Genomic DNA, 59,679 nt, shown 5'->3' with positions numbered 1-59,679 from the left:
CAAGCGGCTACACCTCTCACCTTCCACCAGTCAGAGGCATGTTCCACCACCATCCTGCCCCCTTGTCAGCACCAGTCACCTGGCTGAACCATGTGGCAAAGAGAAGGCCTCGGAGGGGCCTGGTATGGGAAGCAGTGAGTGTGGGAGGGTTTGGCAGCTGCAGGGTTACCTGGGAGTGCTGTAGAAGCAGGTGGCAGAGGGGGAAGGTTGTTGCTGGAGGAGGGGTGACTATACCCAGCTCCGCCTGGAGACTAGCAGGAACTCAGAACTTTCACTTTCTAGACTTTGAAGCTGATCCAGAGCCTGCTGCCACCCACATCAGGCTTTCCCTGCATTGCAGCAGCCTGGGGGTCAGGCCAATGGTCAGTTACAGCTTAAATGGAATTGTTTTACCCAGGTGCTCAATGCTCCTAGATCTAGCCCTGAGCCACCTCCCCCCTCCCCCCGTGTTACTCCATGCCCTGGTGTTCCGCACCCAGCTCAGCTACTGCACTGTGGTACGTCTAGACCCACAGAATCCCCTGTGATTCCACCCCAGGCTCCCTACACCACAGCTCAGCCAATGCCCCTCTACCCTGACTCACAACTACCCACTCCAGCAGTCCTGAACTCACCCCAGCCACCAACTCTGCTGTTCCCCCTCCTCAGCCCAAACCTGTGATCCCTGCTATTCCAGCCCTGGGCTCCCAGTGCTCACAGGCAGTCTGCTGAGGGGCCTTGAGCCTGACCCACATGCCATTCCTGCCCCCTCCTGGAGCTCTGCTGGTGCCCCTCAATGCCAAGCTGTATGCAAATCCTGGACACCCCACCCACCCTATGCCTTGATGAGGAATCCCAGTGCCACTCTGCTCTTCCAGTCCTGGGACTTTCCCAGCTCAGCCAATGGATTCCTATTTTATGTCTTCTATAAACACTTCTTACAGTTATGGCGGGCGGGGGGGGACTCCAATCTGGAGCCGTAGGCAGGTCTCCGATAATGTTGGACTCTTCCTGACACAGCCTCACCCCAGGCTTTTGTCAACATCCAGAGATCTTACAAGCCAGCCCATTTACGGGAAGCTCAGAGATTTGTTTGTTTTTTTTAATGGCTGACACGCCCAGCCCTCTCTGATCATTCTTAATAATCACTCACAATCTGTGGATTTCCAGTCTGCCTAGTAACAGGTGACAGGTGCCTGCACATGGCTTCCAGACTCTTTTGCAAAACAGACTGTTTTGAATGAAACAAACCAAATTAACACAGCAAAGGACTGTGCCAGCCTGGCATCTCCGAGCTTTGTTCTCCTGAGTCTCCCTTCATTGCTAAGCCGTGCAGCACTCAATATTACAGGCAATGTTTCTGTGGCACCAAAGGCATCCCCGGAGTCACTCCACTTCTGTTAATGGGGTGAACTGGGCCTTGTGCGGTCACAGCACTTTAACCAGTGAATTAATAAGCCCTGGCTTTGTTTTCCCATCTTGGCAGAGCTTTGTAAGGGGGTTCGTGGAGGCTGAAGGACTGGAGGCAGGTGCAGGGCACGGCTATGGTCAGAAACAAACTCAACCCTCAGCATGTTCATCCAGGTTGACAGGCAGATTCCAAGCTTCCCAGAGGTGGGAATGAAGGGTCTCTAAGGTCCCAGTTCTCCTACTGGGAGCACAATTCCCTTGGGAGTCACACACATCCTCCAGCATGGAAAGGGAGCCTTCCTGGGTTGCTGTGTCCCATTATGAAGAGGGGGACACTGAGGACAGGTTTGGGTGCCCAACAGGCTGTTTGAATCTGGAGGTTGGTGACTAATTGTTTTCAGCTGGGAACTTCCCCAGGGGCTTTTGCGAGTCTGAGAGGGGTACACCAAGCCTGCTCTAAACAACAACCCCACCTGCTTTTGCTTTCAGTTTCTAGAGGGACTTTTCACCAGTCCCTGCTGTAGACATCAAGAGCTGGGGGCTGTCAGCAGAGAGATATGGTGAGCATGGCCAGGGTCCTGGGAGGCACCTGTAGCAAGCAAGCAAGCAAGCAAGATTTTTGTCTGGAGCTGTATGATTTTTTTACATGAATATATTTTTGGTTTTATTTCATACCAGTCTGCCACACTCACAACTTTTCTTTCTTTCTTTCTCTGAGCTGCTCTCTGCATTTTTAACTGGTTCCTATCTGCCATTTCCCAACACAAGATTCTAAATCGGGCCTGGACATCTCACTGTAGCCATTTTCTTTTAACTAAACCCTCCATTGGATCTTCTTGCATGGAAGTCTGTTTTTCCTCCCGGCAACCTCCGATTAGAAAACTAAAAACCTCCCTTGCACTCCCATCCCATGATCAGCTGTTCTCTCGTGAGTCATTGTAACCCTTCCCCCCTTATCTCTTTTATTTTTAAGACAGACGGTCGGAATTGCCATTTCCACCAGGGCCCTTTTACACCATTCCTGCAACTTCACCTGTGTCTCCACAGCAGGAATATATGTAGGGGGATGGGGCTGTGGGGGCGGTGTGGTGGGGAGGGGATTGGGTTGGTTGGATTTTGTTTACACTCTGATATCTGTCTCACTGTAAAAGCACACCTGGCTTTGGCAGTGACAATGTAGCCTTAAAGTGGGAGCAAGTTATGTTTAAAACTACTTTAAGGCATCTTTGTAACATCCATAGATAAGTAAACTGGCCTTAGCCTACACAAAAATTAAGCTCTGCTATTTCGCTAGAGTCCAGCAAATCAGCTACTGAAAGCTTGTTGGCATTTTCTTGAGTTAGCTTTTTTAAGTTGAAAATGGGTTTTTGTCCAAAACTAAATGGTTCATTTTTCTACTAATATTTTGAAATGACCAATTTTGGAGATGAAAGTAGAAGTTTTCCAAATTACCCTCCTATTTTTTAACCCCCCCCCCCCACCCTTTTCCCTCATTGGAAATATGGGGAATGATTAACTATATTAAGAGAAAATGGAAGAAAACACACCAGCTACAGTTACACGAGTGAGTTTTGTCGACAAAACTGGGGTTTTGTCAACAAAACTCGGGGAGCAGCTTCACATAAAATGCATTTTGTCAACAGAAACTGACGACAAAAAAGCTGTGTAGATGCTCGGGGGGGCACTTTTGTCAACAGAGTGGATCAAAAGATTGATCCACTTTTATGTGTAGACGTGATCTGTTGACAGAAGTGTTGTCGTAGCATCTCTTCCAATGGTAACTTCTATAGACAGATTGCTGGAGCTTAACTGTAGCCGTTATGCTCTCTCACTTAATGGAGTAGGAAATATTAAGAGAGAAAAAGCGGAGAACAGACATTCTCCCAAGCACCATCCCAGACAGATACATACATATCTATTTTCACTAGGCTTCTTCAACAGTTGAGCTCATACACATGGGTTTACTAGGCCAATGCCCAAAACAAAGAGCTATCCGTTTCTAATACCTCTCTCATAGAGCTATAAGGGACCTTTGGAGGTCATCAAGTCCAGTCGCCTGCACTCACAGTATCACCATCCCTCACAGATTCTTCTTTTTTTTTTAAACTCTAACCTGCCCCAGAACAGGGAAAATCCTCCCCAAGGGCTGAGCTCACAACCCTCAGTATACAGGGCCGAAGCACTAGCCACTAAGCTATTAGAAGACTCCTTTAGTAGTCTAATATTCTAGTAAAAGCCATTAGTGAAACTGTAGGCACTTAATGACTTGGTGATAAAGTCAAGGACCTGTGATTGGTTTTATTTTTTCCTGTGAGACAAAACTGTGGTTGGTCCTACAAAGACATGTGACCAGGCCACCTGATGCTGAAACCCATTTTGGGTATGGTACTTTTCTGCCCGAGGTGAGAAAAGTTGGAACTGAACATAAAAAATTTCCACCTAGAACAAAAGGGGTATTAAAGGGAGGAAACCAAACAATAGGGGTAGTGGACAGATGCCAGGAGACCCCCCAACTTACCACCCAGATGCCTGCTGGAAACATCTAAGACTGAACAGGGGAAGGATTGGGCCCAACTAGGAGGCTGCCTGGCTTGTGGAGAGGTGATTAAAATTAGGTGTTAGGTAAGACTTTGCATGTAACAAATTTCTTAGGCTATGTCTACACCACAAAAATAACTTAAGTTGCTTACTTCAAAGTACAACTTCAAAGTAAGCAACTTTGAAGTGCAGCATCTACAGACAGTCTACTTTGAAGTTAAACTTTGAAGTAGGGCACTACACCATTCCCAGGAATAGAGTAAGGACTTTGAGTTTGGGCTCCCTACTTCAAAGTTAACTTTGAAGTAAGGGAAAATACATGTAGACTCTCTGCTGGCTACTGGGATGTGGTGCCTAACTTCGAAGTTAGTTCCTAGTGTAGACGCACCCTTAGGCTGTGTCTACACTACCTCCCTACTTTGAAGGGAGGATGGTAAGCAGGGTGTCGGGAGATTATTTATGCAGTGCTGCACTGCATATGCAGCACTTCATTAAGCTAATTCTCCCCTGCGGCCAACTTCGAAGTGTTAAACTTCGAAGTGGCGGCTCGCATGTAGCTGCGGCTAACCTGCCGATGTGTCGAAGTGCCTGGGCAACTTCAAAGTCCCTTTACCTCTTTACTTTGAGGTTAGTAACTGACTGTCATATGTCTCTTTTCACTTGCCATCGCTATACTTTATAAAGGCACTAGTTTTATTATCAAGTCCAGTGTTCAGATTTTTTACCTGGGGTGGGGAGTAACCACTGTGATATCTCTTTTGAGGCTAAAGGGGGAGACTTTATAACCTTTCTCTCTGTCAAACTTTTATGCTGAGTAAAATGGATTTATCTGGGGATTTGGGCCTCTGTGGGGGCTGTGTTCCAGAGTGCTGTTAGCAGTCTTATAACTGAATCATCCCAGCGCTAAGCTGGTTCAGTGTCTGTGTTGCTCAGCTGCGGGGAGAGCTCATACCTCACCTCTATGCCTTGGAGACCAGAGCTTCTGGCCCAGCAGGATGGGGTGGCAAGGCACTGCACAGGCCACGTAGGCAGATTAGGCATTTCAAAATGGGGAAGTGCCAGAATTGTGTCCCTCCCACACTCAGTGCATTGATTCACTCTTTGATTACATAACCACTTCTGGTTCCCTATGGGACCCTGCCTCAAATAAGGTAGCCATTCATGATTTGTGTTTACTTTTCCCTGTTCAGCATGTGGCTTCATATCTGCCAGCCAAACCCTGAACTAAATGCAGAATTTAGAATCTCTTCCAGGGCTTTTCTTTGTAGGTCTCATATCAGCAGCCGAGTGCTCCATCAGCATTGAGAGGTTCTCTTCACAACACTTACACAAGGTACGGGGATGTTGTTTAGAGCTGTTTGGAAACACCCTTGATAAATGCGGGTGTTTCTGCTAAACGTTGATTGGCCAAAATGGAAACATTTTTGGGGTGGGGGTGTGGGGAGGAAGATTTTGTCTTTTTGAAAAAACACTAGACAAAAAAAACAAACAGACAAAAAAACTCCTTGAAATTGTGGAAACGTCCCATTGTGACTTTTTTTCCCAACAAAAAGTGGCAATCTTATTGGGCTGAAATGACTTCATTTCAGAATTTACATGTATTTATTTTTAAAGCGTTGAAATGGAGAAAAATACTTTCAAAATTATGAAAACAAAACATTTGTATTGTATCAAACCACATTTTTCTTTTATTTTAGAATCATAGAACCCTAGGGTAGCAAGGGACCTCAGGAGGTCATCAAATCAATCTTCAGGTCACTAAAATTTTCCGGACAGGTTGGGATGGGACCATTTTTTCAACATCTTGAAAATAGTCCCAGGATAGGAAAACCTTTTCCCAGCCAGATGCAATGGTGGGTTTTCTAGATCTTAGTGCAATGCCTTAACCATAAAACTACCCTTCCCCTGTGTGTATAGCACCACCTCATTCATCATGCACCTTCTGGTACAAATGAGGCAAGGGTCCTACCCAGAACAGCCTCATCACTACACCACCCTGCTTCCTAGCCTCAACACTACACCATCTCCTTCCATCCTGTGCACTGAATGAGACAGGGGTCCTGTTTAAAAAAATAGTGCATGATCTTGTAGCAAAAGACTGGGTCACAAAGCACAGGCACAAGGGAGCAGAGTTTAGTACTGTAGCTTATTACTCACCTATCTCTGGGCTAATTTTTTCAGAGACAAAACAAAAGGTTGACTCAGGGCTAACCTGCTGCCAACTTTCTGATTCCTGCTCAAAACCTCTAAGGGGCTGGGGGGCTTAAAAACAATCAGAAAACTAGATTGCAAGTGACAAAGCCACTTTTTCAGCTTTTGTTCTCCAAAATAGCTGGTGAATGGTTTCAAACCAGTTTAGCCCAAGGCAGAGACAACGTTTGCCCACTGATGGTGGGTAGGCCAGAGTGAGGGCAGTTGGCTTCAGTATACAAGCCAAGCAGCAAATCTGGGGGAGGCATGTGAGCCTGCGTGTCCCCACCCCGCCCCCCTCCAACATGCATCCTAGAATCTCCCAAACGGTTAAAACTGGCCAAGCTATAAGCCATGGAAAGCAAATGGCACGTGAGGCAAGTTACAGGGCCTCGTGCTAGGTTCGAGTTTCAGCCCATTTATGGGAAACCCGCAGCTTAGCGTAATATTGTTGGCAAGCAGCTGTGATCAAAGGTGACCGTCTGAATCATCTCACAAAATCCCCAAAGTCCAAAGTATCGTGTGATGCCTGCAGAGCAGGTGAGAGGAAACAGTACAAGCACAATCAAGACCGTGACAAACTAGGCCCAGCTTTTGAATCAGTGCTCGGGCCCCTGGGGTCTTTCTCTTGATCAATCCCATCCTCCATGCATGTGGGGCAAATGCCACGCTGGTGTAATGTCACTGCTGGAGCTGAGTTACAGCTGGCTAGATGTGTCCCTGTGTCTTCCCCACACTTTACAGCTGCCAGCCTATCAGCCCCGGATCGGCTGAGCCCCGAGAGGGTTTAGTCGAAAGTGAAAGATCCAGGTCAGACAGGGAGCGGTGCTCTGGAACAGGCTCCAAAATGCCAGGCTGACCTTCAGCCCAATCTGGACAGCCACCTCCTGGCCCATTCTCAAGCTGTAGGGTCTGAGCAGTTCCCCTTGGTATCACTCGCAGTTGTTAGTATCCTGAAGCAGATTACAACTCCCCTGCAGTTTGCTCCAGCTCAGTATGAAGATGGGGGCTGTTGGTGAAATTCAGCTCCAGACCTGGGTTCAGATCTCAATCCCCCTCCAAGTTCAGGGGTCTTGAGCTCTTGGTCTTTGGCTTGGGCCTACTAGCTAGGCTTTAGCTTGGCCAAGGTAGGAGCCACAATCTACCTCACCCCACTGCCTTTCCTGTCCCCTTCTCAGCCTAGACATTCAGCTGGAACCCTGCCAGGGGCTTTTGGCCAGGACGGCTCCACAGGCCTTGTGGCTTGTACCTGTAGTTTTGCTTTCAGTTCTGAGAGTAAAGTATAAATAACCCTGGACAGCAGCCCCAGAGACTGAACATCTGGAGCCTCTCAGAGAAACTGCAGTGCCAGGAGAGCCATGGATCTGGTAATAGGGCAACCATTGCAGGTAAGTGGGCGGAGGCGGGGGATGCCAACTAACCAGGGCACAGAGAGGGAATATCTGTTCTTTTAACTTCCACACCTGCCACCGCTGCAGCCCAGCCACCCATCTCTGTTTCTTCTTGTCTCTCCCTTGCTTCTCTCTGTATCCCAGCCTCGTCCCCATTTCTTTCCCAGCCTCCCTCTCTATTGCTTCTCCTCTCTCTGGAGACAGTCTCTGCCCTGCCAGCTCCCTGTGCACCCAGACTTGCTTGTTTCCACGGCAGTCTGAAACCCTGCCCTTGGCAAGGCTGATGGCTTCGGACGGAACCATGGCTCAGTTGATTTAGAGCTAGTAAACAGCCCTTTCTGCATCGATGGATGCAGGCTACCTGTGTAAACGGACCTGTGTAAATGGAGCCAGGATCTTCTGTGGACTAACTGTGAGCTCCGACCCGGCTTAGTGTTAATCTTTTTGTTCTCTGTCTAGCCCCAGGGGTGCTGATCCATGGCTGTTGTTTGTGGAGCAGGGCTGTCCAGAGGGGGCAGCGGTCAGGGGCACTGTCCTCCCCCCAGTGCCTCTGGCACGGAACCCCAGCCAGCACCCCCTTGTGTTGCAGGCCCTGCCCCTTCCATATTCCAACCCTGCCCTGACCCCTGGTCCCATCCCCAGTGAGCCTGGCTGGGGATTACATGGGGCAGGGGATAGGGGATCACCTCCTGCCTCCCTGGGCTCACCACACAGTGCGCCGCTGCTGCCCCCCTGGGCTCCAGAGAAATGGGGCTCAGCAGGCCAGCAGGGCACAGTGCAGTGCCATGTGGTGAGTGCGGGGAGGGAGCGGGACAGGTGGAGGTGATCCCCTGCAGCTGCCGCTACCGCTGCCTGCCTGCGCTGCCCACACCCTGCCCCAGACAATCCTCCCCACCTCCATAGGATGGATGGGAAGGCCACCATAGGGGCCCCAAAAGCGCAGAGCCTGGGGTGGCAGCCACCCCCCAGCCCCCCATCGTTTCACCTATGGATGGGACTATCGTAGGCATGGCAGCAGCACAAGCAGGCACTAGGGCTGGCCACCTCCTATCCTGTGGGTCTGAAGCCAGAACTCTTCCTTCCGTCCTGATGAGCATCTACCCAGCTTTTCTCACTGTGGGTCTGAGCAATGTCCTGGGGTTGACAGCCTCCATATGGAGTGTGGACAGACAGGAGAGTCTGGCTTGTTTTCAGGCAAGCACTTGGCTCACACCCCCAGAACTGCCTGTCATGGAGGGAAGCTCCCACAGGGGCCATCACTATTGGAATACAGGCCTGCTAGAAAGGAGAGACCACCGAGAGGGAAAAGAAGGCGGAAAGGGCAGGGCTAGTGACATGTGGCAGCCCCGCACCAGGCTGCCTCCAAGCAAACAGCCAGGAGACTGCAAGTGTGACCCACATGCCTGGGTGTGGTTCACTGTTCCACGTACTGGCACCTAGACCGCTCACACGGAGAAAAGCTGAATCTCTTCTACAGCCTCAGCTGGGAGGCAGCTGGCTTTTAGCTCAAATCATACAGGCTCTGGTGCTAAGCTCCAGAGGTCGCAGTTCCAAGTCTGCTTGTGGGCAGCTACACAACACCTAAAACCAAGGGCTCACGGACTTACGTGGAAGTGAGGGTCAGTTAGGAAAGGGACAGTGTAGAGAGCTGCCCGCTGCGTACCCCCAGCCCTGCCTCATCAAGAGGCAATGAGGAGCTTGTGCAGTGGTAGGGCCAAACCCTCAGTAAGGCTTAACCCTGTTCATTTCAAACCTAGTATCCAGGAAATTTAACCTCTCTGGCTGTTTCTACACATGCCACTTTCTCTGAAAGCGGCATGCTAATAAACAGCCCAAAATATGCTAATAAGACACAGATGTAAATTCCTGGCACCTCATTAGCATAAGATCATGTGATTTGGCATCCAGGAGACGCTCTTCCGGACTCCAAAACTGCATGTAGAAATGTGGCCCCCAGGGGGTCTTCTGGAGGGAAGTCCTCCTTCTGGAGGCCCCTTCTGCCTGAAAGTTTTTGGGAAGAAGGGGCCTCCGGACAAAGAACTGCCTTCTGGAAGACCCCCTGGGGGCCACGCTTCTACACGCTGTTTTGGAATCCAGAAGAGCGTCTTTCAGATGCCAAATCACATGACCTTATGCTAATGAGGCACTGGGAATTTACATACATGCGTCATTAGCATATTTCAGGCTGTTTATTATTATTTATTATTTTGGGCTGTTTCAGAGAAAGTGGCATGTGTAGAAACAGCCTCTGTGTTTTATCGTAGAGTCTGCGGGGTCGGGGTGGGGGGGACCAAAGAAAAGGTCAGAAAAGAACAATTTCATATTTAATAAAAAATGAAGCATTTTGCCATGGTGGAAGCCCAGAACCCCATAATGTCAATTGGCAAGGGAGGGCCGAGGGTTAGGGGGATGCATATTGAGGGATGCACATTCTGATTCATCAAAGAATATCACATAGGCCGTGTCTACACTAGCCAAAAACTTTGAAATGGCCATGCAAATGGCCATTTCGAAGTTTACTAATGAAGTGCTGAAATACATATTCAGTGCCTCATTAGCATGCGGGCGGCCACGGCACTTTGAAATTGACACGGCTCGCCACTGCACGGCTCGTCCAGACGGGGTTCCTTTTTGAAAGGACCCTGGCTACTTCGAAGTCCCCTTATTCCCATCTGCTCATTGGAATAAGGGTACTTCGAAGTAGCCGAGGTCCTTTCGAAAAGGAGCCCCGTCTGGACGAGCTGCACGGCAGCGAGCTGCATCAATTTCGAAGTGCCGCTGCCGCCCGCATGCTAATGAGGCGCTGAATATTTATTTCAGTGCTTCATTAGTAAACTTCGAAATGGCCATTTGCATGGCCATTTCGAAGTTTTTGGCTAGTGTAGACATAGCCATAAAGTCTTAAATGACTCGCTGGTCGTGGATGTCGTTATGAAATGGACACACTAGAGCTTTGCAAGGAGCTGTGTGTCTGTACCAGAAACTTCTGTTCTCAGGCATGCTGGCTAAAAGCAGCTCACCCCACGGTGACATGCCCCAGACACAGAAATTAGCAGCGTGGTGAGGTAGCGCAATGGGTGTCTGTTTACATACCAAATCAAAGGTTAACAAAGATGTGAAATCAAGAGGAAAAAACAAGCTGTGGAGGGGGGAGGTGTATCCTGTCTGTGAGTAAAGACAGCGTAGTTTGGAGTTATCATGAGACGACACCCTGTCTGTCTCCTCAAGGAGGAAGTAGAGAGACAGTGACTTTGCTTTTGAGAAAGGGGTCTCAGCCAGGTTGCAGATGCTCTGGAGGATGCTGGCTGAGAGAGAACTGCAGGTTTAGTCCCCAGAGAACGTTAGGATTTTGTTTGATACATGTCCATTTGCTTCCAACATTCTTACTTGCTGTTCCTTGAATCTCTGAGGACAAACATTTCTGCTTTCATCTCTCAGCGCTGTGGTGGCCAGCAAAGGGCTGGTCATGAGCTGAGCTGAAATTCACAAGCTGGTGTGTTTGGCTCCTTTGGGAAGAGTGGGATTGTTCTTTCGGTGAGCGCTCAGGGAATGCTGCTGGGAAGCTTAGAGGACTCAGGGGTTGGCGTGCACCTATAGCTGCCTATGCTGAGTGAGCGAGGCCTGCCAGGCCATGCTTGTGTTGCCAAAAGCTCTTTGTTTCAGGGAGCTGACCCACAGCAGGCAGAGACAAGCCTCTTTCATGCTAAGGGCAGGGGGTGCAGAGGTGCCTCACAGCTCTGGGTACCCTTAGGGAGCAGCAGATGGAGGCAAAGGTGCATTTCGTGAGTGTACATTACGCGGGCAGGATAACACACTTGTTCCTGTCTGGCATCATCATCTGAATCTTTCTCCTCTCTCCTTTCCATATTAGGTTAACCAGAGGAATGGCTGCTCACCAGTCCTGCTCGTTTCTCCCACCAAGCTTTCTGGTGAGCTCTCACAAGGGGTCACACACCTCCATCCTCTCAGCAGCAACCCAGCAACTGACACCAGAGTGTCCCTGACTATCTGCAATGGCCCGAAACCCTGGTGCCTGGAAGCTGATCTCCGTGACACGGTCAATGAGCTCAAGAAGAGGATTGTGCAAGAGAGGAAGTGTGGTGACTCAGGGTCCATCAGGCTCTTGTACAAGAATCAGGAACTGATAGGCCCGCAGACGCTGGGGCAGCAGAATGTGAAGAACGTGGCCACGCTGCTTATCGTCCACAGATGCAACGGAGGCTAAACGAATTTAAAGTTTTGCAGGGAGACGCATGCATTAGACAGAATGCACGCTTATTGCTTGCTGTTCCTTAGCCAGCTATCTGTTCTCTGTGTACCTGGAACCATGCGAACGCAACTAATCATTTTTGCTTCCTGTATCCTTTCCATTCTGCAACAGCTACTTGCTTAAGCAGCTGCAAAGATGTGTGAGGTTAAAGAGCTGGAAGTGAATTTTTGTAGGCAGTTGGCTGAGCACCAATCTGGAGATCACTTGTTATTGAAATGTAAATAAATGTGAATGGCTGCGCTGCGAGGGAACTCCAACTAGCATTGATTTAGTGGTGGAGGGGCCAGCTTGGAGCTAGGCGTGGTCTCCTGAAGTTTCTTCCAACCCTGCTCTTCTGTCAGACCACACAGAGAAATGACAATAAAGATAATCATAATGAACCCCACAGATGGGTTTGTTTTCTCCTTGATTTAAGCCCTGGTCTCCTCACACGCTGTCCCTGTGGGACCTGATCTGATCCGGGGAAAAGAATCCAGGACTCCTGGGTTCCACTTCCAAGGCGGACACTGACCCTCAGTTGGGCTACTCCTGTCCAATTCTGCTGATTCAACTCCACACTCCTGGCAGCTCTGCTGCTATTTCAGCTCAGGGCACCTACATAATTCTGCCAGTGCGTCTCACGCCTGCCCTGCTAACACTGCCCCATCCCTCACCTGTCATGGTCCTGGGCCCACTCTACACTGTGCCACTCATTTCCATTTTAAATTCCGTACAAGCACTCACATGTAGGGTGCCAGGCGTTCACACCTGCTGCAGGTGGAGTCAGTGGGAGCTGCCGACGCTAGCCCTGAAAGTCAGACTCTCGGCTTTTGAAGCAGGGCACTTGATTCCTGAGACACTCACAATTAGTGGATGAATTTGGCCCTTGGCCTCTTTATGCCTCCATTCCCCACCCCTAAAATGGGGACCACAGTACCCTTTACCAGCCCTGGGGGGGCTGTCAGGATATGCCCATTAATGCAGTAGGAGGGCCTGGGTGCTGGGGTGATGGCTACCATGGGAAAGCCCAAGAAGAAGTTAATTTAGTCCGTACTCAGTACAGGGTTTGTCTGGAGGTCAGCAAATCAGGCATGAGGCCACACACACTGAATGAGGAGCCTGTAATAGGGTTCAGGGGTCCCCAAGCTCTGCACCCCATCTGCAGGCAGGAGTGACTCTCACTCAGCAGGAGAACAGCGAGTTCATTAGCCAACAGGACACAGCATTGTACAGAGGAGTCAGTACGGCAGGCAAAGACAGTTGTTCCAATTCATGTTGGGGAGAGGAAGCCCCGAGGGGCCCCCCTCAAGCTGGGGCCTTGCCCCCTCCTTTGTCTCTCTTGCTCTCAGCCCAGACTAACTGCTTTCCAACTCCCAGTTCCAATTCAAAGCCCTCAGGCTGCACCTCCCCCTTTATCTGCAGTCCAGAGGTGTCACCTGATCGCCTAGGTTACACTCAGCGGGAACCCCACACCCTCTGGGAGCCACGCACATACACACCCGTATCCCCCACTACATCACAGACACAAAGAACCATTGTGCCTTAGAAATAACAAGCAATCCTGTAGTACCCACGTGGGTCTTACCCACGAAAGCTCATGGCCTAATAAATAAAATTGCGAGTCTTTAAGATGTTATAGAGCTGCTTATTTTTCATAAAGCTACAGACTAACCCAGCGACCCCTCTGAGCCTCTCAGAAATGTACCTGGGGGTGCGCTGATTAAGGTGGGCGCACCCACGGGAGAGAACAGCACAGGATGGTGCTGTACAATAAATACCTTCATGGTGCACATATACCAGGGAGCAATGACTATAACTTAGCTAAATCGGGGGCCAATCTTCACAGGGACAGCAAAATGTACCTCTGTGATCCCGGGGCTAATTCCTTACCACAGGGGTGCACAAAGTGGCAGGTATTTTGTAAAGGGGCGGTGCAGCATGACTGGCTTCCCCGCCGCCCAGTTTCCACCACCTCCCCCCCTCTGCTTTCTCCCATGTGGCCTCCTCCGTGCCTTTGCCAAGGGAACTCCCCCTCCCCAGTGCCTTTGTCAAGGGAACCCCCCTCTCCCCACTGCTGGGCTAGTCGGAGTGCATAGAGGCCCTGCAACAAGCAGTGGGGGCAGCTGGCGAGTTCCTGGCTTGGTGCAGTACCCTCATGGGGTCCTCCTCCTGAGTGCCCCCTCCCGCATCAGGGCACCCCCCTAGAGCCTCCCAGCACCCGCATCCCGAGTACCCATCCTCCTTTCTGAGCCCCCCACATCCCTTCCTATGGGCCTCCCACAGGTTGTAGGGGGTCAGCTAATTGCAGGGCCAGAAAGTGGGGGCTGACTTAAAAATGTGCTCACCCCTGCCCTACCACATGTCAAGTACCTGTCCCCTTTCCACTCCCCACAGGTACCAGGCTGCTTAAAAGAGGACTTGGAAAATGGGACAGGCGTTAGCAAAAATACCTATTTTTCCTAAGAGTCTTGTGAGTGGTGGCAGAGCCATATGTGGGAAAAGTTGGCAAAACTATTAAGCCTTAAGAGGAAGCAAAGAAGGAATATTTTATCCTAAGTAGTTAACAACTGGCAATGTTCTAAGCCCCTGAAAGTAAGTGAGGAGATAAGTGGGGATGGGGCATCGCTCCCTATTCCGACAATGCTTTGGTCCATTTCCAGGAAACTCCCCTTGTTGAATAATGACACTGACAAGCTGAGGAGCTCAAAGGTGATTTGATAGCTTTAGTCTCTTGCTAACTCTGCAGCTTCAGGTTGTGTAGTGACAGATGATGGTAGTCACACGGACTCTTGCAATTGGCTACTGAGTGAGTGGAAGAACAGCAACGTGAGGAAAACCAGCTTGGGGAGCAATATGTCAGCCTTATCTTTTGCAAGGGCGCTCAGGACCCTGGGCGTACTCGGTGCTTCTCTGGCACTGCTGGCCCCCTGTCTCCATGGTGTGGCATCATCACTTATGCCAGGGATCAATTTGGCTGTGTGTGTCAACAGTGCAGTACAAGAGCTAGTTAAGCTAATTCATCTGCTTGGCTCTGCAGAGACTGAATAGCTCCAGGACCTGGAGCAAAGCTCAGCCATGGGCTCAAGTGGCAAAGCCCCAGTCCAAAGCCACCTCCAGATTGCGGACCTCCCTGAGGTAGGGGGGACTGCAGGCTAGGGGCTCGACTCTTGACAGAGGAGCAGCAATGCCTTTCAGCTTCTTTGGGAGTTATCTGTACCCTGCAGGGGGGAGCTGGGGCTCCTGGATTGGTCCAGGCCATTACAGAGCCAGGGGCCTCTGGTGACATGCAGAGCTGGAGCCGGGTTCAGATTTCACACACCCTCAAAGCGTGAATCCCTGAGACAGGCCTGTCTCGACTGAGGCTGGGTCTCGGGCAGCAGAAAGCATGGCAACTGCCCCCCGCCCCCGCCTAGCTTCACCCTCCTGTCCTCTCGGGTTTTACAGCAGTGAACCATCTCAGGGGCTTTCCCGGGGCCTGGCTGCAGAGAAAACACTTTCCTTTCCCTTTCAGTCTTACAGGCCCTTTTGACCACAGACAAATCGCTGGAGGAGGGGGAAAGCAGAGAAGCAACGCCAAGTGGGGGACTGGGAGGATGAGAGGTGGGCAGGACACTGACAATAACAGCTACCGAGAGAAACTGCCTGATTGTGGTCTAGAAAAGAAGGAAGACGGAGAGAAACACTCTCCCTGCCCTGCTTCTGTTTCCCCCCCGGCTCTCCCTCTCCCACCCTTCCTTCTGGCACTTGGTTTCTACTCCAGATTTCTACCCAGTGGCTTGGAGTGCGGTTGAAGGAGGCTCACAGTCTGCGGGGGAAGGAGAAGAGGGAGGCTGGAGGTTAGCGGGGCATAAGATGCCAGTGGATGCTGCCTGACACATCAAAGGCAAAGAACTGGCTGCACAGCATGACTGAACCCCAGACGCCCCAGTAAGCTGGGCTGCACAGACATTTCTCTAGCAAAGAAGCAGGTTGCTGGTTTTAGCAGAAGCACTGAGATATGTGGGGAGGAGAAGGTGGGGGAGGGTGGAAGTATCACCCCCAAACCATGCAAGCACATGCAGGTGACGCTGTCTGGTAGGCTAGGATGAGAGGGAACAAGAGAACCACCCCCCTTGGTGCTCAACCAATGGGATGCATGCAGCCAGCAGAAGGTGGTCTAGCAAAATCACCATGGCCATATAAGGCAGAATGGTGAACAAGAGAGCTGCCAGTAATGGAGGGCGAGAATCACTCCTGAGGAGAAACAAGTAGGAAAATATCCCACTGCCCAGCCACTGAAAGGCCTCGGGCTGGGACCTGGAAAGAAGCAACAGTAACAGCAAAGCAGCGGTGGGTGGGACAGGGCGCTCAGAAGCAAGCCCGGGAATCAATGGGCGTACTGGGAGATCCCTGTGGTGGCATCCAATCAAGCCAGGGCTCTTCTGAGCAGACATTGCCATGCACTGTGGAAATCTGTCCAGAGCTGCCTCATCTCTGGGTCTTTGTTAGCTGCCAGAGGTTTCCTTGAGCTCAGAGCAAAGGGAGAAGTAGCATAACAAACCCCGGACCCTTCGGGCACCTGAATGCCATGAGACCATTGGGACCTCACACTGACAGTGAGGACAGAGTAGGAGGTCCCTCCTACTGCCAAAGATCAGTCCATTGGTTGTGGGGGGTGGGGTAGATGCAGACACAATAACTTCAGAAGTCGTATCTGGGCGTAATGTCTTGTGTTCTCATCCTTTTTTCCTTGACACCTTAGGTGGCTGAAGGGTGGTGCTCCTCTGGGCAGCTGGCATGTCTCACAAATGGGTGTGATGCTCCAGAGTAAGAGGTCACCTCGCTTCATCCGCAGGTCACCACAGATTGCCTGTGGCCCTATCCTGCAGCCGAAGAGCCCTCTGCTTGGACGTCGGCCTCCATGACACTGTCAAGGAAGAAGCAGATCTTGCAGGAGAGGAGTTTGGGGGATCAGACTCCTGCTCCCTTGGGTTCGCTTTCCTCCATGATAGAACTGCAGTGCTTACTTTAGCTAGACACACAAGTTATTGGGCTCAGTGCAAGGGGGACATTCTCTGGTACACAGTAGATCAGATGCAATGATTGAATGGTCACTTTTCTGGCCTTAAAAATCTATCAGGAGAGAGCTAAGAGGGCTTGGATACCTTCTCTTCATTAAATGTTGGGGGCAGAAGTAGCTGGTGGATGGGCGGTAGGGAATTAGCTGCTCTCTGTTGTGGGAATAGGATGCATTGCTCTGGACAGGGAAAGATGAGGGGCATGGAGAAGAGTGGAAAGGTTTAGACCAGAGAAAGGAGAAATTGCCTCTTCTAGCCCCCTACTCCCCCAGTTTCTCCAACCTAAATTCTGACCTTCCATCTAATCCATTCCCAAGGCCAACTCCCCACATATTTACCCAGCCTGTTTTTTCTCCTTTGTTTTACAACAAGAAGGGAAAGAAACTCATAAGGAGAAGGGGGACTGGAGGACAGAATCCCACTCCAAACCTGGCACCCAGCTACCACCACTCTCACTCAGAAGGAGCTGAACTAGAACAAGGAGAACCCTGCCACCAGCCCAATAGCTGAGGAACTACCATGAATTCCCTACCCCACCGAGCCAAGTAAGCCTCTTACTAACTGTACAAAAACATGGGCAGCCTAGGTACTAACACATACCTGCCCAGGCTGAACAAACAGTGAGAGTCATGAGAGAGCTCTCGCCAATTCCTATACACTGCACAGGGAGGGGAACTGGAAGTCCCCAAGCCAGTGGCAAATGGTTTCAATTTCAAACACATTGACCCCAAGCTAGGGCCCATCTCATGAATGTTTTTCCTTAAGCCCAGTAAAGAGATTAAGTCCTCTCCCCCTTTGTTTCTATATGTCACTTGTGACTTTCCAAATTCCTGGCTGCTCTACCTTGGCCCCAGAAACACCATCTTTTGCTTTCAGTTTCTTCAAGCTGGGGCATTTTAGTCTCAGACTCCAGGGCTTTTCCATGGTGAGAGCCCAAACATCTCTGAAGGAATACCCTATAGGCAACAAGGCAACACAGCAGAGCTGAAAGGCTACAGCCATCTGAAAAATAAACTGTGGATAGGAGTCAGCTGCTACCTAAAGAAAGTGGGCCAGGCTGTTCTTCTGGCTAACAAGGACAGCCCAGAAAAAGGGGTGAAGGAAGAACAAGGACAACAGTGCAAAAGAAAGGATAAAATAAAGTTGGGTTTATTTAATTTTGTGAATCTGCCAACCAGCTGTTCACTTTATCAGTCTGGTTTTCTCTCCTCTTTCTCCCTTTTCACATTCACACCATTTACTCTCTTTTTCTCTTGTTCTCCACCCCAATCACTCGTTGAAACGGTGGTTGGGGAATCTCCAACACCGGAGATATTTAACAGCAGGTTAGACAGACATCTTTCAGGGATGGTCTAGATGGTACTTGGTCCTGCTGTGGGGGCAGGGGACTGGACTTGATGACCTCTCAAGGTCCCTTCCAGTTCTAGTGTTCTATGATTCTATGATATTTGTGTCTCTGTGCCTTTGAGAGCTAGACTGATTTGGGTCACCAAAAGAGCCACTTAACTCTAATATCCTCACCTTGAAAATCATAGAATCACAGGACTGGAAGGGACTTCCACCTCCAGATGTCATTAATCCAGTTCCCTGCACCAGGGCCTAGGTATCGTCTACACCAGTGACTCTCAAAATGTGGTCGGCAGACCACTAGAGGTCCACCACCATCTTGCAGGTGAGCCACAGGCTCTGGATTCCCCCCCTACACTTCCCGACAGTGGGGAGCCCGCCCTGGCTTTCCAGCCTTGCACCCCCCCGCCATATGGTACAGCTACGCACCTGTGTTTTTATGCTTCAGTAGACTAATACAAATAATTTAGTATTTAAGGTCAAGAGATATTAGAGATACTTATTTAGAGATAAGCAACTGTGTTTTGTCATTGTGGATGTTTAGAGGGTGGTCTGGGCAATGGTTTGTGTTGAGCAGGACCAGCCACGGGCCAAAATGTTTGAGAACCACTGACCTAGACCATCCTTGACAAGTATTTATCTAACCTGCTCTTAAAAATCTTCAGTTACGGAGATTCCACAACCTCCCTAGGCAATTTATTCCACTGGTTAACCACCCTGACAGTTAGGACGTTTTTCCTAATGCCCAGCTGAAACCACCCTTGCTCCAATTTATCTCTATTGCTTCCAGTGTTGTCCTCAGAGGTTAAGAAAAACATTATTTCTCCCTCCTCTTTGTAACAATGTTTTATGTAAGTGAAAACACGTATAATGTCCCCTTTCAATCTTCTCTTTCCAGGCTTAACAACCCCGATTCTTTCAATCTTCCCTCAGAGGTCATGTTTTCTAGACTTTTAGTCATTTTTGTTGCTTGTCTCTGGACCCTTCTCCAATTTCTCCACATCTTTCCTGAAATGTGGCACCCAGAACTGGACACAATGCTTCAGCTGAGGCCTAAACACCATGGAGTAGACCAGAAGAATTACTTCTTGTGTCTGGCTCACAACACTCCTGCTAATACATCCCAGAATTATGTTTGTTTGTTTTTTTGCAACATGTCTCACTGTTGATTCATATTTAGCTTGTGATCCACTATGAACCCAAAATACCTTTTTGCTTTACTACTGCCTAGGCAATCATTTCCCATTTTGTGTGTGGGAACTAGATTGTTCCTTCCTAAGTGGAGTCCTTTGCACTTGTCCTTATTGAATGTTGTTTTAAACCTGCTATCTATTCATTTCATTTGGTGACCCCTACGTCTTAGGTTATGGGAAGAATAAAACAACTCTTCTTTATTCGCTTTTCCCACACCTTTCATGATGTTATAGACTCTATAATACCCCCCCTTAGTTGTATCTACTGAAAAGTCCCAGTCTTATTAATCTCTCATCATATGGGAAATGTGTGCTTGCAGTAGAGGGCATGTGTTGGGGGCAACAGGGTTTTGTGTGGGGACGGCAGGTGAGCATGATGGGTGCAGCAGCAGGATGCTGCACCCTCATAGACATCTTCAGTTCTTCTGTTTCTCACCCATCATGTCAGGTTAGTCAGAAGGATGGACACAGCCAGAAACGCTACAGCACTGTCCCACCTGTCTGCAGTGCTCCCTTGGTAAAAGCCACCCACCCACAGGCCTCCATCATTGGACCAGGGCCACCAACCAGCATCTGAGTGACCCTGAACATCACCTTCACTGGCCTGAGAATACTGCCTGGCAAGCCTGGCCAATCAGCTCATGAATTAGACTGGGCAGAACAGAAGACAAAGTCTGATGACTTGCGCTGTGCGAGGACCAGGAATGGAACTCCTGGGGACCAGGCCCTCTGGTCGTCCTGTTCAGATGTGTAGGGGATGTGGCGGGGAAGGGGATGCTGGTTGCTTGCTTGTGTTCAAAACACAGCTCCTGGGTGGAAAATGGAAAGACGCTAAGCCCCCAGCATTAGCAAACTAGGTTTCTCCATGGCGTCCTGTCCTCTCTGCTTTTATTTCTGGGCACACTCCCCTCACAGGGGGTTTTCAGACTTCCATGTTGAAAGAGAGGCAGCGTGACCTACTGGCCTGTGTCCTGCACATGCAGCCATGACCTCCGGGTTCTAATCTTGGGCCTGGTGTTAATCCCCCTCTGTGACTTTGGGCATGTTGTTGTGCTGCTCTGTGCCTCAGTTTCCCCATCTGTCTACTTGGGATAGCAATACTCACTTTTCTCCCCAGAGGTGTCAGGAAGCTCAGTGATTGTATATTGGGAGCTCTGAGCAGCAAGGAGGGATGAGGACATGGAGGGAGGAGGGTGAATGTAGACGTGGGAGGGAAAGAGAGCATGAAGTGCAGTCCCCTGCTAACATAGGCAACCCCAACAAACATGCCACCTCCCCTCAGGAAATCTCAGCTCTTGTGACAGGCCATGATCTGAACCACGGCATAAAGAGGAACAACAGAGAAATAGGGAAGAACATGTGGAGAGGGAAGCTTCAGTTCCCATCAGGTCATCAGAATAGGCTCTGGGAGGAAGGGAGGAGACAGAGAGACATTTGGAGATGGGGGTAGGAGCTGTGCTGACGTTCCCCTGAGCTTTGCACTTTTCTCTAGACTCTTTGCAGCAGCTAGCCAGGTGCTGCCTCTCTGCTCAGCTGGTTTACACCCTGCCCCTTCCCATACTGACCCTATAAAGCCCCAGTCCGAGCAGCTGGCTAGGAGCAGTGGCTGTGGGGTAGGGTTTTACTGGCATCTCCTGGAGCTATGGGGTGGGGCTGTAGGTATTTTGTGGGTTTAGTGCTGTTCTGGATTCTGGACTTATCCCATGGGCAGAGGGACTTCCACAGGGTCAGTTTCTCTGTGTTGCAGCACAAGTATGATTGTGGAGATTATGGGATGCAGCTACTGGTCTTTCCTAGCCAGGGCCGCACTGTTCGCTTCAAAGTTGTGGGTAAGTAGCTGCCTGGAGGGCTCTGATGCCTTTCTATCAGCTTGCCAGGCTGTGAGCTGGGGTCTTTGCTGACCCAGCTGTTTTTTGTTGGGCAGATGGGAAGGGTTGTGATCTCCCAATCTTGGTCACTTCCTTTCTTTTGGCATGATCCCAGGGGGTCTGCTGGCTTCCACTTAGACCCCAAGTTCTGGGCTAGTCTGATGGGGTGTTTTCCTGCCTGGCCTGGGGAGGCATTCAGGTTAATTCAGTAACTGTCAGTTGCATTGCTCAAATGAGTGGCTTAGGGCTGGCTCCTTCAAGAGCCAGAGCTGGCGCTTGGGTGGCCCTCTGGTCAACCTCTTGGCATTTGCGTAGGGCCTCACTACCCAACATCTGTTCTAAGAATAGACTGGCTGAGAAGGTGCTGTGAGCTCTGCTGGCCATTGCCTTCGGCGGGAGTGCAGCCACTGGCTGTGTAAGCAGCCTGGCTTCCTGGAGGTACTGGAGTGTAGGCGGGGACCCTGCTAGTCAGAAACAGTGTTCTCCCTAAGCTGAGTGCTTGGGTGGCTGCTCAGGAGAGATTTGGTTGCTGCCCAGCTGATTAGCAGAGCACCCCCAGCTGGCAGCCTGTTTCCATGGGTGGTGCACATAAGACTTTTTCTACCCATGGATGGAAAACTTAGAGGGAACACTTCTCAGGAGGCAGAGAGGTGCAGGCCTCTGCCCAAGGGTGGTGCTGGGTGAGGAACCATGAGCCTAGAATGGACGCTCCCAAGAAAGGGACGCAGCTGCAGCCACTCTGATTTGACACTCTCCTCTGTGCCTCCTAGCACAGCGTGGGATCGGATGATCCTAGAATGTATCTAGGCCTAAGTGGACTAGTGCCAGACCTAGCCCTGTCCTTCCAGCTGAGGTCATGGCAAATGCCCCTGCCTGAAAATCAACCTCCTGTTGCAAGTGCTGAACAGGAGGCAAAGGAGACAAAACTTGTACCTCCCAAAGGCTAAGTCACTGCAGGATTGTGGGACAACTTTGCACTGGAATCACTATAGTATCTTAATGTGGTAGTGTCCCAAAGCCTCACTGCCCACTTAGAAGGGGTCAGCTCATGCCAGAATCTTCCTAGTTTAGGATCAATCCTTCCAGAGCTTCACTGAGGTCACACAATATAGTGGACCAGTATCCCTGCTCCAAATAGGAGCACTTCAGAGGCAATAGTCTTCTCCACTACTGGAGGGGGCTGGTAGAACCATCTCATGGCAAACTCTTCCTGCCACCTTCACGCTCTCTCCACAGATGAGTTTGGGACTGCCTTCGAGGTTACCAATTGCTCCATCTGCCTCCACTGGGTCACCTCTAATCAGGGAGTGGAGATCTTCTCAGCTGGCTACAGTGGCTGTCATGTGCTGAAGAAGGTGAGTTTGTTCCTCAAGAGCACCAAGAATGCCGTTATGGAGACCTGGGCCCGTATCTCAGCAAAGCACAGTCCCTAGCTTTGGCCCAGAGCGTCATTGGGCAGCCACAACCACAGAGTGAATGTGAAATGTACAACTAACTTTGAGGTTTTCACCAATCCCCTGCAGAAAAGTACAGCTGAGTCCCCTTCCAGTCCCCTTGCCCTTTCTATGCCTTGGAAATACTAGCTTTAATCAACCCCATTGTCTTTGTATAGAATGGCCGTAACCACCTGAGGATCCGAGTGGAGGAACTGCAGAGCACTGGGACCATCGCTGCCATCCATGATGTGAACATGATCTGCCCCAGACCCACTGAGCATGACTTAACCCTGGAGGAAACCATGCGTGCTGTGCCGCAGCTTGGCCTGGAGGACACCATGCGTGCTGTGCCGCAGCTTGGCCTGGAGGAGACCATGCGTGCTGTGCCGCAGCCGAGCTTGGTGCGCCCGGAGCCCGTGGTGCCGCAGCCTGGCCTGGTGCGCCCGGAGCCCGTGGTGCCGCAGCCCGGCCTGGTGCGCCCGGAGCCTTTGGTGCCGCAGCCCGGCCTGGTGCGCCCGGGGCCTGTGGTGCCGCAGCCCGGACTGGTGGGCCTGGAGCCTTTGGTGCCACAGCCCGGCCTGGTGCGCCCGGGGCCCGTGGTGCCACAGCCCGGCCTGGTGCGCCCGGAGCCCGTGGTGCCGCAGCCCGGCCTGGTGCGCCCGGAGCCTTTGGTGCCACAGCCCGGCCTGGTGCGCCCAGAGCCCATGGTGCCACAGCCCGGCCTGGTGCGCCCGGGGCCCGTGGTGCCACAGCCCGGCCTGGTGCGCCCGGGGCTCGTGGCGCCGCAGCCCGGCCTGGTGCGCCCGGGGCTCGTGGCGCCGCAGCCCGGCCTGGTGCGCCCGGAGCCCGTGGCCCCGCAGCCCGGCCTGGTGCGCCCGGGGCCCATGGCGCCGCAGCCCGGCCTGGTGCGCCCGGAGCCTTTGGTGCCGCAGCCCGGCCTGGTGCGCCCGGGGCTCGTGGCGCCGCAGCCCGGCCTGGTGCGCCCGGGGCTCGTGGCGCTGCAGCCCGGCCTGGTGCGCCCAGAGCCCGTGGCCCCGCAGCCCGGCCTGGTGCGCCCGGGGCCCGTGGCGCCGCAGCCCGGCCTGGTGCGCCCGGAGCCCCTGGCGCCACAGCCCGGCCTGGTGCGCCCGGGGCCCGTGGCACCACAGCCCGGCCTGGTGCGCCCGGGGCCCGTGGCGCCGCAGCCCGCCCTGGTGCGCCCGGGGCCCGTGGCGCCGCAGCCCGGCCTGGTGCGCCCAGGGCCCGTGGTGCCACAGCTTGGCCTCGTGCTCCCGGGGCTCGTGGCGCCGCAGCCTGGCCTGGAGGAGACCATGCATGCTGTGCCGCAGCCCGGCCTGGTGCGCCCGGGGGCCGTGGTGCCACAGCCCGGCCTGGTGCACCCGGGGGCCGTGGTGCCACAGCCCGGCCTGGTGCGCCCGGGGGCCATGGCTCTGCAGCCCGGCCTGGTGCGCCCAGGGGCCATGGCTCCGCAGCCCAGCCTGGTGCGCCCAGGGGCCATGGCTCTGCAGCCCGGCCTGGTGCGCCCAGGGGCCATGGCTCCGCAGCCCGGCCTAGGTTTGTATGACCTTTAAATGGTTTTGACTCCACCTGGGTTTCCTTTAATGGGTGTTTCATAATCCACTTCCAACTTATACGTTGGCCTTTAGGGGATCTGCACCTTCTCTTGCTGTGATGGGGGTACACGGTGATTTTTAGTGTGGAAAGCCACAGAGCTCTCTGCCCTTGGGAGGTGGGGTTGGACTGGGAACAAGGTACTCTTGAATGTCTGCCGGGGCCTCTCCAAATCACTGTCTGGGGAAGGCTCTTTTGAGATTCCCTTCAGAGGATCTCCAGCTCTCCTTAATCCACCCTGGCTATCCTAGGTGCCCATCTCACGGAAGAGCAGTGCCGTGTGGTGGCTGGGAAGATCCCCTGTGCAGATGCCCATGACCAGGCTGCTTGTTTCCATGCTGGCTGCTGCTATGACAGCACTGACTCAGCTATTCCTTGTTACTATGGAAACACTGGTAAGGAACCGGCTGGAGGAACTCTCTCCTGTAGAGCTCACTGTATGTAAATAACATGTGAATCCTTGGGTGAAGGAGAAGCTTGGACAAGAGCCAGCAATGACGGCTGTCTCACTCCATTCCCACTGGGTGGGGTGCAAGGCAGGGGATCAAAACTGTCCTTAGATCATTTACTCAGGGCCCCTAGCTGAGCTAAACTGAGTACACATAGATGTTCACACCTGGGCTCATGGCCCTTCCCACTGGAAGTGGGGAGCACTCCAATGACCCCCATTGCCCAGCTGTAATGGGGGAGAGGAAATGCTTCAGGAATGCAAGCCTGAACTCTACCATAACACATGGGGGGCGGGCCTCAATCCTCCCATAAAAGTCCTATGTAACATCCATTCCTCCACTGCAAGGCTCCAGCCTATCCCCAGGGGGTCTCATTAGGAGTACCATGGCTCCAAACTCTCCTTTCTGCAGCCTTCTGCTACTGACCTGTACTCTGACCCATGGTGAATGGGTTTTGGGGGTTCCTGCACCCCAATGTGTTAGTATCATGCTGCATTTGCCGTGCTTAACCTTGCTGCTTTTTTGCAGTCACTGTTCGGTGTCTCATGGATGGTCACTTCATTCTGGTGGTCTCCAGGGACATGTCTGACCATCCCATCCTCCTTGACAGCATCCGGCTAGCCTATGCCCAGACAGGGTGCAGCCCAGTCAGGATGACAGAGGGTTTTGTGCTCTTCCGCTTCCAACTCTCTCAATGTGGCACCACAGTCCAGGTGAGACTTCATCTCCTGAGATGGAGTGTCAACTCCCCTACTTAGAGAGGATTAAACAGCTTCTTCCATTCCCCTCCAGCTGGTTGGAGACAAACTGATCTATGAAAACCAGCTGATCTCTGGCATTGACATACAGACTGGGCCAGATGGTTCCATCACCCGGGACAGCACCTTCATGTAAGTGGCTCATTTCTGTCCTCCCTGGACAAGTCTTCCATTCTCTCAGTGAGACACACATACCTCCAAGAATCTAATAGACCTGGCAGCCCCCTAGGTTCCAGCTGCTTTTCTGAAAACACAAAACCCAAACTTGCATTTCTGCCGTCTCAGTGGTGGAAAGCCAGCCATGTAATACCACCAAATAACTCCATGCTTCCTGGAAGGACCCTCACTTCCACTGAAACTACTAATCAAAACTGGAAGTGAGCAATTGTGTAGGACTTTATGCCCTCAGTGGGTGACACCTGGATCTTGTGTGTTAATTAGGGGTAGGCACAAACTGCATGGCAAAACATAGCCACAGGATGGGGAGAAGATACACATTAGCTTGACTGGCAAACCTTAGCCTGTCTGCTCCCTTGGCTCTCTCCCCTACAGTCTCCATGCTCGCTGCATCTACAGTGCCAGTGACTACCTGCCTCTGATGGCTGAAGTTTTCTTACCCCCCACACCTGCTCCACTCACCCAGGCAGGACCCCTCCACCTTGAGCTGCGCATGGCCACGGGTAGGCAGCCCCTCCTGCCCCAGGGCAGATATCTCAGCCTCTGAAGGGCCACAGGCATCTCAGCTCTGGTTGTCTTCTCCCCCACAGACCTGAGCTACAGATCCTACTTCACAGAGAGAGACTACCCTATGGTGAAGGTGCTCAGGTATCCTGTCTATGTGGAGGTTCGTATCCTGCGGAGAACAGACCCCTCTCTGGTTCTGGTCCTGCACCAGTGCTGGGCCACGCCAAGCGCTAACCCCCTGGAGCAGCCTCAGTGGCCCATCCTGGTGGATGGGTGAGTAGCTGAGATGAAAGGACTTCTGGATCTTGAGCAGTGAGGATTCTGGAACCAGCTCAGATCTTACCCCCTCCTTGTTCCCAGGTGCCCATTCCTGGGAGACAACTACAGAACCCAGCTTGTGCCAGTGGGCACTGCCTCATCTGAGCTGCCCTTCCCAACTCACCACCAGCGCTTCGTCCTCTCCACCTTTGCCTTTGTGGACTCAGCTGCCCAGATGGTGATTGAGGGACTGGTAAGTGTGTGTGTGTGGAATTCCTACTACAACCCAAGGGTAATCCCTCACAGCCTCTTGAACAGCAGACCCGACTGGAAAAGATCCACCTCATGGGGTGTCAGGTTGCAACTCATGTGAAGCCCTGTACTGAATCCCAGGGCCTTGGTGGCCTTGTGGGAGATAAGGGCATGGAGCCAGATGACTCAATGTTGTCCTTCTGTTCAGGAGCAGTGATCATCTCACTGGTGGGCAGGAACAAGTCCTGAGCCCCACAATGACTGACATGCACAGTGCAGAAGCTGGGGACAGCTTTGACTCCCTGATCGCGTACTCAGAGCCCACAGCTGAGCTAAACTGAGTACATATAGATGTAACACTGGCTATAAGTGACCATAAGTGGTGGCAGCTGCAACCTGCATCTGTCCACCAACCCTCACATTTGAGAGAGCCTAGAACTTGGGCTTGCTGCAGTAGGGCATCCTTGAGGTGGACAAACCCCACCCTAATTCTGAATCCAAGAACAGAAAAGTCTTCCCTGCTCAGAAGAAAAACCTGAAGGAAGTCTCCAGTAACTCATACATATGGTCACCTCTGTGGTTTCTGGTGTACTAGTGGCATGATCATCAGCTGAATGCCAGGGCTAGGTCACTGTAATTCTGGGCCTGCATCCTCTCTGGGGATGTCCCTAATCTGAGCTCAAAAACTAACAGGGCCAGTCCCCCCGAAGATGCATGTTTGAGGCACTGCACATGCTGAGCCTAGACAACTGACTAGTGCATTATCTAACTTGGGTTCCTGACATGTCTGTAGGTGTACATCTTCTGTAGTGCCTCTGTCTGCTCCCCATCCCAGCTGGAGCCCTGTAGGACCATATGCCCATCAGGGATGCCAGCAAGTAAGTGATCTTTGTGCTAGGCCTGGGTGTGGCATGCTGGTGGTGGTCCAGACCTTCCCTAGCTGTAGCCTAGCTTTGGCTCAACAGTCCGCAGCACAGCAAGGAGCTTAAACACCAGTTTGGGTTCTGACTTATGCAGCTGATTCACTGCTCAAGTGAGTCACTACACACCTCCACAGAGCTTTGCCAAGCTGTCACTTCTTGCACAGATGCATCTGACAGTCAAATGCCTCTCCTCCCCTCCCCTGCATGGCAGTGATGAGGGAACAATGGGCTGACCTGCTGGTGTAGCTGTAGGGGAACCATCAAACATACCTGGAGCTTCTAGCCCCTGCCCCAGGCAGTCATAGTTCCAGAGGACCAGAGTTGAGTGGAGACCAGCAGCTGGCCCTGACTGAGTTCAGTTTCATCTTGCTGCTTGTGGCCTACTGGCAGCCCTGAAGAGTCTCTGCAGGCTAATTCTCTGCCCTCTGCCTCCAGGAGGCCGTCGGTTCCTGAGGATCCAGAATGGAGCAGCCCCACTTGATGTGGTGAGCTCTAGTGGGCCTGTGATCTTCCAGGACAGCCCAGAAGCGCGCACAGAGCTATTTGGGGAATGAAGGTAACTGATCTCAGATCTGCCCCTGCCCACCACTCCTGCAGTGGCAACCAGTCCCTGAAGTTGCCACATGCTGTCTGACGGGAGGCAAGCCTTCCTGCTGATGGGTCAAGGAGCAAGGTGTGGGTGGACTTGGCAACCTACCTTGTAGGTCTAGGAACAGAAGTTTGCCAGCTGCAAAAGATGCACAAACTCCCTTCTATCCTTCAGTTGCCAGGTTGCAGTGGCCTTGGTGGGGAAGAGCAGTGCACAGAACCTGCTGCTTGCTTCCTCTTAGGAATGAGGCACGATGGAATCCCCCTCCTTGGGGGTGGGGGAGGGAGACCACCAGAGGTAGGGAAGAGATGGATATAGCCTTCTATTTCTGCCTCTCCATCTGAGCTGTAATCTACTTTCCCACAGTAGCCTGGGCCTGTCCCCTGTTCTCCTGGCTGGGCTCTTGCTGGTGGTTTTGGTCTCCATCCTCACAAAAATGGTCATGGTCTGGAAGACAGGACCTCAAAATCCCTATGAAGGAGCACTGTAGCAAATCCAATAAAACAGGTTGGATCCTACCTGTGGCTTGTGGTCTCCATACTTTTGGGAAGAACTAGGACACAGTTACATTGTTTTAGGCTGTGTTAGACTGTTACAAAGGTGGTATCCTTCATATTCCCCCCCACCAGTATTCCCAGTATTCTATATGTTGCCTTCAAAGGCACTGTGGCACTCTACCTTCCCTCTATCCCACCCAGGGCCAAAGTAGAGGTAGGCCTAAGAGGTCCTCTGAGGGTAGTAAGTAAGCTTGTCTAAGCAATAGGCCAGAGGTGGGACCTGTGCACAGCCCTACCCCACAAGACTGATCTCTAGGGCTGAAGGTAGCTGACGTAGCCAGCTGGCACTCACCATCAGATCATCCACCGCAGAGGTCAAAAACACAGGGTAGGCACTTCTAGGGGTAGACAAGCCTAGAGCCAACCCTGTAAATTCCTGCCCCAAACTGAGTCAGGGGAGGGGGATGGGGCAGGGGCAGTCTGCAAACACTGCAGGGTTAGGGACCCTCCGCCACCAGTCCTACACAACAGTACCTACTCCAGTGACAGACAACCAGGGCCAGAGGCAGTGGCCCACACTGCCCTCTATACCCCCAACTCTTCCTCCTCCACTTTCAGTGCACCAGCAGCCAGTTGATTCATGGCCTGGTCCTCCCTTTCAAAACCTGCCTACTGCCAAGGAGGGAAGAAAAGGACAAGCCCAATGTCAAAAGGGCATGGAGTGAGGGGGTGTGCAGGCTAGAGGGAATCCCTAGGGGCTGTTTGCAGCCCCAAGTGGCTGATGGTCTCTATGGCAGGTTTAGCAAACTAGTCAGGGCAGAGGGATGACCATGAGAAGTCAGCATGACCCTGCTGCCTAACTGTCAGGATGGTCAAACAATGGAATAAATTGCCAAGGGAGGTTGTGGAATGAACAGGTTAGATGTCTCTCAGGGGTGGTTTAGACAGTACTTGGTCCTGCCATTGGGGCAGGGGGCTGGACTCAATGGCCTCTCAAGGTCCCTTCCAGTCCCAGTGTTCTGATTCTAACACCTTTCTAAAGTTATAGCTTGGAATATTGTGTAGGTATTCCTGCACCACATGAAAAATGCTTGCTTCAGGTTTTTCTGTTTTCTCACTTGCAGTCCTAATAGATCTAGACAGGCTTGAGTTTGACTGACAACTTACAGCTCCTGGAATCTCCTGTGATGGGCAGCCAGCTGGCCTTTTGAACCTTTTCTGAGAATTTAAGGCCCCCTTATGTGATGAACTGTTCAGGGTACTCTGAGTGTTACTAACCAGCTGTGTATTTTTAGGCAGCCAACATATAACAGCTAGCTTCAGATTTCCCCCTGCCAGCTTCTGCTGGGAGCAATGCCAATCTGAAGCAAGACTTACAAAAAGGAAAGTGAGGGGAAGACAAAAGTAACTTCAGGGAAAACTCCCCAGCCTCCTTTGCATAAAAGGGGACAAAAAGGCACCTCAATCAGCAAGCAGAATGGAGAACAGGAAGTCCAAAAGAATCACTGAATTCAAGGCTATACAAAGCTGAGAACCATTGCCTGATGGGAAATCTGTCCCCAGATGCTAATGAATCCACACTTAAGCACCCAGCTGAGCAGTCATCAGACCAACTCTAGTAATAAATCCTTCTGTGGGTATCCAAAATATCAAAGCTGCCAAATTGCTCCATAAAGTCTTTCCAAGGAACACCCCCTCTGCATACCCAGGAATGAGAAGTTCATACTAGCTAGCCTAAATACTACAACTTCAGTGTAGTTCCTTAAATCAGCAGCTTAACGGTAAAGTCTAAGGTTCTCCCTTAAACCATGGTTCCTTTTCTTCAAAACTCCCTACCCAGGCTTAAGTAAAATGTTTTGATTCCTGGATCTAAATTCTGTGTTGGTTCTATGGGGACTTCATCTTTGCCCCACCTGTCTCCAACATTCTCTTGCCCCTCAGCTGCTATCACCACCTAGCACTCTCCCTTGATTCAAGTACACAGTATAGTGAGATCATCTCTCTCAGTATGGCCTTCTGATCCTGCCTTATAGGGCCATTTAGGTTTGCTAGCCCTAACTTTTATAAACAGATTTAAGTTGAATTTTATATTGTAACTGTTCAGTTTGTTTGGCTTCTCTTGTTGGGGTTCTACCGGGAACTAAAGCTGGTTTCTTCTCCCCTTCCCTTGGGAAGTTGCTTTTGGTTTTCGTGTTCACTCTGCAGCAAGGCTCCTTGTACCTGATCTAAACATCCCAGAAGTGCCCAGAAACCTGAGTGGGTGGGTGGTGGGGGAGGTGGTTGCTTATCCAGCAGGTTACTAGCAGGATGGTTGTGATCTGAAAGTGGCCTATTGAGGTGTTGAATGTGGGGACATATGAGGATGGCAGCTTAACATGCTGCTTAGCCCAGTCCACTGAGTCCAAGGGTCACAGCTGGGCCATGGGATCCAGCCCAGCCCACTGAGTCCAGGGACATATAAGGGTTCAGCTTGTGAGTATGATTAACCAGCGCTCCCAGACGTGCTCTGTTAGTATGTTTGTGTGCATGTTTCTCTGGTTCTAGGGGGGGATGAATCCAGCCCTGGGGAGCCCAGGTCCTGCAGGCTTGTACCATTGGAAGGGAACTGGCAGAAGGGGGAGAGAGCACTTCAGATGAGAACACAAGTCACACAAACAGCATGTTGCTAGTTGTCAAACCCCACCTCCCCGGACGAGTAACCCTAATAAATGCACTGACCCCAAAGGAACAGACAAATCAGGTAACAACCCCTTTGCACCTCTGCTGTGCTCGAGCACTAATAAAATAACAAGTTTGGATGAAAGCACTTTGGCTCTGTGCCCATCTTTAATCAAACAGGTGTGTTGTGTCCTCCTTTGATTTGCCCCTGACAGGGCCTTGCCAAGAGTACAGTTACCCTAAGCTTTGGGTTAGGAGAACCCTGGGTAATGTGACTGGATCATCTGGCTCAAGTGCAGACTTATCCTGCTGTCTCCTAGTGACTAAACAAAGAGCCTGGTGGCTGGCCCAGACAATTGTGCTGTGCTGTCCGCTGCCTGCTCCAGTAGGGAAGCGGGAATTTTTCACCAAAAAGTTCTACACAAGCGATTTTCAAATTCCTCATCTTTTATCTGACAAAATGACAACAGAATCACACCAGTTTTGATTGCTTTGGGTCAGTTATTTCAAAACACCTCCCAGCCAGCGGGGCTGTAAACCATGTGGACAACTAAAAAGATTCAGAGGATGTTTTTTGACAAATAGATTCTGAGGAGGCACATTACAGGAATTACTGAGCTCCGTATGAAATTACATGCCCAAGCTCTCTTTCCCATGCACCCCAGCAACAGTGGAAAAACTGGGGGGAGGAGGAGGTAAAAGCGGAGCTCAAGGAGAGGGAATAATTGCTGAGAAGGAGCCGGGGTGTGAACTGGGAGGGCTGTTGGGTGTGGGTGGGGTAAGTTAGGGATCAAGGCTTTTTGGGGAGTGGGAAGGAACTGTTAGGGAGTTTCCTGATAAAGACCCTAGCTGACCCCTCCATGCCCTGCCACCACTGAAATAATGGAAGTAAATTCAGCTGGTTTAACAGCTGCATCTCTCCCACCGCCCTGCCGGCCGTTAAACCAATTCAATTTAATTCTACTGTTTCAGCGGCAGCAGGGCAGTGAGCTGCAGCGGAGTCAGCTATTGTAGTGGAATTTTCTCACGGAACCCTTATTTTCACTTTGCGGAACCCCATTTGGCAAACACTGACTTATGCACACACACACAGGGGAGCAGGGTTCCCTCCGGCCTATCTGACCCAAAGGTTAGTGTGCTCTCAAGGGCACAGGGAAGGGACCTGCTGTTTGGGAAGACACATAGACACACAGCTTTGCTCTTTTGGGTACACTCAGTTGTTTCACCAAGGTTCCCTTTCTCCCAAATGTCTCCCTCAAGCTTCTGGCTCAAAGGAATCTGACACAGCAGGCTTCTTACTGGCCTCTGAAAATCCCAATGTCTCCTGCTCCCCGGTGATGGCCCCCTCCTCTTTTTTTCCTGCTCCCTGAGGTAGTTCTTTCTCCTTCCGCCCAGCCCGCTTTCCCACTCTGTGAGGGCAGACATGCCCCCGAGGGCTTTCACTGCTGCTTTGTCAGCTAAAGGTTCAAAAACCACCAGGTGAAAAAGAAACCCAAACTTACTTCTCAAATCTGATGGTCGCTGGGGTCTTGACTCAGGCGTTGTGAACATGAGTAAGCAGCACTGTGTACTCACCCTGCTGGTGACAGTAGGAGCCAGATGTCAGTGATAGAGGTGAGGTGAGACATGGATGGGATCTTGGAAAATCCTGGGACAGAAATGTTGATTTTTTGGGCCTTTTTTTCACTTTAGTCTGAAAATCAGAACATTTTGACATTGTATCAAATACTTAACTTTTTCTACAGGGGGAAACTCCCTTTGCAGAGCAGCTCTAACCCTTATTCATGCTGATCAGTAACTTGCTCTGGTAACAGTCTCATTGAAACCAACATGAGCCTTGGATGCAGAATCTGGCCCTTCAGTGTGGGAACTGCTTCTTACATCATGCACATTCAACACCCAACACAATGGGGCCTTGATCTCAATTGGAACCCTCTGGGTGCTACTGTAATACAAAAGTAAAAGTCCAATGATGTGCCCAAGAACAAAGACAACCGGTGGCGAGGCCACATTCAAATTCAGACCATTAAATTCAGATCACCACAGTCTGTCTGCCTTCAAAAGTCACAGCACTGAGCTGGGGCTAGTGCACTGTACCCCCTCCAGTATGCCCTGCAGAATTTGTCACAGCCTAAGAATGGCTCTCATGGTGATCGAAGGGGCACAGGTCAAAGTGGATGAGAGATGGACTGAGTCCTCTTTCCCTCCCACTGACCCCCCCCACAGTGTGTGAGAGAAAAGGGGTGTGAATAAGTCACAGATGGAGAAAGACAGAGCCTGACTGGGGGACAGTGAGGGGACATCCCCAAAGGGAGATGTAACAGCGGGATTCAGTCTGAGGCCTTTTGTTTGGGTTTGATTGGGGGACTCAGTGGTTCTGTTTCCCTCTCACCCTGACCTCTGCCCTTTTTACCCGGCCCCTCCACAGCAGCCCAGCAGCTCCCCAGGTGCAGCCTCTCTGCTCATCTAGTTCACACCCTGTCCACTCCCTTCCACTCACCATACAAAGCCAGGGTCTCACAGCCTCTCTAGTTGTGAGAAGTGGCTGCTAGGCAGGGCTTCTTCCTTGGGCCCTTCAGCCACGGGGTTGCTGGGCTGGGGGTATTTTGTGGGTTTAGTGATGCTCTGGTCCCTGGGGCAGCAGGACTTCTGCAGGGTCAGTTTCTCCATCTTGCAGCATGGGTATGAATATGACTGTGGAGACCAGGGGATGCAGCTGTTGGTCTTTCCTGGCCAGGGCCACACAGTCTGCTTCAAAGTTGTGGGTAAGTTGTTTCCTGGCTGCCAGAGATGCCCTTGTCTGTGCTTAGGTTCCCTCTTAACAAACACACTGAGGGCTTCTTAGAAGCTTTTGATCTTTCTCTTCTGTGCAACTCTATCCTGGCCTGTGGACCACCTTCCTCCATTGGTCGTGGAGCTAATCTTTCAGTATTTCCAACAACTTTCTAGCTCAGTGGCTATCCTGAGGCCCTAGGAAGTGTTTCTGATTTAGATGTTAGATGGTGCATGCAGAGGACTGTAGGTGTTTAGTTGCCTTACATAGTGCCTCTCTGAATGGTAAGGTGAGGGGGCTGACCAGGGGGTTGTATGCTAAAAGGGGAGATGTCACCAGCTGTGTGGGAAGGCCTCCCAGCTCAGGCTTGGCTCTGTGGAACTTCCCTACCTGGGACTTGCATGGCCAGCTGCTAATAGTCCTATTGCATTACATGGTTGTAAGATAGCTCTTGTGCTGCTCAGATTCAGAGCCCTTCTGCTCTCCCTGGCAGATTTTGGAAGAACTTGGCAAACAAGGACCAACTTGACTTTAGGAACTGGTGGTAACATAAATTCAAAGATGCTGTCCCATTGATAGACTAAAAGTACCTGCTTCATGCACTGCAGCCTTCCTATGTCTCTGCACTAGGCTGTCTTAACTCTCCTTACCCCTGGGAGAAGGTGGTCTGAGTGTGACTCCTTCCATAGATGAGTTTGGGACACCCTTTGAAGTTACCAACTGCTCCATCTGCCTCCACTGGGTCACCTCTGGTGAGGAAGGGGAGGTGATCTTCTCAGCTGGCTACAATGGCTGCCATGTCCTCAGGAAGGTGAGTGGGTGGACGCAAGAGGGTCAGTGTTGCCATCCCTGTGACAACTGTGTTGGATACCTGCCACTAAATCCTGACAGACCCATGCGGAGAGAGATTTGGCTCAGTGTAGGACACATAATTGACCCATGCTTGAAGAGATCCACTGGTACCCAGCCTGCTGCAGTGGCTGTGGATTCCTCCCTATGCCTGTCACAGCAGCCTGTGCCAGGGTCACTCATCCACCAGGATTGTCGTACAATTCTAAAGATGTATCTCTAATTCCCAAAGATCCTTAAGTGATGCAACTAGCAGGGATATGCCCAGCCCAAACTAGCCATCCTAGTCTGTGTGGAGTGGGTCTGAGCTGAGCAGCCAGGATCTCTCCGCTACAGCCTTCCTAACTGTTCTGCTGATGTTGCAGGATGGTCGTAGCCACCTGAGAGCCCGAGAGGAGGAACTGCAGAGCACTGGGACCATCGCTGCCATCCATGATGTGAACATGATCTGCCCCAAGCCCACTGAGCATGACTTAACCCCAGAGGAGACCATGCGTGCTGCGCCGTGGCCCGGCCTGGTGCACCCAGGGCGCCGCACAGCACAGGCTTGTATGACTTCTAAATGGCTTTGAGTCCATGTGGGTTTCCTCTAATGAGTGGTTTCATGATCAACTTCTTACTCGTACATTGGCCTTTTGGGGATCTGCACTTTGTTTCTTGCTGTGGATGCCATATTGGAGCTGATGGGTTTCTGACTATTGCTGATAGATGCTGTAACATGAGACTCTTCTAAGAGAGAATGTTCCTTCAGATAGACACCCTGTCCCCTAAATAAACTTACTTACCTCTTACTCAAGCTTCAAGAGGGAAGGCACCAGACCCCAAAGTCTGTGGGAGTTTTTTGGTGGGGGCGGGGGGGTAAAATACGTGTGTGTGTGTGTGTGTGAGAGAGAGAGTCACTAACCAGAGTAGCAGGTCTTTTTGCTTATAGGCCCAAGTTGAATCTCATTGAGGAAAGTGGGGATTAGTAGATATGGATGTTAAAGGCACTTCTTTTAATGGCTATGGGTAAATAATGGATGTTGTGCTGGCTTCTACTCTCAGCAGTAATGGGAGATAGTGACTGTTTCTGTTGTAGTAAGGAAAACTTTCCAGAGTAGGAGTCTGTTCTCCATTTCATGATCTGGCTAAAAAACACATGCTTCAGAATTGTTAACTAAGTGGGATCCCACAACCCTATTGAAGGGACCTTTTTTTCTTTGGGGGGAGTGGCAGAGAATGGAACCAGTCTCTTCTGACATAGCACCAGATCAGGGGCCTGAATTTCAGGGTAATGCTAGGCTGAAAATTTTACCCTCCTTGGTAAGAAGGGGAACATCCTGCATCTGGAGGTCTCGGATGGAGATCTGAGCACACTGCTGTCTGGGATGGTTTGAGGCTATGATGGAGACACAGGGTGGTGGGTTTTTTAGTATGGAAAGCCATTGAGAGCTCTTTCTGCCCTTGAGCGGGGGGGTAGGGTTGTACTAGGAACGAGGTACTCTTGAATGTCTGCAGGGGCCTCTCAAATAGAAAGCTCTCTGGGGAAGGCCCCATGGAGATTTCCCTTCAAAGGATTTCTAACTCTCCTTAATCCACCCTGGCTATCCTAAGTGCCCATCTCATGCAAGAGCAGTGCCATGTGGTGGCTGGGAAGATCCCCTGTGCAGATGCCCCAGACCGTGCTACTTGCTTCCAGGCTGGCTGCTGTTATGAGTCTGACCCAACTACTCCCTGTTACTATGGCAACACAGGTAGGAAAACTGCCACCTTGTGGAGCCTTGGCCATCAGTCTGGGAAGCTTGGTGTGGCACCATCCTTCTCAGATATTGTCACCAAGACAAAATAAGATAGTGACCTAGACGAGGATACAACTTTTCTACCTCTTACTGTAGGCCATAGCGTGTACAAAAGGGATTCCTTCCCACATTGGTCTCCCTCTCACCTCACAGTTGGCTAATGCTTAGCTCTTGAAAGCAAACATCAAATCTTCGGTGGCAGAGGAAGAACCATCAGATTGGGTAGCTGTGGGCTGGCTTCATTCTTGCATAGCATTAGCCGCACTGTGCTGTTTCAAACAAAACTCACCCTTAGTAACAGAGAGGAAGCTGTGCTAGTCCATACACTATATCAAAACAAAAAGCAGTCAAGTAGGACTTTACAGACTAGCAAAATAGTTTATTAGGTGAGCTTCTGTGGGACAGACCCACTTCAGACCAACTTCTCACTTTTTTCCACAGTCTTTTCACTTACCCTTATGTAGTTTCATTTTTATTTTTAGAGCCCAAAACCAGAAAGGAACAACTGTGATCATTCATCAAACCTCCTATTGCTTGTGTTCTACAGAAACGCCCTGAAATAAGTCCTAGAACAGATGTTAGCAAACATCCAGTCTTGACTTCTCAGTGATGGAGAGCCCACCATGACCCTGGGCAATGCATGCCAATTGCTGGCTAGCCTCAGGCTGTCACATTTATACATTATTTATTCCCCAGTAGATATTTAGAAGACTAAGAGGTGACTTGTTTAATATCAGTCTGTAGACTCAGATTTTAGTCACTACAAATTGTGGTTTCTAACCCTGATCATGGTACTTTTCCTCCAATTTATTAAGGTTACCATGTTTCAACACTTAATCTTGTTCCCCTATATTGCAGTCACTGTTCAGTGCCTCATGGATGGTCACTTCATTCTGGTGGTCTCCAGGGACATGTCTGACCACCCCATAATTCTGGACAGTGTCCGGCTGGCCTATGCCCAAACTGGGTGTGAGCCCATCCAGAAGACAGAGGCTTTTGTGATCTTCCGCTTTCCCCTCATCCAGTGTGGCACCACTGTTCAGGTGAGAACATGCCCCTGGGGAGCCAGGGTAAGTGCTCTGCTCAGGGTCTTAGTCCCCAACTCACCTCCTGTCTCCTCTGCCAGGTCACTGGGGACAAACTGACCTATGAGAACCAACTGATCTCTGGCATAGACATCCGGACTGGGCCAGATGGCTCCATCACTCGGGACAACACCTTCAAGTAAGCTGACCTGGCTCTACTAACAAGCAAAAGAAGCGATAAGCAGTGTCTAGCCCTCCCACGCTAGAAGGGGAGCAGGAAAATACTATTTCCCAGGTTGAGGTAGCATCTGGTCCCTCAACTTTAGTACTATGGCCCCTCCTGAATGTGTCTCAGGTCCCTGTGTGGCATATAGACTGACTACTGGAGCCACCTTCTCTGAGGTGTCATGCAGCACAGCTGATCTGTCATAGGAGCAATATCGGGCAGCCTCCTTCATTTTGTGGATCAGTCAGCCGTACATGCAATGTAAAATCATCAGTCTTGATCACTGACATCACACAAAGAATGGTGGACAAATGCTGTCCAAGGACTACAAGTAAGCACAGATGATATTGCCTGAGATGGCTCCCACAGGCCCACGCTGTGGGATTGGTAACACTTTAGGGTTGGCAGGAAGAAACTTGCCTCAGTGGCCAACTTGATCTTACCAGGAGATGTGACTACAAGGGGATAGGCACTTGCTATCTGTCCTGGCCAAGAAGGCCATGTGGCCATGCTCAGGCCCTCCTACCACTCTGAGACTGTGTGGTGAAGAACCCTTGAGTGTCTGGAAGAGCTGATGCACTGCTGTCCTCCCCTCCCCCACCCATCCAAGTACTGAGAGGGTCTAACCTTGTGCATCTGAAGTGCTAATAGGGTCACTGCCAGAAGCAGTATAGTTGCAATCTGCATTTACAGAATGTAAACCTCTCTGCTCTCTCCCCTGCAGCCTCCATGCTCACTGCATCTTCAATGCCAGTGACTTCCTGCCAATGAAGGTCAAGGTTTTCTTGCCCCCCACACCTGCTTCAGTTGCCTAAGCAGGACCCCTCCACCTTGAGCTGCGCATGGCCACAGGTAGGCAGCCCCTTCTGCCCCAGGGCAGAGATCTCAGCCTCTGAAGGGCCACAGGCATCTCAGCTCTGCTTTCATCTGGCCCTGTCCCCCACAGACCTGAGCTACAGATCCTACCTCATGGAGAGAGACTACCCTGTGGTGAAGGTGCTCAGGGATCCTGTCTACATGGAAGTTCGCATCCTGCATAGAACAGACCCCTCTCTGGTTCTGGTCTTGCACCAGTGCTGGGCCACACCAAGCACTAACCCCCTGGAGCAGCTGCAGTGGCCCATCCTGGTGGATGGGTGAGTGAGGTGCAAGAATCCTAGTGAGTATTGGTAGAGGAGAGAACAGTGCTTGGTCACAACTGAAGTGTCCCTCTCGCCCTCAGGTGCCCATTCCTGGGAGACAACTACAGAACCCAGCTTGTGCCCATGGGCCCTGCCTCATCCGAGCTGCTCTTCCCGACACACCACCAGCACGTCATCCTCTCCACCTTTGCCTTTGTGGACTCAACTGCCCAGATGGTGCTCAACGGACTAGTGAGAAGGGGCCTCTGTACAAAAAGGGGGTGGAGTGGGGGGGCAGGAATTCTGTGGAGTCATGCAATAGCTTGCAGCTCAATACCTGTCTCCTACCAAACTGGTAGCTGTGGATTTGCTTCCTAGCAGCCTTGGCTAGTCACACTAACTCAAATCTCACTTGTGGCTTCTTAGGTGTACATCTACTGTAGCGCCTCTGCTTGCTTCCCCTCCCAGCAGGAGACTTGCAGGACTGTGTGCCCATCAGGAGCTGCTACAAGTAAGTCTGAGTGGCTCTGTGCACTAGTGGTATGACAGTAGCTTCCTATAAACTCCCAGCCCTGATGCCAGAGGCCCTCATGAGCTGCATCTACACGTGCACGCTACTTCGAAGTAGCGGCAGTAACTTCGAAATAGCGCCCGTCACGTCTACACGTGTTGGGCGCTATTTCGAAGTTGAAATCGACGTTAGGCGGCGAGACGTCGAAGTCGCTAACCCCATGAGGGGATGGGAATAGCGCCCTACTTCGACGTTCAACATCGAAGTAGGGACGTGTAGACGATCCGCGTCCCGCAACATCGAAATAGCGGGGTCCTCCATGGCGGCCATCAGCTGGGGGGTTGAGAGATACTCTCTCTCCAGCCCTTGCGGGGCTCTGTGGTCACCGTGGGCAGCAGCCCTTAGCCCAGGGCTTCTGGCTGCTGCTGCTGCAGCTGGGGGTCCGTGCTGCATATACAGGGTGTGCAACTAGTTGTTGGCTCTGTGTATCTTGCACTGTTTAATGAAAGTGTGTCTGGGAGGGGCCCTTTAAGGGAGCGACTTGCTGTTGAGTCCGCCCCGTGACCCTGTCTGCAGCTGTGCCTGGCTCCCTTATTTCGATGTGTGCTACTTTGGCGTGTAGACGTTCCCTCGCTGTGCCTGTTTCGATGTTGGGCTGAGCAACGTCGAAGTTGAACATCGACGTTGCCAGCCCTGGAGGACGTGTAGACGTTATTCATCGAAATAGCCTATTTCGATGTCGCAACATCGAAATAAGCTATTTCGAAGTTGGGTGCACGTGTAGACGTAGCCAATGGTGAGCAGAGTTCTGCCTGTCCTGCTACTTGCTTATTCCAGCAAATTCAGTCCAGTGGTTCATGTATCTCTGCAATCTACTGCAGAGCTAACAGATGCTAATAGCCTAATGTAGTACAACTCTATGTAGGAGACAATTTCTAGGGCCAGTTACTCCTGGTGAAGTGGCCTTTCATCCAATCCTCTCCCACACCTCCAAAAAGCAACTCATGAAGACCTCTAATATGAGCCCGAGCAGCTCTCCTCCTGGTGACCCTGTCCTTCATGTGATGCACCCATATAAACAGAGGGCCCTGGACAGACAGTTCTGAACTCCATTTCCTCTCCAGGAGGCCACCAGTTCCTGGATATCAACAAGGCAACAAGAGAGCCCCAGGATCTGGTGAGTTCTCACGGTCCTGTGATCTTCCAGGAGGGTGTCAAGTCAGAGAGAGAAGCCTATAAGACCAAGGGTGAGTCTTGTGGTAGGACAACCATGCAGCAAGTTGCTGCTATCTAACCTGGTTAGACTGGCACATGCTAAATGTTCCTGGGCCACAGATGCATACAAGAAATGGAAAAGTGGACAGTTGACTAAGGAGGAGTATAAACATATGGCTGGAGAATGCTGGGCACTAATCAGGAAAGCGAAAGCACAATTGGAACTGCAGCTGGTGAGGGATGTGAAGAGTAACAAGGGTTTCTACAGGCATGTGAACAATGAACACCTTATCAGAGAAGGTGTGGGGCCATTACTGGATGAGGGAGGTAACCTAGTGACATATGATGATGTAGGAAAAGCTGAAGTACTCAATGCCCAGGGTGGGGGAACCGGAAAGGTAACCCATGAGCTCAGCATATTGTGGTGGGGATCCCTGCTGAGCTGATGGCTGGGTCTCTTACCCACCACCGACAAGTCCCTAGGCTGGAGCTTGGTGGAGCAGGTGGGCCCAAGCTCCCTTACCCTCACCTCCCTGTGAGCCTTAGGCAGGGAGGATCTAAGCTGCAGGAGGCGCTGAGGGGCAGGGGTGAGAGGTTGAGCCCTCATTCTGTCTGCCCCCAAGGGAGAGTGGAACAAAGCAGCCAAGGCAAGAACCTCTGTGAGGAGCTGCTTGTGAGCAGCTCCAGCACAAGGGCCCTGACTCCGGGCATGAACCTGCAAGTCTGTGGGCTATGGAACACAGGGCCTTACAGGCCCCAGGGGAACCACGTAGCCAGGAGAAGAGGAACTTGATGGAGTCTCAGCTCTGACTCCACCTTCAAACAGGGGCCCTTGCTAATGACAATCCCACAGCCTGATAGAACCAGGCCTGCTGGGATCAAAGGTCATTTGCCTGAAAATCTGGCAGGTGGCTGGCGAATTGCAGCAGGGCTGCACTGCTCTCTAGGGCCCTGGCTCTCTTCTACCTCTCTTTGGATGCCATCCAAAAATGGATGTGCTGCAGGGGAAGGAGGCAGAAGAGAGCAAATGGGCAGGCGCACGTGCTCTAGAAATGAATCTCTCCCTGCCAATGGGGCCGAGACATTGTGCTCAGGGTGGAACAGCTGACACATAACTGCAGAGCTTGAAAGGGGAGTTCTTGCACCACCCAACCCATTGTCAACAATGGCTGGGCACGAGCTGGTATTGTTCTCCCAGGCTGGGACAATGCTTGGTCTTGGGGCTGGTGCATTTGCTCTGAACCTGATTAATGAGCAGTGCATCAGGAAGAAAGCACATGACCTGGCTCCTCCTCAGCTACACAGGCCTTAGTAGGATGGACGGAGCAGCTAAGGGGGTCAATCCCTCTGGGAAATGCAGCAGCCATAGGACACGAGCTGATTCTTTGAGGTTCCTCAGGGTCTTCCTAAGGAGAAGCCAGTGACCTTTCTCAGGGGTCCATGTCCTGGATCTCCCAGGGGTTTCAGTCTCTCTGTTTCCAACCAGGCTGCTTAGTGCCTAACAGATCCCTGCAGAGTTCTGACTTACAGTCCCAGCTCCTCCCTCTGCGCTCCTACTCCTGCTGCCAAAAGGCAGAAGGGCCCCAACATTGCACAGCTCTGGGAAAGCAGGATGGCTGGGTTCAAGCTGGGAGGACGCAAGGGAAACATGGCTCCTCCAGTCCCTCCTTTGCAGCCCTCCCCCGGGTGAAGCTAAAATTCTCCACTTGAGACGCTCCCATTCTACTCATTTCCAAGAAGTGCTTCAACTTGTTCCTGGTGGGTGTCAGTGCGAGGAGGCTCTGAAGATGCTCTCCAGGCTCTTCATGTAGGTCTTGTGCAGCGCCTGCAAGAAGAGGGAGCACCTGTTAGTCACAGGATCTGGAGCTACATCAACCAGGGGATGATTCAGGGGGTTTTCTGGGTGTCCTGACTGGACCCCAGAGCCACATCCTGGCCTCTCCCATTGAGATCCCTCCAGGGACACTAGCAGGCGTTCACAGCCAGGTGCCAGCTGGCTCTTCAATCCCTGCCCTTTGCAATTCTCTGCCCAGGGCCTGGTTCCCAGGAGGGTACAGGGCAGCCACACTGCGCAGGATGGGAGCTAGCACGCTGGGAAGTTGCCTGGCAGCAGAGCACAGAATTAAGAGGGAAGGCCAGAATGAACCCCAGAGGGGTCACACAATCCCTTAGGGAGGGAAGGGGCCCTCTCTGGTATTTTGTAAACCCCCAGGCCTGTTCCCAGCTCTCAGCACACCTCCTCTAGTCTCCGTTGCGCCCTCAAACGGAGGGACCAGGGACCCGGCACAGACAAGTCAGAAAGTGACCTACCTGGAAGCGCGTGGTGCCCTGCGCAGTGTCCATGGAGAAGATGCTGTGCAGGACACTGTGGAGTAGGCGGGATTGCAGCTCCAGCGGCGGCTGCAGTTTGCTGGCAGGAGAGAGGAGCCTGTCCTAGCAGTGGCAGCACCAAGGTGGCGCTGGCACTACCATGGACATGAAATGTCAGCAAAACTAGGCCCAGGCCAGCTAATAGAGACGAGGGGTTGCCAAGGAGCACTGTGACCTGGCTGAAGTGACAGAGCCAGTGTCAGGGCTGGAATAAGGCCACTTGCCCTCATCTCACCACTGGAGCCTGCTGCCCCTCTTACATGACCTGCTCTCTCCTGTGATCCTCTCCCAAAGGCCACTATAATGCTGATGGAGTGAAAACCACGCCCCAGCCAGGAAAAAGTGACTATTCCCATCTCCTTTGCCAAGGGACATGAACAGCCACAAATGGGGAGACTACGGATGGGGAGGGCCTGTGACTGCCGGCTCTGGGGCCAAGCAGCTCCCAAAGTTCAGGCAGGTGGACAGGAGGCTCTCGGTACCTGAGGTGGCAAACCGCAGACATGGAGCTGGCAATGATGGAGCTGGGCTCGCACTCCAGGGGCAGACGTTCAATCAGCTCCTGGGAGAGCCCAAGGAGACAAAAGCCCGTATGAGATTCAGGGTCCGCTGGCCCACAGTTGCTTCCCAAAGGGGCCAAACTGCACTGCAGACACAGACAGTATCACCCTCCAACCAGCTGCCCCCCCATTCAACTTAACCCCCTTACTGCGCCCAAACCTCCATCCCTAGCTGCTGGACCAGCCCAGTGCCGACTCCTGAGCAGTGTCAAAACTTCTCCCTCCCCTGCTCCCCAGCCCCAGGAAGTGTGTTCCTCTGCTCCCCCACAGGCCCACTGGCTCTATCCCATCCATACATGGCCTGGGCACCGGGTGCCACTCACCACAATGCTCTCCATGAGGGCTGCTTTGGAGCAGGGGCGTTCCAGGGGGTCCTGCCCCTGCTGCTGTGTGGTGAAGCACAGGGCGGGGACTGCCTGGAGGAAATGGAGCTCTCTGGCCCTGTCCTGCTCCCACTGAGTGGGGGTAGGGGAAGAAGGCAGCCTGTTAGACAGAGACCTCAACACCCCACCTGCAGCAGCTCCAGGGCTGAGGCACTGCTGGGGTTGGAGAGGAACCTGCCCCTGCTCCTGAAACCACAGTTATCTCCTGCTCCAGCAGGGTTCGTACCTGCATCAGTGCTTGTGGGGAGCGAGGAACTGGCCTGTGTGGGGAAAACACCCCCTCTTGGGGTTCCCAGGAAACACTGGAGAAGTGACCCCATCAGGGGGAGGTGCCTTCTCTGGGACAAGACTCCTGTGTGACAGTGGGGAGGGACCAAGGGTAGGACAGACCCAGCACTAGTGCAGCTGGGAATTTTGTACCTCAGCTCTGCCCTGGAGATGCTGCTGGATAGGCTGAACAGCTGCATCCTGTGAGGATGTGTTCTGCAGCTCCTCCTCCTCTTCCTCCAGATGGTCACTGGGTGTCCCTGCACCAGGGAGAGAAGGGGGAAGGATGGCTGTTACTGTGGGGTGGAGTGGAGAGAGTAGGTTTAATGCCCCCCTCTGTAAGGGACCCCAGGCAGAGAGGGCTTCTCCCAGATATACCCTGAGACCACCAGCATTGGGGCCCCATGGGACTCAGGTCACCCCCCAGCACCACAAGGGGCCTGGCAGGGTGTAACTCCACCCAGAATCACTGCTGCAGGACATAGCTCTGCCATTCCCGCTGGTGTCCATGGGGCTCACATGCCTCAGGAGTGACGCCTCGTTTAATTGATGGACACAAGGTGTTACTAGGCCCTTAATACTCCTGTCCTCTCTGTCTTGGGGCTTCCCTCCTCTGTATAGGGGGAGCCTCCATTCTCAGGGCTCTCACATCCCATGGAGGTGCTGCTGCTGCTGTCCCCTCTGCAGTAGGCAGAGCTGCTGGTGGAATAGGAGCCAGGCTCACCTGTCTGCTGCTCAGGGCAGGCTGGGGGCTCTTCAGCAGCCAGGCAGGTGGATGGTTCCTGCTGGGCCCTAGGGATGGACTCCTGGCTCCTCTGCTTCTGATGAAGGAAGCACAAGAGCTGCCTTGCCAGGCTCCCACCCTGAATTAGGTCCCTCTTGAAGATGTTCATCCAGGGCCTCCTCCATCTTGTCCCAGAAGGTGCCTCAGGGCCTCCTCGGGTATGTAGTGGCGGCTTCTTCCTCCTCCACAGGGCCAGAAAGTTGCAGCTGTTCTGGGCCCTCACCTCTTTCCCACCCGCGGGGAAAGAGGGGCTGCTGTCCTCCCGGGGAAGCTGGCTGCTGCTTCCATCGGGTCCTGGGACCACCTGGCCTGCCTTCCTCCTCAGCAACTGCCATAGCCTCTCTGTGGTGGAACTGAGTGAGAACAGCCACAAGCTGGGGTTCAAGGCAGCTTCTAACTAATGGCCCTGCCTGCTCTGCCCTCATCCTCCCTCCCCACACAGCCCACCACAGGGCACAGAGACTGCCACCTGCACACACTGGCAGCAGCTCATGGGACAAGCTGCTCCTAAAGTTCCCTTTCACTGTTGGGTCCCAGGAACAATGGGGAAGTCTCACTGTCCTTTCACAACAGTGGGGCCAGCAGGTAGTTTGAGCAGCTCCCTCCTCCCCACCCGGCTGTGCTCCCTCCCAGGCCTGAGAAGGAGCAGCAACCAGGACAGAGCCTGAGCTTGGCCTGACAGCTGGTCCTCGAGTAAAATTCACAGGATGCCAATAATAGAAGGCTGGCGCCCCCCTCAGATCCCACTGATTGGGTTTGTGGGAGTTCAGAATCTGGCACGTTGTGCTAGTCCCCGACTCCTGGTTATCGGTGTGGTGGCTAGGGAGCTTTGTTTGCCAAGGTGGTTGCTATGGAGTTGTCGTTTTCGGGGTGGTTGCTAGAAAGACTTGGTTTCTGGGATGATTGCTGAAAGGGAAGGGCTGGGAGCTTCCCACCACACTGGAGACAGCTCTCGAGACCTAACTGCAAGAAACAAGCTGTCCAGACCAAGGGAAGGGCTGCAGGGGGTATGTTAAGATATCTACCCTCACTGGGATAAGATACCCTGCCCCCATATCTATCCCGTCCCCAAGCAGCACAGGAAACCTCTGAGGAAATGTTCGTGTGCCACTCACGTGCTCTAGATGGGTAGAGCTGGCCTGGCAGATGCTGGATCTTCTTGAGTTCTGGCCTTTTCCCTCGATCTCCCACAGCACCGGGGCTGTAAAGGCGCTGCACCAGGCCCTGCCCAGCCAGCAGGGCCCAGTGTAGAAGCCGGGAGGTCGGCAGTGGCTGTGAAGACAAGGTGAGGTTTTATTGCCAAGTGATGGATAAACTGGGACTAGCAGCCAGGGGCCCAGAACACTGACCTACTGCTGGCAGCACATCTCCCATCTCAAGGTCTCCTCATACCTCACATGCATTCCTGTGCCCTGGCAACCCCTGGGCTGTAGGGCAGTGACTCCAACCCCAGTAATGGAAACAGTAGCCTGGACAGGAAAAGCCACAACCTGAGGGCGGCCCTGGGAGTCAGTGAGACAGAGCCAGGGATGCAGTGAGGAGTTCTGTCTCCTGGCCCCACACTGCCCACTAGAGGAACACTCTCCTCCTGAGCTGGTAATTGCAACCGGGACCCTAAGCTCAGTCTCCCTGGCTCTTGAGTGTGACCTGTTGACGTGACTGAGGAAGGAGATTTGGATTCAGGACTCCCAGCTTTTACTGGTAGTTTTCATACTGACTTAAGGGATCTCAGGTAAGCCAACCCCCCTCTCTATGCTTCAGTCCCCAGCAGTAAAATGGGGATCAAAGTTTACCCATTATTGTAAAGCACCATGATGTTTACCCAGAAAAAAGCCCCTCTGTGAGTGCTAAGCAGCATTGGACCACCAATGGTAAGATCCAAATTCCTGCAGTGGAATGGGTTGTCTAGGGAGTGGAGGAGTCTCCATCCTTAAGAGGTTTTTTAAATCCCAGCCTGACAAACCCCTGGCTGGGATGATCTAGTTGGGTTTGGTCCAGCTTTAAGCAATTGGTCGGACTAGATGAACACTTAGGGTTTCTTCCAACCCTAATCTTCTATGATGCTATGAACAGGTAACCATTAAAACTTTAGCCGGCGGGTTTTGCTGAACCCACACACAGAAAAAAGTAAATTGAAACTTTTCTTTTTCATTTAAAACAAACTGAGGTAAAAAAAGTATCTGTAGTTAGTGAATTGAACTGATTGTTTCTGGTCAGAATGTCTGAAGATCTGAGAATTAGCAGCTTGGATTGTAACATTAAATTCTATTGTAGTTATATCTAATTCAGGACATGTTGTAATAGTTTACCTGTATCTGATGCTGAACTCAGATTGTAAAAAAGCACGATGAGTGTTTTGTTAAAACTAACTTGATATTCTGTCTAAATGCTAGTATTGTCTCTGTGGTAATAAAGGCCCCTTCTTGTATGAATGAGAATAAGGTCTCCACCAGATGTTTCAAGAAGGGACTAGGACAGACCCTTATTGGCTACGTCTACACGTGAAGCCTACATCGAAATAGCTTATTTCGATGTAGCAACATTGAAATAGGCTATTTCGATGAGTAACATCTACACGCCCTCCAGGGCTGGCAACGTCGATGTTCAACTTCGACGTTGCGCGGCACCACATCGAAATAGGCGCTGCGAGGGAATGTCTACACGCCAAAGTAGCACACATCGAAATAAGGGTGCCAGGCACAGCTGCAGACAGGGTCACAGGGCGGACTCAACAGCAAGCCGCTCCCTTAAAGGGCCCCTCCCAGACACAGTTGCACTAAACAACACAAGATCCACAGAGCCGACAACTGGTTGCAGACCCTGTGCCTGCAGCATGGATCCCCAGCTGCCGCAGCAGCAGCCAGAAGCCCTGGGCTAAGGGCTGCTGCCCACGGTGACCATAGAGCCCCACAGGGGCTGGAGAGAGAGCGTCTCTCAACCCCTCAGCTGATGGCCGCCATGGCAGACCCCACTATTTCGAAGTTGCGGGACACGCAATGACTACACGGTCCCTACTTCGACGTTGAACGTCGAAGTAGGGCGCTATCCCCATCTCCTGATGAGGATAGCGACTTCGACGTCTCGCCGCCTAACGTCAAAGTTAACTTCGAAATAGCGCCCGATGCGTGTAGCCGTGACAGGCACTATTTTGAAGTTAGTGCCGCTACTTCGAAGTAGCGTGCTTGTGTAGACATGGCTATTGAGGCATATCCTCATTAAAGGGGTGAGTATTGGGCACACCGACAGCTCTAGAGAGCAAGACAGGCAGTCATCAATTAGAATCAGCATGGCAGGACAATAGATGAGAGATGAGAAGAACGAGTTAAGAAAAAATTAAGAAACTTTAAAAGCTCACAAGCACTCTCAAACAGGATCCAAAATCCACTGGTCCCAATGCTGCTATAAGAAGGGGACTGCTCTGCCACAGACTTTGGGTTTGTCTGCCAATTCCACTGGGATCCTAGTCCGGGCTGAAGTAACCCTGGTCCCAATCCATCCTTGTATTGTATTAGCTTGATCAACTTGTTGAAAGAGAGCAACAGACTGATAACTATAACATCAACTGCCAAGATGTGTGTGAGCATATGCTAACTGCCATTTTACTGTATTCTAATAAACATGGCATATTGTTTTTTCCCCTAAAAAAGATCCTGTGTGCTTCTTATAGGCATTACAAGATCACCTACTATCCAGTGTTTCTTCCTGTAGTACAAGGGGAAAAGAACCTTTTGTGCTTTTTCAACTTTCAATCAGTTTCATAAATTTGAATGAACTAGCTGCATTAACTGAAAGAAAGAAAATATTTTTCTGCACCTGCAGAAGAGGCTGTTACTGATAAAATCCATCTTCGTATTTTAACAAACTCTGGACCCAGGTGCAATATAATAGGTTTCTGGGTCCACAGCCGAGATGGTCAAATCAGGGCAAATTGCTTAGAGACAGGGCTACTCACAGCCCAAAACTGGGACTCTTCCTCTTTAAGGCACTCAAATTAATCACAAAGAGTACTTCTGTTCATCTCACTGCCCAGCAAGAAGTTATACCAGCACTCTCCTTAAATACTCCAACTTTCCTGTACCACCGTCAGTACCACTCCTTAAGCAGATGAGAGGTTATGAAGACCAAGCTCACCATATGCAAACATCTTCTTCCAACCCCAAAGGACCAGCCACATTCCCACTTCCATTTACAACTCACGTTTCCCAAAAAAGCACACTGTGCTAATCCTTTAGAATCTACCATCTAAAGGATTATTCATAAAAAGGAAAGGATGAGAATTAAAATTGTTAAAGGAATTAACATACATACACAAAGTTCTTGATGTAGGTTTGTAGGAGAGATGGAATAATCTTCTGTTTTATAAATTTCTGGAATACTTCCTTTGTTCACATGGGTTGTCAACCATTTCGTGATTCAGTTCATAGCAGAAATTGTTCAGAAGTGATTAACAAGGCTGGGGATAAATGGCGGAACTTGTAGGGCCTTTTAATAACCAGGCCCATGTGGAGCAAGGCCCGTGGTTCCAGCTGTGTGAAAACGTGTCCCAAGATGGAGTTTGCCACATGAGCAAGTCACCTGTCTGTGCATGACTCAGTACTTGCAACCCATCCTGGACAATGATCCCCCACTTCCACAGGCCTTGGGAGGCAGACCAGTCCTTGCCCACAGACAACCTGCCAACCTGAAGCAAATCCTAACCAGCAACTATACACTGCACCACAGTCACTCTAACTCAGGGACCCATCCATGCAACAAACCTCGTTGCCAGCTCTGCCCACATATCTACACCAGCAACACCATTACAGGACCTAACCAGATCAGCCACACCATCGTGGGTTCATTCAGCTGCACATCTACCAATATAATTTATGCCATCATGTGCCAGCAATGCCCCTCTGCTATATACATCGGACAAACTGGACAGTCTCTACGTAAAAGAATAAACGCACACAAATCAGATATCAGAAATGGCAATATACAAAAACCCGTAGGAGAGCACTTCAATCTCCCAGGCCACACAGTAGCAGACTTAAAAGCAGCTATCCTACAGCAAAGAAATTTCAGGACCAGGCTCCAAAGAGAAATTTCTGAGCTACAATTCATCTGCAAATTCGACACCCTCAGCTCAGGCTTAAACAAAGACTGCGAACGGCTGGCTAAATACAGAAGCAGCTTCCCCTCCCTTGGTGTTCACACCCCCAGATCAACTGCTGGTAGTAAGCCTCACCCTTGCTGACTGAGCTAACCTTGTTATCCCCACCCTTGCTCTGGCTTATTTATACCCAGCCCTGCAGATTTCCAAGACCAGTGTCTGATGAAGTGAGCCTGTGCTCACGAAAGCCCATGCTCAAAACTTTTCTGTTAGTCTATAAGGTGCCACAGGACCCTTCGTTGCTGTTACAGATCCAGACTAACACGGCTACCCCTCCGATACTTTTTAAGTAACAGTCATTGCTTACATGCTGGTTTGAACGTTTACAGCAAAGTGAATTAGATGTGGATCAGCATCTATTAAGGCCCATTGTCAGTCAAATATTCCTAGTTATTTAACTAGCAGCCCTCCCACAAGAGGCTGTCCAAGCCTGCTAGTGTCTCCCAAAAGCAAACATTTGAAATACCAGTACCTAACTCAGAACTTCAAATACAAAAGTTAGAATTCATACAAATACAAATACCAGTACTCAGAACTACAAATAAAAAAAGGGGATGCGCATATGAACAGTATAAACAGAATCTGTGACTCATCAGAGACACACCTCACTTAGCTAAGTACAGCCAAACAATAACTGCCAGGTGTTACCAGGAGTTTTGTGTGAGCCACTTTATCACACAGCTCCACCTCAGCAGCACTTCTCACTAGCGAGATCTTCCCCATCTTGTATTCGTGCATTTAAGTGCATTTGCCTTAGTATTGATTACAGCTGTATTCACACCAATGCTTTATACATCCATTCTTAACAGTTGGCACATATATACTTAGTCGTGAAGGGAATAGATTTTTCTCAGTAAATGTAGGTGAATGTTGATTTCACCATGTGCCTGCAAACCAATGATAAAAACATTGTCACCAATAATAACTAACATTTACATCCAGGCAAAGCAAGAAAAATTGCTGCCAAGTTTGATTTAAGGATATTTACTTTGTATATTTTACAATGTGGTATTGACAATTTGGGTTGTAACTTCAAAAACAACAAGAAGTCCTGTGGCACCTTGTAGACTAATAGATATTTTGGAGAATCAGCTTTTGTGGGCAAAGGCCAGCTTCATCAGATGCATGAGTGGGTCCAGAGTGGGGGCTAAATATACAGGCTCGTGAAAAGGAGGGAGTCCCAGTCAAGAGAAAGGACAGAGTTGACAAGGTCAGTTCAGTCAGGGATGATGTGGCCCGTTATCAGCAGCTAATGTGGAGATGTGAACATCAAGAGAGGAGAAACTGCTTTTGTAATTGGCCAGCCACTCCCAGTCTCTGTTCAGTCCTTGGGGGCTGATGGTGTCAAATTTGCAAATGAATTGCAGCTCTGCAGTTTCTCCTTGGATCTGTTTTTGAAGATTTTTTGTTGCAGGTTGGTTACTTTTAAATCTTTTACTGGGTGTCCAGGTAGAGTGAAGTGTTCTCCTAGAGATTTTTGTATGTTACCATTCCTGATATCTGATTTGTGTTCATTTATTCTTTTACATAGAGACTGTCAGGTTTCGCCAATGTATATTGCAGTGGGGCGTTGCTGGCACATGATAGCATGTATTATATTATAGATGTGCAGGTGAATGAGCCCCTAACTTTATGGCTGATATGGTCAGCTCTTGTGAGCATGTTGCTGGTGTAAATGTGTGAGCAGAGTTGGCACCGAGATTTGTTTCAGGGATTGGTTCCAGGTTTAGATTTACTGTGGTGTGGTCTAAAGTTGCTGGTGAGAATTTGTTTCAGGTTGGAGGGCTGTCTGTAGGCAAGGACTGGCCTGCCTCCCACGGTCTGTGAGAGTGAAGGATCATTGTCTAGGATGGGTTGTAGATCACTGATGATGCACTGGAGTGGTTTTAGTTGAGTGCGATATGTGATGGCCAGTGGTATTCTGTTGTTTTCCTTGTTGGGCCTGTCTTGTGTAAGGTGGCTTCTGGGTACACGCCTGGCTCTGTCAATCTGTTTCTTCACTTCCTCAGGTGGGTATTGTAGTTTCACGAAAGCTTGGTACAGGTCTTGTAGGTGTTTGTCTCTGTCTGAGGGACTGGAGCAAATGCAGTTGTACTTTGGTGCTTGGCTGTATACAATGGATCATGTGGCGTGCCCTGGATAGAAGCTGGAGGCATGTAGATAAGCATAGACATCCGTGGGCTTCTGGTATAGGATGGTGGTTATGTGGCCATCATTTATTTGCACAGTAGTGTCCAGGAAGTGGCTCTCTGTGTGGACTGGTCCAGGCTGAGGTTGATGGTGGGGTGAAAACTGTTGAAATCATGGTGGAACTCTTCAAGAGCCTCCTTCCCATGGGGCCAGATGATGAAGATGTCCTCCGTGTAGTCCAATTAGGAGAGAGGTGCTAGGGGACGAGAACCGAGGAAGCGTTGTTCCAGGTCAGCCATAAAAATGTCGGCCTACTGTGGAGCCATGCAGGTACCCATAGCAGTGCCACTGATTTGAAGGTATAAATTGTCCTCAAATCTGAAATAGTTGTGGGTGAGGACAGAGTCACAAAGCTCTGCCACCATTTGTGCCTCAGCTTTACCAGGGATAATGTTTCGAACAACTTGAAGTCCATCTTCATGTGGGATATGGGTGTAAAAGGCCTCTACATCCATGGTGGCCAGGATGGTGTTTTCAGGAAGTTCACCAATGAATTATAGTTTCCTAAGGAAGTTGGTGGTATCTTGAAGAAAGCTGGGAGTGATGGTGGCGTAGGGTCTAAGTAGAGAGTCCACATATCCAGACAATCTTGTAGTAAGAGTGCCAATGTCTGAGATGTTGGGGTGTCCAGGATTCCCAGGTTTACAAATCCTGGGTAGTAGATAGAATAAATCTGGTTGGGATCCTAGGGGTGTGTCTGTGTAGATTTATTCCTGTGTTTTTGTAGGGAGGGTCTTGAGCAGATGGTGTAGTTGTCTTAAAGCTTTAACTTTTGGAATCTCAGTATTGGATGTCATTAAAAAATTGCCTGACCTCTAAATCACTGATCCCCCGTAATTTCCCACAGTCAATAAACTTGTAACATAAAAGGGCTTAAAAATAAACATAGATATTATTATCAATTAAAACTAACCATAACTAAAACATAAAAATCATATTCTGACAAGGCTCTTTGTACTTGTTATCCAGTTCTATTTAAGCTTATATTACAAACCTCATTGCCCAGAGTTTGCCTTTTGGTTATATGTTTGTACAGCACCTAACAGAACAGGCATGGGAGTGAGCCCAATACCAATGAATTAATTAAGTGATATCAGTAATAACACTCATGCAATGTTACTCCTACCATTGCCATATGAAGATTTTTTGGGTTTACTTACAGCCATGTCATAAATTGATCACCTGTTTTAAGGGCTAGGTGGGACAATAAGACCATTCAGTCTGCCTGTATAACTCAGGTCATACTCTCATAGAGTTACCCTCCATTCTGAGCCCATTAGCTCAATGCATGTCTTCCAGAACGTCATCGGGTTCTGCTTTCCCAGCACGTCTAGCTGCAGGATCCATCACGACAATGGTGAAGAATCCATCACTCCCAATGGTGAAGCCCCTTCGCTCTTAAAGCGTGCCTTGTGACTAACTTGAATTGGGACGCTTTTACTCTGAGCAACATAATGTGTTATTCATTAGAACTCAGGGGGAGGAGAATTGGGCAAAATACTGGTGTTCTGAGCAATGCAGATTGGGGGTGACTGAAATTGTTTATGAGTTTGAGTCAAATGAGCTTAATTGTTTTGCTTGGAAGTAAAACCTCAAAAAGAACCTAAAAGGTATAAATATTTTTCACTTTCCCTTTAAAAGGCCTTCTCTTTCAAAGTGTACTTCAGTTGGACATAGAATATATAATTGGAATAATCGCAACTGAGCACACAAAACATTTCATTCAACTCATTGGTCAGACAAAAATTTAGAATCAAAATCAATTTGGGTCAACCAGACAGTAAATTTTTCCTTTTTGTTTCAAACTAACCAGCACACCAGGAGACCAGGTATGCACACAGCTATTATCATTATACAGCTGTGTGAGATGGAGAGTCAGGCCATGGGAGGAGCTAATTTGGTTGGGGGGAACAATTGGAAAGAGGGGGTAAGTTGGGTGTAGGGTGGGGGTCACCAAGCGGGGAAGGATGACAGCTGGGAGGAGTTGGGGAAGGGAATCAGTCAGGGGAGGGAAGGTGGAGTTTGGGGGGAGCTGGCAGAGATTCTGGGAGCGGGGGTCAGTGAAGGTTTGCACCCAGCCTGCCACCTGAAGCCCTGTCCGCAGCGCAATGCTGTGTTTGTGCTGCACTGGGCATGCTCAGAGTGGGAGGTCTGTAAGCTGGGCTAGGACAGCCCAGGGGAGAGGCCAGTGTTCCCTCTAATGTTTTAAATCTGGGGCAGAATAAATTTTATGGGCACCAAGGCATGTGCGGATGTGCACCAACAATAGAAAAATGTTGCTGGCTTTGCTAATCAGCTGGGCTGCATTTGAATCATCCTGGCCAGCCGCCCCAGTGCTCAGCTTACAGGGAACACTGGGAGGGACGTGCCTGGTGTGTGTGCATTGAAGTAAATCCCCAAGACATAGTCTGGGGCTGCATGGCCCTTTGGGTGAGAGTAGCTGCCTGTTTGGGGGCACAGTCTTGCTTGATTCATTTGCAAGGGAGCATCAGCATCAGCCCAGCTCTCTGCTCCATGTCGCTGCTTCTGAACTGCAGGGTTTGAGGGTGGCAGCCCCTAGGTGGGGGCAGGGGAAGTTCTGTGCACCACAAGTCTAGGAAGAAGGTACAAAACCACCAGGCCTTTGCTTCAGGAAGACATCACAAGGTAAGGCTGAGGGAGAATTAGGGGAGGCCAGATAACTGCATGGACCTGGGGGGATAGCTACCCCATAGGTTCAGATAAACTGCCCATACTTTGCGTTTTCTGAGGGTCTCATGTCACTTGAGTTCCATAGAGTTTGGCAGTTTGGGGGGATGGGTTATTTTGGCCTTTCACTAAATCAAATGCTTGACTATGGTAACATTCCCCAAAGTGTACAGCACCACCAACTAATGGGAGTCATGAAGGACGTGTTCTGTTGGCACATACAAGCATCCCACTATTCCCTTATGGTAGTGTTTGGTTTTTAAAAATAAGCCTAGCTGTTATGGCTGCAGAGAAACACATTAAATTGTGAGTTGATGATGATAGTTGATAACTCAGATGTGTCTGTGTCGGCAGTCCCATTTGTTTAATTGGGGCTGACTCAAATGCCTGTGATATTGTTTGATGCTGCTCAAACATGTAATAAAAAATGGAAATTGAAAATATGGCTGGGCCTTTAACACTAGATGTCAGTATTAGTGAGTGGGGAGAGGCAGTGTTTGGTTTCATATTATGAAAAGGGCCCCCAGCTTTGAGAAATTTAGCAAACACTGTCCCCTCATGTCTCTTGTGTGGCATTTAACAGTGATAAGGATGATTTAACACAGGAAGGTGTTATGTGGGTGGTGAGAATTAATACTGAATTTGCGTGTTTTTTTAAATATTCTTTTGTAGTCCTATGGGTTTGATTTTCAAATGAGGCTCAAGTTTCTTGACTTGATTTTAATCCTTCTACTCCAGGTGGACCATAGGTTATCTACAAGTCTCCTCCACTTTACTCTGTCTCAGGACAAAACTTCTGTCTGACTTCAGGAATGCCCCCATTATCATCCTTCAATCTCAGTAGATCTTCTCCGTATTGTCTGAGGTCTTCCTCTTTTGTGTTTTCCTTGCAGGTTCCATTTGAGAGCTTGATGGACTCTGCTGGATGGTGGTTTTTTTTTGAGATTGTGGCCTAGCCATCCCCTCTTTCTTCTCTTGGTTTGAACATCAGGTGGTTCTTGTCCTGCTCTGTCCCAAAGCTTCTCACTGGGGTGAACAACTCTTGGCGTTTGATGTGAAGGACGTACCTCAGGCATCTGTTTATGAACGTCTGCAGCGTGTGATTTGAAGACTTTTTAGTATGCCAGGTCTTGCATCCATACAAAAGCACACTCCGCACGTTTGTGTTGAAAATCCGCAGTTTCATCTTCCTGGATATTATTTGTGAACTCCTTGTGAGACAAAGAGTCTTGAAGGCAGCTGCAGCTTTCCCTATTCTGAAACTGATATCCTTGTCTGTTCTTCCATCTCTGCTCATACTATTCCCTAAGTAGGTTGTAATATTTAGGGAGGTTTCTGGGCCAAGCTCAGAGTACCCTGAGCAAATTGCTTAAAACTGGACCACTTACAGCCCAGACTGGGACTTTCTTCTTAATAAGGTGAACCAAGCCAGCCACAAAAGTTCCTCTGCCAGCCCCTCTGGCCAGCCAGAAGCTACACAAGCAAACCGCCAGATTATCCAGCAGTTCCTAATGCCCAAACCAGCACCCCCACTTAACTAATCAAAGCCACACCAAAGCCACGTCTACACGTGCATGCTACTTCGAAGTAGCAGCACCAACTTCGAAATAGCGCCTGTCACGGCTACACGTGTTGGGCGCTATTTCAAAGTTAACATCGATGTTAGGCGGCGAGACGTCGAAGCCGCTAACCCCATGAGGGGATGGGAATAACGCCCTACTTCGACGTTCAATGTCAAAGTAGGGAACGTGTAGTTGTTGCGCGTCCCGCAACATCGAAATTGTGGGGTCCTCCATGGCGGCCATCAGCTGAGGGGTTGAGAGACGCTCTCTCCAGCCCCTGAGCTCAATGGTTACCGCGTGGAGCGGCCCCTTAAAGCTCCCCACCCCCTCCCTTCCTGTGCAGGAAGCTGAGAGAGCGTGCAGGCAGCAGCAGTAACACACGGCTAGCCTGCACGCTCCTCTGCAGCCACCTGCACCCCCACCCAACGCGATGGCTGCCCGGCAGCCCCCCCAACGTCCCCAGGGGACCCCCCCAAGGGGAGCCAGGGCTCACAGCCCAGCAGCCAGGCGGGGAAGCAGCAGCGGGGCCCCTCCTGGATGGAGGCCGATCTTCAGGACCTGCTGGGGCTCTGGAGCGAGGAGGAGGTGCTCCAGGTAATGGGGAGCAAGAGGTGGAAAGCAGATGCGTTCGCTCGGCTGGCCGAGGGCCTGGCCGCCCGGGGTCACCCTGCCCGCACTCCGGATCATGTCTGGAGTAAATGAAGGAGCTGCAGCAGGGTTATGCCTGGGCCCGGGATGCGGCCAGCCGATCTGGGGCTGCCCCCATCACTTGCCCCTTTTACAGGGAGCTCAGGTCCATCCTGGGCCCCCGGCCCACCTCCTCCCCTCCAGCCACTCTTGATACCTCAGCCGAGGAGCCCCAGCAGGCCCCGGAGGCGGAGTCCGCCCTGGAGGTAAGCCCCGTACCCCAGGGGCCCCCCCAGGAGCCCACCCCCGGGGCACCAGAGGAGGAGGAGGAGGAGAGGGACTCCTCCTCCAGTGACGCCGGCCTGCACATCATCCTCCCATCCAGGAGCTCCAGCCGGGCGTCCACCCCCCGGGTGTCCCCCGACCGTGGGAGCGGACCATCAGGTATATACCCCCCTGGTGCACACCCCCAGGGTTGAGGGGCGGGGGTAATAGATATGGCCAGGGCCCTCCACATGCCCAGATGACCATGGCCCCAGGGACAGCAGTGGCATGTCCCTCACAGGAGTGCATCAGCCCCTGCCCCCCCCAGCACGACAGTGCCATGCCCCATCCCTGGGGCTGGGGGGAGCAGAACCTCTAGGGTCCCCCGGAGGGAGGGGGTGGGACACCCAGCAGCAGCAGCAGCAGCAGCAGCAGCAGCATGTGATGGAGTGGGGGGAGTGCAAATGCGAGACTCAGGCTAGATATAAGAAACAAGCTGAATAGCTCCCAGTGGCTAAGGATGATCCTGGGGCTACAACTGGCAGGTTACACCTCTGCCCTGAACAAAGAGGAGGGAGGAGCCGAGCTGGGTTTGAATCGGGGGCGGCAGTTAGAGGCTAGGGGAAGGGAGAGCTGGAAGGCAGCCAGCCTGAGGAGGGGGAAAGCTACACCCCAGAGGGGCACCCCTCGGGGTCTTCTTCCCAGGACGGGTTGGAAGGACTGTCTCTGACTGCTGTACTGTCGCTTCTGGGAGAAACTGGGCATCTGTTGCCTAATAAACCTCCTGTCGTACCTGCTGAGTGAGTGAGAGTCACTCCTGCCAGCGGACGGGGTGCAGTGCAGGGGGACCCCTGAACACCATCACAGCAGCATCTCCTGGGGACGGGGATGGGGAACCTGCAGCAGAGGGGTGGGGGGACAAGGGCCACGGTTCGGGGCCCACACTAACGGCTGTCTCCACTCTTCTTCCCCACCACCTGTGTTCCGCAGCTGCACCATTAGAAGGACCGGAGAGTGCCAGCGAGGCGTCAGTGGTCCCGGAAAGCCCTCCGGGGCCATCACTCCAGGGCAGCCCCTCGGCGGAGCAATGACCGGCCCCACGGCGGGGAAGATGGCGGACGCAGCACCACCACCCGCCGGCGATGGACCCCCAGCTGCTGGCACTGCACCGTCAGCAGCTGGAGGTCGCCGAGCAGCGCCTGCGGGTGGAGGAACGCCGCCTCCACCTCCAGGAGCGGGCGCTGGCCTGGCGCCAGGAGGCATGAGGGGCCGACATGCGGACCCTCAACCACATCGCGGACTCCCTGGCCCCCCAGGCCGCGCTGGCCGCCGCAGCGCCCGCCCTGCCTGCTCCACCCACTGCTCCACCCGCTGCTCTAGCCGCTGCGCCGTCTGCTGTCGCACCACGACCTGCCACCGAGGGCCATTCCGCCGAGGTGGACCTGGGGCCAGCTGACACTCGCCGGCTGTATCTCCCGGTCCGCCCAGCCCCCAGCCAGCCCCGGCCAGGGCTGCGGCCAAGGCGGGGATCTCAGCCACCCACTCCCAGCGCTGGACTGTAGGGGCGTGGGGCCCAGGATGTGGCCCCCCTCTCCCCCTTTGTATATATTCCCCCCAGTTTATTGTTCTTTTCTTGTAAATAGTTTGTATTTGTGACCCATTACTTTGCTGATCCTTACCCCCCATGTAAATAGTTCTCCCCTTCCTTGTCTTCCCCTTTCATGTTATCCCGATTTTTATAATGTATATATATTTATCAGTTTGATTTCCCCTGTACATAGTTTGTCTTGTTCAGAATATTTATAATAATAATAATAATAGTATAAGAGTTGTAGTAAAGAAAATGTTTGAGTTGACAAACAACTGTCTGCTTTTATTTTTACAAGAAAAGTTGGGGGGGGTGCTCTTGGGTGCTCTGTGGTGTGGGCGTAGGGGCAGGGAGTGTTGGGGATGATGGGGGGGGTTGCAGTGGGGGGCCTGCCAGCATTCACCCCGCG

General features: G+C 51.3%; 2 protein-coding genes across 2 annotated transcripts; both read left to right on the top strand.

Annotated features, from left to right (window-relative positions):
• The first annotated feature begins 20,996 nt into the window (after window positions 1-20,996).
• On the top strand, window positions 20,997-31,477 carry LOC142014019 (zona pellucida sperm-binding protein 1-like). Its single transcript, XM_074996016.1, is given in 13 exon segments — window positions 20,997-21,183; window positions 22,459-22,577; window positions 22,835-23,783; window positions 24,492-24,506; window positions 24,509-24,664; window positions 25,247-25,431; window positions 25,511-25,608; window positions 26,029-26,156; window positions 26,244-26,433; window positions 26,521-26,671; window positions 27,464-27,548; window positions 28,029-28,149; window positions 31,224-31,477. Coding segments are annotated over 12 exon segments (2,382 nt in total). The 3' UTR covers window positions 28,148-28,149; window positions 31,224-31,477.
• A 1,409-nt stretch (window positions 31,478-32,886) lies between these two features.
• On the top strand, window positions 32,887-41,628 carry LOC142015141 (zona pellucida sperm-binding protein 1-like). Its single transcript, XM_074998561.1, is given in 13 exon segments — window positions 32,887-32,938; window positions 33,917-34,102; window positions 34,800-34,921; window positions 35,325-35,454; window positions 36,570-36,692; window positions 37,596-37,780; window positions 37,864-37,961; window positions 38,713-38,840; window positions 38,935-39,124; window positions 39,211-39,361; window positions 39,536-39,620; window positions 40,745-40,867; window positions 41,459-41,628. Coding segments are annotated over 13 exon segments (1,743 nt in total).
• The last annotated feature ends 18,051 nt before the right edge of the window (window positions 41,629-59,679 follow it).

The sequence above is a fragment of the Carettochelys insculpta genome, chromosome 6 (assembly GCF_033958435.1).
Source record: "Carettochelys insculpta isolate YL-2023 chromosome 6, ASM3395843v1, whole genome shotgun sequence".
Lineage (NCBI taxonomy): Eukaryota > Metazoa > Chordata > Testudines > Carettochelyidae > Carettochelys > Carettochelys insculpta.
This window is presented reverse-complemented; position numbering and strand designations above follow the sequence as displayed.